The sequence below is a fragment of the Cryptomeria japonica genome, chromosome 4 (genome assembly GCF_030272615.1).
Source record: "Cryptomeria japonica chromosome 4, Sugi_1.0, whole genome shotgun sequence".
NCBI lineage: Eukaryota > Viridiplantae > Streptophyta > Pinopsida > Cupressales > Cupressaceae > Cryptomeria > Cryptomeria japonica.
This window is the reverse complement of record NC_081408.1, coordinates 36,324,026-36,396,114: the sequence shown is the minus strand read 5'-3', so window position 1 is coordinate 36,396,114 and position 72,089 is coordinate 36,324,026.

Sequence of the window (72,089 nt, the reverse complement as noted above, 5' to 3'; positions counted from 1 at the left end):
CATAGATTTCAAGATTAGATTGCTAATGTTTATCACTTCCATATTGCTTCTATTTGCCCTTTAAGTATTTGGGCATCCTTATTTCTTATAATTGCCTAACAAAAAAGGATTGGAATATTGTGTTGGATTCTATCAGTGATATAAATAATTAGAGACATAGATATTTATCTCTGTCTGGTTGTATAGTTCTTCTTAGAGTAGGGATTCAATCTCTCTTGGTTTGTAGGTTTATGGCTCTTGTAGCTCTAAAAGGAATCCTTCATGTTTTGGATCGTACATGAGACAATTTCATTAGGAAATAAATTTAGAAAAGAAAAAAATGGCATTTGGTTAACTGGGATAAAATATGTTAACCTAAAGATAGAGGTGGTTTAGGTTTGCGATCTTACCTTCTTAATAATATAGATGTCATTACTAAATTATATCTGAGATGGTGTGTTGATGAACATGCTTTATGGGGAAGAATTCTCCAGCTTAAGTATTTGAATCTAGACAATCATTCTTTTATCCCTAGGATACAAACCCTTGGTAGGGGATCTCAAATTTGGAGAACTTTGAATTTGGGTAGTAGTTTAATTAAAGATGAACATTTTTGGATTGTGGAGAAGGGTGATTATGCTTTTTTGGGGGATGATGCTTGGGGCCAACATAGTCCTCTTTATGTGGAATTTCATTTGCTTCTAGGTTTAAAATATAAATGTGTTGAAGTTGTATGAAGTTATGTGTCTAATTTTTAGTATGTTGTCTTACAAGATGGTGTAAGGATTTACAATGGAATTCTTAAAATGTGTGGCCAGGTCAACAATTTCCTCATCTACTTTCTCAAATAGCTCATATTTGAGCTTCTCAAAAATTCTATTTAGATATACATTCAATTTTATTGAATTAGGTATGAAAAATTCTAGGATCTACATGATGCAAACTAGTTATAATGCTCTTTTGGTAGTTAAGAATTCTAGACTTTCAAATCAAGTTTGGCATCTTAAATGATAGCCTAAGGTGAATTCTTTCATGTGTCTTGCAACTCTTGATAATTTTCTTCATTATCATAATAATAAAAAAAATGGGATTGTTGGTTCAAATAGATATATACTATGCGTTGAAGATGAAAAATATGGAGGATGTCTTCTCTTAGTTATCATTTTAACACTTTACTTCACTAATTGCATGGTTCGATTCAATGGTCATTTCATAGAATAATTATGAGTATATTTAAGACTTTCATGTCAATCATCGTTATCCATTGAAGCTAAAAAACCTAAATCTATTTTATGATATTGGTCCTAGTCTAATTTCAATGATACTACCAAACATGTTGTCAGGTTTCAGGTAGAATAATGGGTAATCTAAAAGAAACCTATCAAGTTTGATTTCCAGATTATCAAGCAAGTTCTTGGTGGAAATTTAGAGTTTTGATGATACTAGGTATTCTAGTGCTTCTCCTTCTTTTGCTTCTTTGAGTACTCCTCATGATTTGAAATTACTAAATGGGTTTGTCTTCCTCTAGGATTGGTGATAACTAATGTAGATAGAGCTTCAAAAGATAGCCCTAAAAATTAAGAATGTTAATATTATTTAGATTAACTATATATTATACTCTTACACTTGAATGCTTTATCTAAGTTGATTCTTTTAATGCAAATATTATTGTGTCTTTAGATGATTCATAAAATACTTGAAAACAAAGGTGTGGAGGGGAAAAAGCAAGACCAGGTGACTATGACCTATTCCCACTTTTGCCAACACATTGGGAATACAAAAGAGCTTAGGGAGATAGCTCACTTTGGCTACTTCCTGTGAGAAAGAGAGAGCCAAGGATTATCTCTTAGGGTTTCTATTCCTCTTGTTGTATATGAAGAGAAGATGTGAAAAATAGGGTGTGATTGATCAACTAGACTAGGCGATGAACAATGAAGCATATATGAATTGAAATTGCACAAACTTGCGGGACTGAAATTGAGATACCGAAAGAAGAGAAGGGGGAGGAATTTGAATGTGTACCTGGCACCAAAAAATAAGTCTAACTGCCTGAGACAGGGGTGCCACGCCCCTGTCCTGATTTTGCAAATAGGAAGCTGCAATTGAGAGACTGCAATCTTGATGTTCTGAGCCCTCAACTTGCCAAATTTCACCTGAAAGTGGAGGGAAAAGGGCGCCACACCCCTGTTCTAGGGTGGACAAGGGTGCAAAACCCTTGTCCCTGATGATTTTGGGATAGATCTGAAGCCTCAAGACAATCCTTGTGCCTTTTAGTAGTCTTGAAAGTCTTTTGGGTACCTGTACCTGCACCTGCAACTAAAAAGGGGGGTTCAGGTGGCTATAAAGGGCTTTGCCTTGGTCAAAACCCTTGTTTTGGTGATTTCCACCTCCACAAATAGTCTATAATGTATTGAAAATGTGTGTTCTAGAACCTTGTGTGTATGCAAGATCCTAAATGAGAAAGATAAGAAACTAGAGCTACCCTATGCTTTGGAGAGTGAACCTTAAATGAATGTAAATGTAAATATAAATGTAAATGAGAATGATCTAAATAAAATGTGATAAATGATCTAAAGAATGAATGTAAATGTGAAAATGAGTGTAAAAAAGCTCATTCAAAGACATGGAAATAACATGAAACCATACCAATCCCCAAGGGAGAGATATAAGCCACTTGATCTCCTATTCTTCCTCAATGTCTTCAAGGCTCCTAATTGATGATGAATGCTTGATGAATACTTGATGAATGTTAAAGAAGACTCCACATAATCTTCTCTTTCACTACATAGAAGGCTCCTTCAAAATTGCTCCAACATGATTGATTCAACTCATGATCTTCCTTTTTTAACTTGCCTTCAAATGAAGAAAGAGAAGTTCTTATAAATGGAACCTTGGACCTTAATTTTGACTTTAGGCTGACTTAGAGATTGACATTTCCACCAATTTCTTGGGGTTAAGCATTATAATATCATAGAACTATGCTCTCAAAATTTCGGGAAAAATGTCGGGGACCTTGCATAACTTACACACAATCCGACCAACTTTTCACCAATTTTTTCAGGGCCGTTAGATATGATGATATTAGATTGAATCCCAAAGTTACAGCTGATTTTGAGATGTTTTGATATGCGAAATTGGGCCTTAAAGGTCGAAATAAGGCATAATTAGGGTTTATGATTTAATGATTTACTGGAGGAATAAAATAAAAAGGGGCACACTTATGGTAAAGGGCCCAATTCTATGATGTGGGGAGTGATGAAATATGACTTTAGATTTAATTAAACTAATTAATTAAATGCTTAAAGGGAAATTACAATGCAAGATGCAAACACACTAAGGCGGGTGTTAAATTAAGCGTAGAATTGTACCACCCTAGCAAGGGTGTACAATTTATGACCCTACAAAAGGTTACCCTTTTGTATTGATCTTATCCAAACAACAACAATGATAGATGCAGTTAAAACTAGACATGGTAAAGAAATTATAAAATGATTTTAGAGTAGATTTGACTATTTAATTTATAAATTAATTTTATTATTAAATGATCTAATTTGCGAGTGTTGATGATATGCTAATGGAGGGTCATGGTCAACACTTTAATGGATAGTCAATACAATTTATTATGCTTTTCATTTTTGGATTATCTGTTAAGTGCTCAATACTAGATAAATGTTAGGGGAGGAAAGGGATTCCTTCAATGTGCAAGCTCAATTACCTAAACACCCTTGATAATTGGAGCTTAGAGGGTATAGCTTGAAGATTCAAGATAGAGACATCATTTGTAGATTGTACTTTTGACTTGCACATTATACATACAAAATTGACTCCTTGTCCAAATAAAGCTTAAAGTATTAATAATTGAGGGTCACATGTTTAAAATATTATTGATGCACATGAAATAGAGACAAGCAAAACAAAAGCTCAAATGTCAATAAGTTAGTCTCAAACAAAACCAAAATGAACTTTTAACCTTCAAATGCATATCAAAAGAGAATAAAAAGCATACAAATGGAAGCAAAACAAATGAAAAGAAAAGAAAAGAGACTCTCTAAGATGCTCCCATTATGCTCTTGATGGCTATCCCTTGTTCTTCTCCTCTCCAAGATCTAAATGTTTGCTCAAGTATAGCTCTCAGTTCTAGCATGAAGCCATGGATGCCAAATGGAGGATTGAATGGTTGAAAATGAACTTCTATTGCTATGCAAATGCAAAAATGGAATTACTATGAGAAAGCTAAGTAGAATTGCCTATGCAACTATAATAACCATGCTAAAAATGCTTCCTCTTTTGCTTGAGGATGAGGGTTCCTTTTATAGGTAAAATGGGTAATTGAAGGGTCAAGATTGATCTGGCTTAGCAGGGGCTAGGATTGCATGAGGAGGGTATGATCCTAAATCTAGGTTTGCAACTTCCACCATTGCAATGGTGACAAGTGGCATCATGAAAGGGCTAGAGAGGAGAGGGAACATACATTAAATGTCTCAAGAGACATGATGGTTATCCTAGGGGGTTTGGCTAGGGTTAGGTTATTGGATAAATATTTTATCCAAGGGATAAATGAATGTTAAAGGGTTAAAGGGTAACCATGGTCAAAGAATTGAATGCTTGAAGAGACTTGAGGGTTAGATGGATGGTTGAGTTAGAGTAAAAGTCTCTAACCAAGGGTCAAAGGTGGGTTAGTTAGACTAAAGCCTTTAACGCTTAAGAAGACTTTGGTGGTTAACTTGTGGAAGGGAGAAAGCTTTTAATGCTTTTGAAAAGTGACTCCTCCCTAACCCTTAGTTAGGAATGCACAAATGTTTAGAAGGGGATTAGGCTAAATTAGAAGGGATTAGAAGAATTTAGAAAAAGGGTTAGTGAGCAAGTGGGTTTTGTAGGAGAATGCAAGTGGGATGGACTTTAGGATTTTAAAAATAAAAATCATTTATTTCAATTAATTGTGCAACTTGCATTTGCAAGTGGATGAGTAAATAAATATTCATTTATTTAAATAGGGATTTTGATTGAGTATTTTAAAATAAATTTTTAATTTATTTAAATGAGAGGAAAGGGGGTGAATAAATAAATTTATTTAATAGTTGGACAATAGTTAGTAATCTTAATTTAAATAACTTTATGAAATTTATTTAATTGAAATAGAAGAATGGGTTGAAATGAATTAATTAAATGTAAATTTAATTAATTAAAAAACATTAATGCATTTAAACAAATATAAATATTTATTTAATTTAGTGGACAAATTTGTGTGTCTACATTTCCCCCTATTTGAGACTGTGCAATTTATCGTCTTGTTTCAAAGAAAGACAGATATGCACGAGAAAAATGCCCTAGGGGTGCTAGTTTAGTGGTGTATACGCATAAATTTGGCTTAAATAATTAATTGGATGCAAAGTCATTTAAATATTCTTCTATTATATAGCTGAATTCCTTAATTTAATTATATGATTCACTTTTCCAAATATTCTTCAAAAATCATATTTCATTCAAAATCCACATACTCGTCTTTTCCACCTCATCACCACATCAACATGTGACAAGTTAAATTAACTATTTTGCAAATAATATTAGTCAAAAATACTCATATCATCATAAGTACTTGGACCATACCCCTTGGTATTTGGACCTTAAATCATGGGTACTTGGACCTTGTTTGTCTTCATACTCATTTAATACAGGTTGTCTCCTTGACCCATGACTTGGCAATAAATTCTCAACCTCCATCTACTTGGCCTTTCATCATAAATGAACTTGGCATCCTCAGCATCCATTTTTCCATATTGAATCTCAACCCTTGATTTCTTGCCACATCACCCTTGGCCTTGGAAAGTCTATAAATAGAGGCATTTTCCAACATGTAAATCATCCATCTTTTGTGCATCATACTAATGCTAAATTATTTATAGCTTGTGCACCCATTTTAGCTTATTTTGATATCATTTTCAATAGCATTTTAGCATGTTTTAGCATAGATTATAATTTCATTTGTAGTTAAATCTCATATCATTGTGTTTATATTGCTAACCATTATTATTTTAGTATTTTTAATCTTGCATTTATCTCTCATTGTAGTTTAAATTGCACATCATTTTGTAAATCTCATTCTCTAGATTGTCGTCTAATTGAGTCTTGTGCACTATCTTGTAGATTCAATAGGTCCTTGGAGATAGAGGATAATGGGATGCTCTTGAGGGAGTTCTTTTGCATTTTTATGATTTGCATGCTTGTGTAAATTCCCTCATACTAATGTCTCATAGGTACACTTAGGTGTCACATTCCTTGTGTACAAGTGGATTGCATGCCCCCTCAAGAGATGAGTCGAAAATTTTGAAAAATCGAGCAATCTCTTGGAAAATAGAAAGAATTGGGGGAACAATAGATTAGACAAATTTTGGTTGAATGGTGAAAGAACGGAGGATATTAGGGTTAAAAGAGCCTCAGAAGTTCCCGAGGTCCACGACGATGAGCAGGACAAAGAAGGGTTAGGGTTGGGTAGGGTATATTTGGGCGAGAAGGGTTAATTTGGCCTCATTTTCACACTCCTCCATAGTGAATTTGAGCGATGCCCTCACCCTTTATGAGTAGCCTGCAACAAAAATCATGGTGATTCCAATAGCAAATAATCGATTCAAGCAGATCCAGAGGTACCAGCGGCCAACCAACTACGGTCCCCTGGTAAGTTCAGTTTTGATTTTTTTGTTTTGAGCTCACTTTAAGGCTTTTTTAGCTAGACAAAGTAAAATCGAGACAAAGGCACTAAAACTTTATTTTAGCGCTTTTGTCACCCAGTGTAGCACTATTGTGCCGCAATAGTATAATTGCATAGCAGTTTTAGCGTTTCTGTATCCTTAGAATAGCCCCTTTTATTTTGAGTTGTAGCGCTATTGATTAGTTAAAATAGTGCGTTTGTTTTTTTTGAACTGCTTTAGTGCTTTTGTTGAGGTAAAATAACACTTTTTTTGTGAGGGCCCAGTTGGATTTTAATTATGACAGTTGATGTCAGTGTGTGTTTTTTAAGTTGTTTGTTGCATTTGGTGGACTCATTATACCTGTTGAGACTAGGCAATTGATGTAAAAGCTTGTTGTAGTCTAAGTGTGTGTGAGTCAATTTACCTGTTGATACTTAAGATACTAGATCAAAAAGTATCCGATGAAGTCTAGGTATTAGTGGATTATGGTAGCAAAAAGGTTGACATTATCACTTGATTATGTTTGTAGGAGGACCTAGGTGTATTGCAGGCTCGAGAGAGGGATCCTGCCACTCAGTAGCTGCAAACCAGTTGTCTGAGGGTGAGATTGACTGTGTTGCATCTACCGGTTTGTATGACATGACGAATCTACCCGTGATTTGGACGAATCGTGGACTTCTGACTACATTGGCCGAGAGGTGGCACAACAAGACCCGCTCCTTCCATTTGTCGATAGGAGAGATGTCGGTCACGTTAGAGGATACATGGAGGATTCTACATATCCCTATCATAGATGAGCTACTGACCTATGACATATAGATGGTTGATGTGGCACTGTGACATATCTTTGCGGCTCCTAATCTAGAGGTGCATGATGGTTCAGTGTGATGGGAGGATATCACAGAGTTATACGAGTCACTTCCTGTTATGCTCCCTAGTATTGTCGGTGGTCTACTATGTCTTGACTAACAATCACACAAACTATCCATCGGGTGGGGATAGGTTATAAAGGGATGGCAAGTGAGGGGACTCGATATGCCAAGGGCCCATGTGTCCTAGCTCACCTGTACAGTGAGTTGCATCGTGTTTTCTATCACGAGAGTACTTCTTTCAGAGTTAGGATCATACTACTTCATATCTGGGCATGGAAGCACTTGCCCGTTTGCAAACCAACTTGCATGAGGAGCCGAGGTTACTACCATTCTAAGAGAGCGTGATGATGCTATGGACCAAATTAGACAAGTGTAGGATAGGATTTGGATCTTAGAGCGGGTACATGGTCATGGTCCTATGGTTGAGACTATGAGGGAGATGTGGCAAGTTGGTGCAAAGATTGAATACTGGTGGGGTTTATATGGGCAGGCAGTGCCCAACAGTCAACTTGCCATGAGCTACTCACGGATGTGAGTAGCCAGATCCAAGTACTCCCAAAGAATATAGAGCAACGGGGGTGTTATGGGTCCTCCCCCTCATCCGCCACCTCCAGCTAGTGGTGCCCCATTCACATCTGGTGAGAGCACTGCCTAATTCCTATTGCCTTTTGTATTTGTTATTTTGATACATTGTTACACATTGATACTTGGATAGCTCTTGGTAGTTGATATTTTTGACATCATTGTACTTTGATACATGTATGTATTCTTTTGATGAGAGATATATGATGAGAGCTCCTTTTTGGTGGTGAAGATTATGAGATGTTTATGATGATTTATTACTTATGCAGGATGTATGATTTTGATTTGATATGCAAGATATGTGATGGATCCTATATGTGTTATGATGATGCATTTTATTTATGATGATGTATAGTGTATGCTTTTAGATATGATGATTCATGATGATGCAAATGATCTTGATTTATTCTACGATGCTTATGTTACAGATGATTTTGATTTATGACATGATGCTTATGATGATAATTTATTCTGATGATGACTATACATTTTGTGGATGCATTTGTGATGTTGTATGACTTGATTTGATGTGATTAATGTTATATTTGATATGATGATGTTGATATAATGAATGGTATGTGATATACATAATGTTTGATTTTGATAAAATGATAAAATGTAATTTGTTGGTGTATGATATTTAATGATGTATGCAATGATTGATATATGAAATGACACTAACCAATGATATTTATTGATAAATGTAACTTATCAATCCTAAACATGTGGAATGCACCCATTGCATAGATGAGCCTCCCAAAATTTGAGGAAAGAGGTGCATCAAGTAGGTCTCATCATACAAAACCTCTAAGTATGTGGAGTAGAATTCTCTCACATGGTGTCTTGGATCTCTCTTTACTTTGTATTTGTCAAATTTTAGAGTTTTGAAATTGTCTGGGAAAGGAGGCATGATAGTGCTCCTATCAAATGCATGCAGACAAATATCCTCAAGAGCATATCTCTTTTGTGGCGTCCCCGAGTTTAATTGTTGGGCAAGGTCTTGTATTTGTTGTCTCAAAATATTCATTTATGTGAGAGGAAGTGGGACGGTCCCTTGTTGATACCAGTTGTTGTCATAATTGTGGGTATTCCTCGACCTTCTCTCGTTTCTCTCTTGTCGATGACCATGTTGGGCTTGTTCTAGTGTTTCCCTAAGTTGTGATACATCAAAGTATACAGGGAGTTTTGCACCCTCTTGAGCAAGTTTTAGGAAATGGGCGTCAATGTTCCCTTTGAGAATCTCTGTTAAATTTGGGGTAATGTGTTGCTCGTTCAATTTCCTCTTGTGTGGGAGTATCTAGGTCTTCTCTCCTTACAAATTCTATATGATGAAAGGGGTTGAGGTCTTCTTCCTCTTCCGATTCTTGATGTATTTCATTTTTCCCGCGTCTCTAAATTTGAGACCTAGTCTTAACCATGTTGAAGTTTGTGTTTTTGGAAATGAAATGAATGAAAAAGGGGGTGGTTGATTCCCTCTTACAGTTCCAAGATTTGGTGACAATTTTGATTGAGTTGAAATGTTTGTGGATGAGTGATCTCTTACACTAAAGACTGGATGTTAACCAAGTCCTTTTTGGGATTTCTTGCCAGGTGTTCAATAATCGTGAGAAGAGGTGTAGCAAGTTTTGTGCTTTTACAATCACAAGCTACCTAGCTATGAGAGGATGCACTCATGAACTAGTTTTAACCTATCTATGGTGCTTATTAATTCCCCATAGGATGATTGATCCTAGATGTAGAGACACACTAGAGAGTATTTATGTTGGTGTGATAAGAAATATCTGAAAGAACTAAGGACGAGACCTCTTTATGTTGAGAGTTGAATAAGATTTTGATGTTTTGATTGTGAACTTTGAAATGAGTGTAAACCTTGGAATTTCTACTAGGGGCTATGAGTTTGATGATTGATTTTGAATGATTTGAGCGAAAAAATGTGGAAGATGTGTGTTTAGAATGACTCAAGTAAATGATGAAGAAGAGGAAATGTGGAACCTTGGAATCTCTAATAGGTGATTGCGAGTTGTTGAATGTATGATGGAGGAATGTGTTGATAGTGATTGTGACGATATGATAAAGCCCTCCTTTGAAAGAAAGCTTATGATGTGAGGGGTTCTAGTTTAAAATCGTAGGTGAAACCGTGATCAAAATCGTGATAGTGATGGAGGAAGGTGCTATAGGAGTTGAGAAATACAACCCCACAGTAGCCTGAAGATCTTCTGCAAGACGAATAACCTATTACAAGGAGAAGCAATGAAGCAAAATCTGAAGAACATACAAAACACAGGAAAAATATTCTCAAAATATGAGAGCTCCAATTCACCAAAAAAAGTATTGTGAAAGATAATACAATGAAAAGAAAAAGTAACCTCTAATAGGTCAAAAAACCCTAAAAAGGGAAAACCCTAGGCTTGCACATAATAATTAATTAAAATAATTAATTATATGCACCTAATGTTAGCTTAAGTGTAAAAAGATAATTGGGAACTTAAAGAATTAAACAAATAATGTTTAATTAATCAAGTAAAGACTCAATTATTCTAACACCCCCCTTAAGCTAGACTTAGGGAGAAGCTAAAACCTAGAACAACTACTGAAAACATGAAAGATGGGTCCCGACAACAAGGCTTGATCAGGTACCCAAATATAATGAAATCTCTATGAAACGGAGACAAAGGAGAAAACCCAGTGGGAAAAAACTCCTCTCCAAAAAGAGATAAAAGAACATGCTGAAAGAAGAAGGAAGGAAGGCCTCATAAAGACCCCCCAATGACAACTTCCTTCAATCCAAGCATAGAGTGCAACTGAAGATAGCACGGCGATGCAAAAGGTTTCGTGAAGATGTCTGCAACCTGCTCAGAAGTGGGAATGTACTCCAGAATGAGAACACCATCTTGAATCAACTGACGGATGAAATGCATGTGAAGCTCAATGTGCTTCGTCCGTTGATGCTCTACCGGGTTGCTAGAAATATGAATAGCACTCTGATTGTCACACCAAAGAACAGTGGGACTATCAGAAGGAAAACCAAACTTAGTCATCAACTGTCGAAGCCATAAGATCTCTTGACTAGCGAGCACAACAGCTTGGTACTCAGCCTCTGTAGATGAAAATGCATGAGCAGTCTGCTTCTTGCTAGACCATGTGATAGGACTAGAGCCAAGACAGAAAGCAAAGCCAGAAGTAGACTTCCGATCAGTGACATCACCAGCCCAATCTGAGTCAGTGTAGCCAACAATGTGAGGTTCCCCTAATGTGTAATGAATGCCATGAGAACTAGTGCCCTGAATGTACTTCAAAATACATTTGGCAGCTTGCCAATGACTCTCATGAGGATCATGGGAGAATCAAGAGACAAGACCAACCACAAAGGAAATATCAAGACGGGTGTGAGTCAGGTACAACAAACTACCAACCAACTGCCTGTAAAGTGTAGAATCCACTAAAGGAGTGGGACAAGCTGTAGTCAAAACAACCCCTGATTGAAATGGAGTGGGAGCATGCTTGCAATCAAGCATGCTGAAGTGCTAAAGCATGTCAAGAGCATACTTCTGCTGGTAGAGAGAGATCCCATCAGAAGACTGAATCACCTGAAGACCAAGGAAATAGTGCAACAGACCGAGATTTGTCATCTCAAACTGATCCATCAAGTCACGCTGAATATGCTAAATCATAGATGATGAGCTACTCGTGATGAGAAGATCATCAACATATAGCACAAGAATCAAGATGTCACCCTCAAGAAGCTGAATGTAGACGGTGTGATCAAAATGACTGCGGGAGAACCCAATGGAGAGCAAGAAAGAGTCCATCTTCTCATACCAAGCCCGAGGGGCCTGTTTGAGACCATATAATGAACGACGAAGTCTGCAAACCAAAGAACTATCCTGCACAAATCCCTGAGGTTGTTCCATGTATATTTCCTCTTGTAGATCCCCGTGCAAGAAGGCACTCTTCACATCCATCTGAAAAATAGGCCAACACTGAGAAGCTGCAAGAGATAGTACAAAGCGAATGGAATTCATCTTGGCAACAGGGGCAAATGTCTCGGAGTAATCAATACCCTCAACCTATGAAAAACCCTTCGCAACAAGACGTGCTTTGTACTTATCAATGGAACCATCAGCAACATATTTAGTGCGATACAACCAGCGACACCTAACCATCTTTCTGCCCTTAGGAAGAGGACAGAGATCCCAAGTATGATTCCTCATCAAAGAAGAATACTCCTCCTCCATAGCACAATCCCACTCAAGGTGACCTGTCGCCTCTGAAAACTTCTGAGTTTCATCTGAAATAGCATGACTCAAAAGACTAGAACCCATAGTATGAGAACGAGTGTGACAAGTATCTGAAGGATCACCGGCCATAGGACCTGTCGCCGCAATAGTAAGGCAAGCCCACTTGGGCATCTGAGGTGGAGTAGGTGGAGGTGAGGATGGTGGATCATTAGCACCATCATCAGAATCATCCTCAAAAAGATCTTGAAGGGGTGTAGTGGTTGGAGTAGGCAGAGGAGTAGACACTGGAGTTGGGGTATCCACTGTGGGAAGACACTCATCAAACTGAACATCCTGTCGAAACAGGACCTCTCTGGAATCAAGATCAAACAACCTATATGCCTTAACATCCTCACAGTAGCCAACAAAAATGAGAGGTCGGCTCTTCCGTTCCATGGCTTTCCTCTGAGCATCATGAATAAAGGCCCATGCCTCACTGCCAAATACTCGAAAAAAGGAAACATCAGGCTTGTCATGAGACCAAGCCTCCTTAGGAGTCATATGTCGAATAGCCTTGTGAGGCATCTGATTCTGAATATAGTTGGCACAATTGATTGCCTCAGCCCAAAAAGATGAATCCATGGACCTAGACTGAATCATACAATTCGCCATCTCTTGTAAAGTTCTGTTCTTGCGTTCAGCAACACCATTCTGCTGAGGGGTGTAGGGAACAGTAAACTGATGTTGCAAACCATGCTCAGTGCAAAAATCTCTGAAACCCTGATTCACATACTCCCCCTCATTATCTGTACGTATCCATTGAATAGAACAGTCAGACTGCTTCTCTACATATGTCTTGAAGATTCGAAAGGAATCAAAGACATCAGACTTGTACTTAAGATTCGAAAAAAACACCTCCCCACAATAGAGAAACCCAAACCCTAGTACATAGTAATGAGAAGGAAGTAGTGCATAAACAAAAAAACTTCAAACTGATATCTCATGTACCTGGTGAAAATTCTAAGAAAAAAGATCACAAATCTAAATAGAGCATGCTGAGAGCTTTCCAACGCCTATTCATTTTCGAAAAATGGAGTCCGTTTGCCCATTCTACGGCCCTGGAAGTGCAAAAAAGAAGCCCGACTTTGACTGGCAAAAAATATAGTCAAACAGAAGATTCATGAAAAACGTCCACCACCACGAGGTCTGACTCAAAATCTCCTTTCCAACACCTATTCGTTTGCCAAAATCCGACTCCGGATGCACAATCTAGGCCCAAAAAACCAACTCCCTCTCAAAAGGACTAAAGAGGAGGAGCTGGTGGAGGTTCGGGTGGAGGAGGTGCTCAGGCCGGGCGGAGGTGGTGCAGCCTGGGCTGAGTGGAGCTGGGGCGGAGCGGTGTTGGGCCAGAGCGGAGCGGCGCTGGGTTAGAGCAGAGGGCGTCGAAGGGCTATCGACGGCGGGGGCTGCCGGAGCCGGCGAAGCGGACGGTTGCCGGAGGTGGTCATTGGCAGCGGGGTCTACCTGTGGGGGCCGGGCCTGATAGATCCGCAGGGGCCGTACGACATCGAACTGTCAGGTTCGGTGCCCAAAAAAAATTTTTTTTTTTTTTGCCCTCCTTTCTTTGCAATTTTTTTTATTTTTTTTGCTTTGCAAATTTTTTTCGTAAAAAAAAATCAAAAAATCCAAATTTCGGCCTGCATGTCGTAAAAGACAATTTTTAAAAAAAAAAAATTTTCTCGATTTGCATGCCAGGGTCGTACGGCCTGGCTGGGAGAAAAAAAAATATCACCCAAATGCTCAGGGGTCAAAAATGGACAAATTTTGTATGACTATAGGGGTTTTTGGGCCTTCTGAGCACGATGGTGAGGTCCGTTTAGGCCCAAAGTGCTCAGAAAAAAACCTTAACCGTAAGCACACAAAAAAAATACCTGAAACCCCAGATCTGCTTCAGATGCAAAATTCTCAAAAAACAAGAACAGGTAGCTGCAGATCTGAGCTTTGATACCATATAGGAGTTGAGAAATACAACCCCACAGTAGCTTGAAGATCTTCTGCAAGCCGAATAACCTGTTACAAGGAGAATCAATGAAGCAAAATCTGAAGAACATACAAAACACAGGAAAAATATTCTCAAAATATGAGAGCTCCAATTCACCAAAAAAAGTATTGTGAAAGATAATACAATGAAAAAAAAAATTAACCTCTAATAGGTCAAGAAACCCTAAAAAGGGAAAACCCTAGGCTTGCACATAATAATTAATTAAAATAATTAATTATATGCACCTAATGTTAGCTTAAGTGTAAGAAGATAATTGGGAACTTAAAGAATTAAACAAATAATGTTTAATTAATCAAGTAAAGACCCAATTACTCTAACAAGTGCGATGTTTCAACAAAAGCTAGCAGTTCTTGTACAAGAAGCTTAATCTCTTTTGGGTCTTCTTTTCACTTTGCTTCTTTTTGGTCCATCCATAAATTGACTTCTTAGTGTATTTGAGAGATTTCCAAACCCTACGCATTTGAACCAAAGAGAATTGCTTCTCAATTGGATCGTTTTCTTGGGAGATATATGGTGAGTGCCTTGGGGGCGGATTCTTCCCACCCTTGCACTATGATATTACAATGTTTGGTTACTGACTCAGTTGGTTTCTATACTTAAGGTTCGTAATAAGGGCTCTATTTGGTGATTCAATGATAAACTCCCTCAACTAGAGGCTTCCCAACCTTTAGAACAAAGGATTTACATATCTCAAGGATACTGGGGGAAGCCTATCAATGAACACTACAGTTGGATGTGATTTTCATCATAATCCACATTTGATTAAAGTGGATTGGAATAGTTGGCATTAGTCGTTCCCCTCTCACTAGCCTTATGGGCTTCTTGGGAGGGCATACCTACTAATGGATTTAGCTTAATTGCAAGAAATGAAAGTGAGTCTAGTGTTTTGGTCACCCAATTAAGGGGAGAGCATAGGCCTATCACAAGACAAAGAAAATATGCTTTGTTCTTTTTATCCCATAATTGCAATATGATCTAATTGTTATTTGGAAATGTTGTTGCAACAATCATGGTGTTCTTTTTAACCAAGATAGCAATAATGAGTGTTCTTTTTATCCAATAATTGCAATAATTGAACCTTGAAAACTTTGAAAAGCCTTGCAAGAAAAACAAGAACTTGAAATTTGAAAAAGGTGGCTTGTTCTTTTTACCTTGCAAAATGAAGTGTGTTTTGTCTTTTTTACCCTTTGTAACAAGAAAATGAAATTTACTTGTTTTTTTTAGTTTGCACCAATTGAAGTATGAGCTACTTGTAAAAAGAAAGGTTCTTTTTTTATTCTTTTTATCCTTTGCAAGAAAGAAAAAGTGAAGTTCTTTTTATAGCACCAAAGTAAAAAAATGAAGTTCTTTTAATCTAGCACCAAAAAGAAATGTGAAGTTCTTTTTAAACCTTGCAAGAAATGAAGTGAGTTCTTTTTACCCTTTGTAACAAGAAATGAAAAATTGAAACAAGCATCAAATAAAATTTAATCTGACTCCATCGTACCTACAAGAAAAGTTAGAACCTGCAAAACACTTGAAAGATTAGTCCATAGTGTGGGCTTACAAGCCTAAAATATTCATTTGTGTTACAAAAAACGGCTCTTTGCCTGTTACAAATGCGCTAAAACATATCAAAAGCGCTAAAAGAAGTGACAAAAGCACTAAAATGATACAATTGCGCTAAAAGATTGATAGACACACTGAAACTTGCAAAAAAGGAATTTACAGAAGTGCCAAAACACAGATTAGAAGCACTAAACTGTGTGATAATAGTGCTAAAATGCAACCTGTGCATGGAAAATTTACAAGTTTCAAAATTTTCTGTAAAATTTTTAACTTGTTAGTATTGAATATGGGACACCAGCCACACGGTGGGTGCTAAAATGATGCACGTGATATGGAGACAAGCAAAACCAAAACTCAAATATCAATAAGTTAGTATCAAACAAAATCAAAATGAACTTTTAACCTTCAAATGCATATCAAAAGAGAATAAAAACCATACAAATGAAATAAAAACAAATGAAAAGAAAAGAGAAGAGACTCCCTAAGATGCTCCCATTATGCTCTTGATGGCTCTCCCTTGTTTTTCTCCTCTCCAAGATCCAAATGTTTGCTTGATTATAGCACTGAGTTTTAGCATGAAGTCATGGATGCCAAATGGAGGATTGAATGGTTGAAAATGAACTCCTAGTGCTACACAAATACACAAATGGAATTTCTATGAGAAAACTAAGTAGAAATGCCTATGCAACTATAATAACCATGCTAAAAATGCTTCCTCCTAGAATTGAGGATGAAGGTTCCTTTTATAAGAAAAAATGGGTAATTGAAGGGTCGAGATTGATCTGGCTTAGCAAGGGCTAGGATTGCATGAAGAGGGTATGATCCTTAATCCATGTTTGGAACTTACACGAATGCAATGGTGACAAGTGGCATCATGAGAGGGCGTGAGAGGAGAGGGAATATGCATTAAATGCTTGAAGAGACATGATGATTTCCCTAGGAAGTTTGGTTAGGGTTAGATTATTGGATAAAGATTTTATCCAAGGGATGAATGAATCTGCAAGGGTTAAAGGGTAACCATGGTCAAATCATTGAATGCTTGAGGAGACTTCAGGGTTAGATGGATGGTTGAGTTAGAGTAAAAGTCTCTAACCAAAGGTCAAATGTGGGTTAGTTAGATTAAAGAATTTAAGGCTTAAGAAGACTTTGGAGGTTAACTTGTGGAAGGGAGAAATCTTTTAATACTTTTGAGAAGTGACTCCTCCCTAATCCTTAGTTAGGAATGTGCAAATGTTTAGAAAAGCATTAGGATAAATTAGAAGGGATTAGAAGAATTTAGAAGAAGGGTTAGTTAGCAAGTGGGCTTTGTAAGAGAATGCAAGTGGGGTGGATTTTAGGATTTTAAAAATAAAAATCATTTATTTTAATTAATTGTGCAACTTGCATTTGCAAGTGGGTGAGTAAATAAATATTCATTTATTTAAATAGGAATTTTGATTGGGTATTTTAAAATAAATGTTTAATTTATTTAAATGAGAGGAAAGGGGCCGATTAAATAAATTTATCAATTTATTTAATAATTGGACAATAGTTAGTAATCTTAATTTTGAAAGGAAACTTGCAGCCAACTTTTTGACAATTTCCACATAACCCAATTAGATCTTAACAAAATAAAATCATGTAATCCACATGCATTTAGAACAGACAACATACCCATGAAAATGTGACACAAGATATACTCTGGGAAAATCCTCATGAGGGAAAAACCTAGCCTCCAAAAGCATCATCCACCATGTATTGTCAACAATGCATCCATTACAATACGACTATGAAAAGCTTCTGAAACCCAGCCATAACAATCCATCAACAAGCACTCCATGTGAACAAGCATGAATCCACACATCCCATATCATGCTTCCAACATTCACAAATGCTAACCTGGCTAACTGACCAACCCAAATAACTACCCTTGTGGTTGCTTTTATAAACACAAGCTCCCACAAAACCACGAAGTGCTATTATATCAAAACCATGTGACAATAAAATATAATATTTTTCCTACCTACCTTTCACCCACATTTAATATTGGGTATTTAATCACAATTACATTCCCCAATATTAAACAAATACAATATAATAATACCAATGTGTAAATACAACTCATCAAGTGGTTACAAGAATATTCCAAGGGAATCTCTACATGTTGCACACCCATCTAGGTGCTCTTAGGTGCAACAATACAAAAGGATATTACAATAAAATTCCATGTCCACCTCACAAAATAATAAAATAATACAATAAAAAAATATTATTATACAAGGTGTACAACACCATTTTCCCAATATTCTCCCACTTGTTGTATACATTGCATAAGGGCCAAGAAGTTATTTGTCACACAAACAAGAGAGTGATCTCTCTACTCACATATACCACCATGAAATTCAAGTGCTCCATGTGCTCCATCAAAATACCTACAACAAGAAACAAAGTGACCACCATCTCATACTTGAATGCTCCCACCCTCCATCATGCCACTACCAATGGACATGAAAAGGCCATCCAAAGAGAAAGCCACACAATATGTCGCAATAAATGATAAGTCCCGTACCATCTGATATCCGAACACAAACACTAATCCAAAGGTATCCAATGCAAAGGTAGTTGTTTACATAACTGAAATAACACCCACAACAAGTGCTAACACATCAACTATACATGCTTCCAAGACATACAAACCAAGTGAATAACATCTCATCAACATATGCAACCTGTAACATGCAACCATAAGCCCCAAGTGCAATACATGCCATGTATGTACACCAAGGTACTCCCATTGCATGGGTAATGTCAATATAAGAATTGAAGCCACTAACAACATATCATAGAAGTGTAACCATGTAGTATCAAGAACATCCACATCAATATGAATATCATGTAAACCAATAACCTGCAAGTACCACTCTCACACCATGTCTCCAACATTCTCCCATGTTCTCCACACCAACAAAAGAAAGAGATAAAGGAATCTTCATGTCATCTCCCACATGACATATCATGAATACAAACTAATCATCACATAGCTCCAAACAACTTCAAACCAATGTAATGTGAATACGAACATCTAGGAAGATAACCGAAACAAAAAGAGAAACACTGCAAATCAAAACCTGTAGCATGTCCTTCTACAAACACCTCTAAATGCTAACTGTGTCAAGTATGATCTCCTCCATAAAACCCCACATGAAAATCATCACAACACCCAAAAACCCGTTTAGTCCCTTGGACTAAAACAACATATATAACATGTAATCAACATGGATGTGAGCCTCTCTTAACCAAGAAGATCAAACTAAATATCCATTCCCAATCGCAAGGGAATATGCCCAATGAAAACCATCTCCCAAACTAATATCAATGACTGCCACCATCATAATAATAACTCAAATGCACAAGGAGATAACCAATGCCATACATCTCTTAAACTAAATCTTCCAAAACTAACAAACTCCATGTAGCTCAAGATCCATATCAATAAAAGATAAGCATAACATAATGCACCTGAAAGGAAACGATGGGCAATACCTCTTAAGTAGTAAAATGCCAAGTAGACCAAGAGTGGGGAATGAGAATGCTCATCCAAGATATCCAAGTCCTGTGACTCATCTAAGAACAATCTCCTCTCAAATCTATACCAGGTGAATGCTCCTCGAACTTCCTGCAGAAACCATCAACCATTCCAACACATATCTCTAAACACAAGAGAATATCAACATCACCTATGTCTTCAAGTATCCATGAGTACCTGTAACCAACCAATCCATACCAAACTCCAAATGCAACACAACAATATCATGAGGTATTAAGCAAATGAACATGTGCCCAATACAAAGAGAACTACCAAGATCAATGTCAAAGCTCCACCCGCAAAATCAGGAACATAACATGACAACATGATCTAACCATCTCAACCAAAGAGATAACATGCTCCATATGAACATATCAAATAACCATATCATGGCAAAACTCTAAATGCATATCAAGAGTGCACCATGACATAATATCAACCATTCTATCTGTAGACACATAAATCTGTCAACTTAATTAAATGAATATTTAAAATTTATTTGATCAATTAACCATCACTCAACAGTTAATTAAATTAATATTTAATTAATTCATCCTCAACCTCTTCTTCTATTAATTAAATAAATTATTCAATTATTTAAATTAATTCATTAAACCAAATTAACACTTAATTAAATGAATAAAGCATATTTGTTTAATAAAACCGCTTTCCTTATTTAAAAAAATACATTTAAATTTCTAAACCCCTCCCACTTGCATTCTCCTACAAATGTAAGTTGCACAATTTTAGTTGAAATAAATAAATTTTATTTTAATTAAAATCCTATTTTCTGTCACCCACCAAACCCACTTGCATCCTAAAACCCCTTCTAGATTCTTCTAATCCATTCCAAATTATCCTAATCCTATCCCCTAATTATTGTCACATTCCTAAGAAAAGAGAAGTCACTTCTCAAAACCTCCAAAGTCTTTAAAATGCATTAAAGGCTTTATGTCTTAACAAGTTAACCCCTAAAGTCTTCCAAACCATTAATGGTTCTTACATAACCATTTATGGCTCTTACATAACCATTAATGGTTAGCTCAACTTGCCCACGTGGTTAGAGGCTTTCCCTCTAACTCAACCCCCATTTAACTCATGGGTCTCTTCAAGCAATTATTGCTTTGACCATGGTTATCCCCACTAACTCTTGCACAAGAGTTTGTCCATTGGATAAAGGCATTATTCATTAGATAAAAGCTTTATTCACTAACTCAAGCCTAACCAAACCCTCCCAAGGTAACCTTCATGTCATCTCAAGCATTTAATGCCTCTTCCCTCTCCTCTCAAGCCATCTCATGTTGACATTTGTCATCATCGGATTGGGTTGAAATCCCTCACATGGATTGAATAACTTTCAGTCCTGGCCCTTACTAAGATTACTCAATCTTGACCATCCATTTCTCTATTTTTCCTATAAATAGAGCCCATTCCTTCATTTTCAAAAGATAGAAACCTTTATGCATCAAACTTATAGTCATTTTAAGAGAGCATTTAGAAGCATTTGTTTTGTTATTTTGCTAAAATTAACATGGACTAATTCGGTGCTTTCTCATAATAGCTTGTTTACACTTGCATAGGTAGTTGTTCTCATATTCATAATTATCTTGAATCTTCATAAGACATCCATAGATAGTGTTAAAATTTGAGGGCTACACTCATGTGGAACTTGGAGAGGAGAGGAACAAGGGAGGAGCAACTATGAGCATTGTGGGGAGCATCTTAGGGGGTTTTATTTCCCTCTTTTTTTTTTGTATGATTCTTCTTATATGCATTTTATCTCTCTTGATATGCATGTTAAGGATCATAGGTTCATTTGTATTTCTTTTTTATTATCACTAACATACTAACAATCTGAACTTGTGTGTCTTCTACTTCCTTGTTAGCATGCATAACTATCAATCAAGGATAACATGTCAAATGAAAGCATAAACCACACCTTAACCAAGGACTCCTTGAGCCCTCAAGATGTAAACATCCTCATATATCATGAAGATCACCATATCTTATAAGTGTATCCGTAAATGTGAAAGAACCTTATGTTGGCCATTTGGCTGAATTGATTATGTGTTGCATTGATGTTTTATCATTGATGTCAACACTAGATGTTTGGATGCTTTACCGACACCCTTTTGGTCCCGGTAGGCTGAGTAGTTTCTGGTTAACTTGGATCCGACATGATCCAGTTGACTCTGGTATAATCTAGTGATGGAATTGGCTTGTTTATAATACTCATACTCATTTTTGGTCAGTTGGTTTTGGTCTGATGATTGGATGCTATCCTGCTTGCTATAAAGATTGGTTTTTGGTTCCAGTGAGGGTTTCACCGATAGATCTTTTGGTGGAGATCTTTGATGGATTGCATAATTGGTGTTGGTGCAACTTCTGATGGAGTTTCAGGATGATGTTGGTAATCTTGTTTAAGACTTGGCGTTTGGATATCATTGCTAAAGTGTGTGGACCTATACTTGGTCTTGGTTGATCTAGTTATGGACCAACCATGATGTAACATGTGGATAGGACCTTTGTTGTATTTTTGGGATGTCTTATGTGTTGGATATTATTTGTTTTAGTCTAAGGCCAACATGGTTTGTAATTATATAATTGGTTTATTGTTTGGTGGATGACCTGATTGTTTATGGTCGAGGGTTTGTATAAATATGATGTAAGATCTCATTGTAGATCATCATGGTTAATGTAAGAGGTCATGGTCAAGGAAGGTAATGTGCGAATAATGTAATATCATTCTAGTAGAGGATTTGGTTGATCATTGGAGATCGAATTGGGTTTGTAAGAGGATTTAGTCCTCCGGTATTGAGCTTAACCAAAACTGTACCTTGACATAGGAGATGTTATCTTTTGCAGTTGAACACTTCTTTGGATTGTAGTCTGGATTTATATGTAGTCAATGAGGCTCCCTTTGAGATGAGCAGTGTGCTCTAGGTTGTTGGCCTTCCTGCAAGTACAAGCCCCTTCATTGTAATTCACATATTTACTGCAGAAGGATTATCTGACTGTGGGTAGGCTTCCCACCATGGTTTTTCCCTTTACTGGGTTTTCCATGTACAAATCTTGGTGTTGTGTGGATGTCTTTTATTCTATAATTATTGTTTATGCTTAATTGAATTAATTTCTATTCTGGTATAATTTTTTTGGGTTATAATATCAAAGTTTAAATTGCTAATGCTTCTGATAATCTGTGACAACTGATTCACCCCCCCCCCCCCTCCACCTCTCAATTGTCTTCTGGTTATCTGAACTATCTAACACCTTCTGCATCAACAGGATCTAAGGCATCCTCCAAACATCTGCACACTAAGAAGATCATCCACCATCCAATGGTGAATATACATCAGTGCTACAAGATTCCACTAAATTGTGATATCAAGCTCTCCATAGCATTGTGATAACCATCTCCTAAATGAAGATCATCCAAGTCTACACACATACAACTGAAATGTCAATAATATTAAGTAAACCATGAACTCCATCTCAAGAAGATACAAAACCACCAACAACAATCAGGATCAAATCCTACACCGCCACATCACACTGTCAAAAGCTCCCACTAAAAGTGTATACAAGCTATCCATGACAATATGATAAAACCATCTTCTAACATGAGAATCAACCAAAGCCATCTAACAATCAAAGAACTCAAAGTGCACATCACGAGCTCTCAAAAGTCAAATAAACCATGATCCTCAACAAAAGAAAATATACCGCCATAACCAATCATGAATCCATATCAAACCATCATCAATCAAAGCACCTGCAAATCTAACCATGTCATGCCAAATTCCCTAAACACAAGGAACAACCATGACATCATGATCACATCCACGAAACAAGTATCTAACTCAATAAGTCCAACATGTCAGCATCACATAGTCAACCATGTAGGTCCCCCATCATGACTGCAAATCTAACCATGTCATGCCAAAGTCCCTAAACACAAGGAACAACCATGACATCATGATCACATCCATGAAACAAGTATCTAACTCAATAAGTCCAACATGTTAGCATCACATAGTCAACCATGTAGGTCCCCCATCAATAATTCCAACATGTCAGCATCACATAGTCAACAATGAAAGGTCTATGGGCATAGATAACCCATATCCAAGCCATAAATGCAATCCTATAAGTATAGACCGCCTACAACAATGCACAACTTGTAGACCTAATAATGCAACATACATACTCAAACCAAAACTGATATACATGTCATCGTAAGAGCAATATGAGATACAACACTGAGTATACAATGACATCAAATCAAAATCTCCAATGTGTAGCATGCCATAAACTCATATTGTCACCAAAGCCAAAAGAACCCATAAACAGATCAAGTCAAAATATCAGCATATAAATCATATCAAATCTGCTCCAAACTTAAACCAAAGTGTAGTTCTCTCCAAGACCTTTCCGTCGATTATTCGAAGTCCAAAATCTGACTCCATATGCTCAAGTTATGACCTTTCAAAGCCATAAAGGTACCAGTCACTTCCATCTCACATTTCACTGTCCAAACAACAAAATATGGAAAAAATAGTCATATATCCATGAAGTACACCGAGTCACCTTTCCAACAACTATAAGAAGTAAAAAAACCGACATCATACGCCCAAGATATGCTCTATGAAAGAAAACAACCAATTAGGCTATAAATGCAAGCATGGACTCCAAAAATCTCACCAATATGCCAAAAAAAATTATCAAATTTCTCCAATATGCCAAAAATAATAATTTTCCATATTTTTAATAAACTCCAGTTGGGACCCACTAGTTGGGCGCACCACAAATAACATGGCATATAAAAATATCTATTAGCAGCTCGCAGAAATATTTAAAAATATTATTAAAACATTTATTAAAAATCATTTAATAAAATGGCGGGATTTTTTAAAAATTGTTGCAGCCAATTTTTTGACAATTTCCACATAAATCAATTAGATCTTAATAAAATAAACTCATAGAATCCACATGCAAATAATAGACAACATACCCATGAAAATGTGACACAAGATATACCTTGGGAAAACCCTCATGAGGGGAAAACTCACCCTCCAAAAGAATCATCCACCATGTATTGTCAACAATGTGTCCATTGCAATACAACTATGGAAAGCTTTTGAATTTTGAAACCCATCCATAACAAACCATCAACGAGCACTCCATGTGAACAAGCATGAATCCACACATCCCATGCCATGCTTCCAACATTCACAAATGCTAACCTGACTAACTGACCAACCCAAACAACTACCCTTGTGGTTGCTTTTATAAACACAAGCTCCAACAAAACCACCAAGTGTTATTACATCAAAACCATGTGTTCAAAACTATGTGACAATAAAATATAGTATTTTTCCTACCTACCCTTGACCCACATTTAATATTGGGTACATCATCACAATTACATTCACCGATATTAAATAAATACAATATAATAATACCAATATGGCAATACAACTCATCAAGTGGTTACAAGAATATTCCAAGGGAATCTCTACATGTTGCACGCCCATCTAGGTGCTCCTAAGAGCAACAATGCAATATGATATTACTATAAAATTCCATGTCCACCTCACAAAATAATAAAATAATACAATAATAAAACATTATTATGCGAGGTGTACCACACCTTTTTTCCAACAAATTTAAATAAATTTATGAAATTTATTTAATTAAAATAGTAGCATGGGTTGAAATGAATTAATTAAATATAAATTTAATTAATAGAAGAACATTAGTGTCTAAACAAATATTAAATATATATTTTATTCAGTGGAAAAATTTATGTGTCTACAATTATATTATTAATTATTAACTAATTTATTCTTTATGCTATTTTATTAATTTTAAGATTACTTCATTAATGGAATTCACTTAATAATTACTTATGTATACTTACATTCATAATTGTGAGTATATTTGTAATTATCATTAAAGTAAGAGAATTTACATAACCAAAATTTGGGGTATGCTACAACAATTGGTTTCACACCTTATTCTTTGGTTGATGGTACAAAGGTCATAATGCCTCTTGAGATTAAGATTACATCATCATGGGTTTCCCCCTATGGCTCATAGTTTTGGATTGGATCTTATCTTTTTTGCATTGGTACTATAGATGATGAGGTAGGTATTGTTTTAGTTTATGTTCTCCTTGGTTGTTATCTTGATATTTGGAGGTTTCTAGTAAAAATGTGCATTCCTCACATACTTGTTGATTTAGGCCCACAAATAATTGATTAAGCACAATTCCATGGGTTTGAATGCATTAATGACAATACCACACATACTACAAAATAATGATTGTTCATTGACATGAATCATGGTTTCATTATATATATCTTTTTTTCATTCTTGATTCTTTGGATTATCTTGAAATGACCATTCATTGGACAAGCTCAACGTGTTATTATTGTATTTCTTGATTCCTTGGATTATCATCACGCCCTCATGCTTTTGTGGTATGCAATTAAGTTGGGGGGGTATTCATTAAATTTTGGAAATCATTGGTTGATTCTTAACAAAGTTTTCATTTATTGTTTCATTGGCACTTCTAATAAAACCACATGTGTGAGTTTTGGACCAAATCAAGGTACACATTCTTGTGTTGGTTAGCATTTCATTTATATTATGTTTCCACAAGAATTAATTATCATTGATCCATTTTATTATTAAATATTTATTCATATATATAACTCTACCATTCATTTTTTAATCAAGCAATCGATTATAATGGTAAAGTTGTTAAATGGATAATATTGTACATTACTATACTTGATATGCTTGGTCATGAGAATATGGTTGCAGGTTTCTTATGATGGTTAGTTGACACTTTTACACCATTGGTGATACTTTTCTTGATGTGCTTTCAAAGACTCATTTTGTTAGCCTTGCTAAGTAGATGGTGAAGATCAATTTTCTTCTGTGCTACACTCTTGACTATCACAAGAGGGTTTTTTGCCAATTGTTCAACACTAATGGGCATAAATTCTCTTTCTCATCATCTTTGATGCTAGCCCATGTGGAGGACAACATGCAACTTGGTGTAACCATGTATCTTGCAGTACCATGTTCTTGGCTAATTATTTACAAGCCACACATCCAACAACAACTTAAAGACGTGGAAGTTCTACAAGGAGCTTGAACATATTTTGATGTAGATCATTGCACTTCATCATAAAGATTGAATCATTCGCTTATCTACAGCCTTATGGACATATTAGAAAAATTGAGAGACTACAATTGGCCTTTAGTTGCATTACCTTGTCTATAGAAGATTGCTTCTATTGTACATAGTTCTTTCAACTAAGTGATTGAGCATGTATTCTAGTGTTCTGCAAACAACTTTCAAATATAGTGGTTAAACTACATGAGATTCAGATTGCTTGTAGCAACAGTGTTCTATGACGATGCATGGTCAATCTTGATGAAGGTCCATTTCTTATTTTTGGTCATCATTTCACATTCTAGAAGCTACCAAAACTTCAATGGTGAATTTCATTGAAAGGCTTCAAAATAAACTCCATGATTTGGATGGTATCACTTCAACATCTATTTGAGAGTTTCATTCTCCTTGGTCATTATATGTAGTTTTTCAAAATAGAAATAATTTTTTTTTAAATGAAAATTATTGAAAAAAAATAAAAAAATGCAATAAATTCTAACATTGAAAACCTTCAGGCATTGTTAGACAACTACAATTTGTAAACCAATTTCTGGTGGATTGTAGTTGAAATAAATTCTTAGTGGTGAAAACTGTTTTTACAGCACCACTAAGCAGTGAGTGATTGAAAACTGGCTTGCCAATGGTCACTTGTCGTTATAAAAAATAATAAATAAATAAATAATAAAACTAAAAAAAGAGGAAACAAGCAATAATTGGCGTTCTTCCTCTAAGCTAATCATTTTTTAGCTATACTCATATGCTTGTGTGGTTGATCTACTCTTTGAGTGTCTTTAGCCATACACTCTGCTTCAATGGTAGACAATGCAAATATAGGATTTCTTTTACTCATCCAACTCATTGCCCTCCAAACAAACACATAGCCACTAGTGGACCTTCGACAATTCAATTCACCTACCCAATCTACATCAACAAAACTTTGTACATGTTCAATGACTTATCCACATCATCAATACCAAGATAAACCAAACAATAATCATAAGTACCTCACAAGTATCTTAACACACTTTGAACAAAAGGCCAATGTTGTTTACCTAGGTTAGACATAAAGCTACTTAGAACTCCCACTGCTTGGACTATATCTAGTACAAACCACTGCATACATTAAACTACCGATGGCACTAGCATAAGGAACATTAGAAATTTCTTCAATATCATCATCAAAATTAAATTAAGAATTAAAATATTGTGAAAATATTCTATCTATGTTCTAGATTAATTTATAATCTATTGTATATTTATTTATTATTCTAAATATAATTTTAGTAAGTATAATATATATATTTTTAATGTATAAATTATAAAAATAGTGTACGTTTATAATTTTAAAGGTAAATAGATCTATTATATTATGATTTACCGTAGGTATTAAAAGAAAAAGAAAAATTACACATAATGTAAATACATGATTGTATATATGAATTTATGTTTGGATTTAAATTAACTTTATTTTCTAGTGGAAAGAAAATTAAAAATAAATATCAGATAAAAAATTTATGTATTATTTAATATATATTTATTAAAAGTAAATTAAATAAAATTTATGTAGAATTTTATGTTTGGGTCTATATTTAGATGATAGGCTATTGTATATGGTGGGAAGTCCCATGAGAAATGTATGATGTCTCACGCCTGGAAAAGAAATCGTTCAAAATTTGCCCAGAAAATTGTCCGAAGGTTTTTCAATCAATTGCCAACTTTCATCACCATCCTCCACTGTTGCGCCGACTCCACAGCATCTTCCACCGTTGCCATAGGCGTGCTTAATTGCCTACTAGAGTTGTAAATGAGGATCGTATCTGGCCAGGGCAGTAGCTGAACCTCAAGCGGTTGTAAAGCTTGTTCCCCACATCTGGATTAAGCTTTTCTTGCATTTGGCAGCCTCTAGAGCATCACATCCCATTCTACCGGATTTGTGATGCCTACCATGGTGCCCGCTATTACTTCAATGGCAAGTGAAATCCTGCCAGATTTCCCGCAAATGCACCTTGCCTTTTTTCCATTGGATTGTTTGTGGATGTGATTTGTCTCCTGCACAAAAAGCATGCACCTACGATCCAACTACATCCAGGTATCTTTTAGTTCTGCTCCTTCATCAATCTCCTCACTATTTGGGCCTCACACACCTGACTGCTTTTGCATAGATGTCAAACAATTCAGGTGCATGCATGTCACCGGAGCATTTCCAACTATAATATCTGACAAAAATCTATCTACTGCTATGCTTAGATGTAATTCCATACCCTATTCTAGAGCTCCCATTTTCGCACAGGTAGGGAGGACATTGGGAAAAAAATTGACTTTATACCTGCCAATTGTATTTGTTTGAGATTTTCTAAAGTCTTTTTAAAAGATCCATTTTTAGGATATCTTGTGATCATTGTATTCAATGAGACATCTCTTTGAGGCATTTTGTCAGTCAGTTCATGTGCCAGGGCTCTGTTTTGCTGAGGGATTTGCGAGGAAAGAAATCCTGTTATGGAGTTGGATTTGTGTATCTAAATATTTTAGACAAAAATAGTTCTCAAAATTGATCTCTGTCCAAAACTTTATGGACATTGGGGACAGTACTCATTCCATTGTGGGACACTAGAGGATCATTATTCTGGTGAAAAAATATTAATTAGCACTTGCATCAAAACAAGATGTAAGGGTTATGTCGATAGTAAAATATAATTTAAATAATATATTGGAGGGTAAAAAATTACATAATGTAATTATAATTACCTCATTAATCAAAGTATAGACAATAATTTAGTGGAGTTTCACAATATAAAAATCAAATCAAATAACCAATCAATCAATGCTCAATAGAAAAATTATTGCTATCATAAGGCACAACTTTACACTCAATAGAATAAATTAAAAAAAACATTAAAATTTCTAAAAAAAATCAGAATATTACTGGTTGAAGCTTTCACTTTCACAGTGCCTAGATGACAAGAAGTATTTATAATTTTGGTATAGGTAGGAGGATGCATGTAAAGCTTGTACAATTTGAGTTCACACCTACCAATTGCTTTTACTTGAAAGTTTCTAAAGCCTTTTCATTGAACCAGGACTCTAACATTAAATAAATTTTAATTGTAATTGAACTCCAACCCTTATCTTATTTGAAAGGCAAACCTAATCAGAACTCTTCCCTTAGTAGGTTGATTAGCTCTAGCATTCACTTATTACTACAACATCAATCGCGTGATACTATTTAGTGTTACTCAAATTATTACTATATAAGTAATGTTATTACCTATCATATTGAATAAGATGGTACTTAAGCATATCAATTAAACAAGATATAAGTTTTTCGTCTTTCAAGGAATCGATGACAATCAAGATCTAAATTTAATTGTCTATCATGTTCCTCAAGAAAAACATTTGTGACAATTTTACATTTCAAATCTTCTATCAAATATTATCACACACACACACACACACACACACACACACACACACACACACACACACACACATATATAATAAAGATCAAGAAGACAATACAAAAAGAGTACAAACAGAGTTATATCAGTCATGGATACTGTCCATAACACTAGTCAAAACCTACAACCCATACCCCATTACTAATTGCCCCTATATATCGATGTCAGGATTTAGTTCAACTATAGATCATATACAAAAATACATAATGAAAGTATAAACATATGTACATACTCCACAACAAAGTCCAACTCAGTTCATCTGTAAGACTACATCTTAAGGGTATGTGACATCAAGGATCTTTATCTAGGCCATCCAACCCACTGTGCCATCCATCCATAGTGGCTCCTTCCCGTCCTGAACATGCTCCAAGTTTGGATGAGTGAAGAGTTCAACAACTGGAAGGGGAGCCACTGGCTACTGCATTTATCTAACTCTGGTCACATTACACTCCCTCATGAAATTGTGCAGGGTTGTCTCAAATACTAATCTATCATCGTCCTGCCTAGTCTAAGTAAATATATGGGATACTTTCCACCCGAAGACTCTGGTAGTGCCATCTTGCATGAGATGAACTCAAACTTCCTCCTGGCTAATCTCATCACTACTGTAACATGCAAGCAGACATCATGAAAAATGAGTCTCTTATGAGACTCAGTAAGCATCATGTTTCTGTCATTAAACAAATCATCATTCCTACATTTTCATATAGCCCAAAGAATTTCTATTGAAAGAATAGACCAAAAGTAATTTAAATATTTCTTGAGGTAACCAACAGAGACAACAAGGATATCAAAGACACTAATATTACAATTCACAAAGAGGCCAAATAGGTGCCACACTTCTTTACCAAAAAGATAGTCAGAAAATAGATGATAAATGGTTTTAGGAAGTCTACAAAAGGAACAAATGTTAAAGACTCCATCAAGTCTCTTGACAGGCAGTCTATGCAACAATAAAAATATTTTTTACGGTCAATGGGTCTGCACCACAAATCTTCATAGACTCTCTTCCAAGCACCAACATCTAGGTTAATGTTCCATCTACTACACAAATGGTTGAGAATATCATTATTATCAGAAATGGAACTATATATACCTTTGGCTTTAATAACATGGAGAGAAAAACCATCAGGACATTTGAAGGAGGGGAAACTGAGGCCATTATCAACCTGAAAAGGGGGGAGAAGGGAGCGAGGAGAAAACATCTTTAAGGTTAGAGTAAGTTCTTAAGTGGGAGATAGGGACCATGAATCTACAATAGATCTCTTGCCAAGTCAGAAACCGCTTCCCTATAATGATATCATCAAATACTTGGAGACCTTTCCTTTCCCAAGACTGAGAAAAGCATCCTTGAATCAAGGCCGACGACTTGCCCTTATAAGCCAAATTCCACCAAATTGATCTATGACCCCAAATTTTATCATCCTCATTCATGAAGTCATTATTAACAATCAAATGTCTTACTCCATCCCAAGCCTTCTATATACATTTGAAAATAACAGAGCCTATTGGGACACCAAAAAATTGACCACCAATCAAATCACAAAAAGGTAATCCCTTCCATGAGGGGCCTCTTTTAGGAACTGCATTCACTATATTATGTCTCACCAAAATCTTCCTCGGTTCCTCACCTTGCAAGGCCTTAAAAATCCATTTGGCTGCAACTGCAATTCCTTGTAGTCGTACGTCCTTCAAGTCGACACCCCTTGGATTTTCTCATGATACATCACCTTCATCTAACATCCTATCTTTTCCTACGTCCTTTACCATCCAACCACAATAACTCACTGATAATATTTTGAATAAAAGCAAATTGATAGTTACTAAACAACTAGGTCGAAGTGTAATATATGTTGTAGGAAGATAATATCTTCTGGAAAACTTGGAATCTCCCAGCAAGTGACAAATAATGCATGTTCTAGTTTCTTAATTTTTTATCAATCTTGACCTTTACCTACTCCCACATCTCTTTCAAGTTTGGGTTAATAGCAAAAGGTATGCCTAGATATCTAACTTGGTGGTTAGGGCCTTCCCACATCAAGGGGAATCTACTAAACCAATCAAGAGGTTAGAGGTCCCAACCTAACACAATGGACCTAGATAAAGAAACCTTGCTGCCAGAAGCCTCGCAAAATAGATCTAATTTGACCATAAAAGAAGACAAGTTGTCTTTCTCTAATTCAAGCATGATTGCAGTATCATCTGTGAATTGAATATTTAGAAGATCTTCTATGTTAGGTAAGCTTATGCCCTGAACTTTGGTGGACAATGAATCATCTCTCAGAAGATAAAATAGTGCATCGACTATAATAACAAATAAAGTCGGGGCTACAGGGCAACCCTATCTAATTGAATTGGATAGCTAAAAACTCTCTGATCTGCATTCATTAACATCTACACAAGCCATGACATCATGCATGAGGGTTTTCACCATTTGGCAAAATAATTTAGGAAAACCGAGAGCCTCTAGCATCATCAAAATAAAAATCCACTCAATTCTATCATATGCTTTTTCAAAACCAATTGACAATATAGCCCCTTTTTTAATAGAGTCTTTAGCACATTTCATAGCCTCTGAACAAGTGATCAAATTCTATAGAATATACCTACCTTTAACAAATCCTGTTTGGGTGCTATTTACAATCTTTCATAGAATCCTCCCAACCCTCCTAGCCAAAATTTTATAAGAGACATTTAGTACGGTGATAGGCCTCCAGTTCTTAACAAGTGATTTATCACCATATTTGGGAATGAGTTTAATCACACTGCTATTAATATTTATACCCAAGGATTTTGATTTAATGGCCTCCTTATAAATAATATCTTTACTTACACAAGAATTCTGTTGGCAATCCATCATGGCCTGGTGACTTATCATTCTTGAGCATTTGGATAGCCCTTATCACTTCCTCCATCGACACTTCTTTATCCAGTAAACTATTGTCATCTTCATCAGTTTTTTGGGTACAATCTTGCTAATATTTCTTCTAGCTTGCTCTTGGCAAGATCCAAAGTCTCCAAAGGTGAAAAGTGTAGACACCTAAAAATGTCTCATTGATCATGTACTAATTATTCCTCTAGTTAGTTAAATAATTCTTTAATTATTTAATTAAGTTAATTAATCATATTCTTCTAATTTCGTATTTCCTCATAATATTACTAATTATTCTATCTTCTATTTCTATCATCATTTAATCATTTTAACCATTTTCTAAATATTAATTAAATATTTGTTATTTAATTAATTCTGATTAGTTCCCCAATTTAAATAATCTTCATTATTTAAATAAATTACTAATTATTCTATTTCTTATTCTATCTCTAATCATTTAATCATTTTAACCATTTTCTAAATATTAATTAAATATTTATTATTTAATTAATTATGATTTTAATCCTTTGATTTGAATAATCTCTATTATTTAATTAAAGTCCATTTCTAAATAATTAAATAGTTTCTTTAAATTAATTAATTTTAAGTAATTCTTCCATTTCCAAATCCCCAAATTCTAATTTCATTTAATTTCATATTTTTCTAATTTCCTCCAAATTCAAATACATGTGCATGATTTCAAAAATCAAATTGAAAAATCAAAGTCGAGTTCTGAATATATTCAAATGCTAAATTGAATTAAATAAATTCAATTATTTGAATTAAATATCATGCAAAGATTAAATTGAAAATCTAAATCTAAATGCAAGCACATGCTAAATTAATTAATTCAATCAATCAATTAATTAAATCATTTATCTCTTCGACTTCTATTTCCATCTTTCAGTTAGCTTTTTCTAAATTAAGCTTTCTTTGTCATCTTCTTAATTTCCTCCAATCATTCTTTTTCTTCCTTCAGACAACTTTTTCTCAATCAGTTGACTCAATTAATCTATTCCATCTATTGAGTTTCACTCCTACAATCAATAGTTCAACTATCAATTTTCATTTGAGCTCACCTGAGTTCCACCTCTTGATCAATCTATTCCACCTTTCAATCAATCTTCTCCAATTTTCTATAAATTGAGCATTCAATCTCCATTTTCAATAATCACGAACTTCGAATCTCACTTGCAGGTTACCAGCGCAATTTCTGAGAGCCATCATAGCACAGAGAGGAGAAGAGCAATGGAAGCAATACGCGATCTTGGGATAGAGAGTTTTGATTTGGTTTGATTATTTTAATTCCTATTTGCTTGATTATGTTATTTCATTTTATGTTTGTTAAGATTCTTTTATTAGATAGGGATTCATGATTTCCCTTGTTTTTAATTGATTACTTTGTTATTTTAAGATGAATTTTAACATGCGCTATATTTTGGTGGTCCCGATGGGAATCAACAACAATTTAACCTTCTTTATTTTTCTGTGTGATTTTTGCAGATTGTGTGGATTTTCAAATTTTTTTCAGGTTGCATGAATTTCAAGAAAAGAATTTTCCGTCACGCAATCAAGCATTCATTGTCACGCAATAGCATAGATAGCATCACGCATTCGACCCTTCGAGGTCACACATTCGTTCTGACAGGGTCACGCAATCGCCTGTCCAAATCGCGCAATCACCCTTTCTAGATCACGCATTCACAGGAAGCTTTGTTGTTTAATTCTTTCTTCCGTCTGTTATCTGTTATGTTTAATTTTGTCTTAAATTGGGTTAATCTAGGATCAAATTGCTTTTATTTTATGATTAGATTATAATAGTTTATGGCAAGAACGACGAAACAACAAAGCAGAGAAGCCAAACGCTATCAAAAGGTTCTCCAGGCAGAAAATTTGATACAGGATTTGGAAGAACAACTGGCCTTAGATAGATATAATAGCCTAGTTCTTTCTTATACAGTTAAATATGATCTAATCAATATTGAATGGATGATGAGAGATTTGGCTAGGGCTTCGCAATTGGTTTTGCAGGTTCCTGATCGGGTTTAGTTTTCTTTGTTAGTTTTTAACTTTTATTATTGTCTGCCTTCTGTCACGCAATCGCCCTGTTAGTGCTATGCAATCGATCAGTCTTTATCACGCATTCGATCTGTCAGTTTTACGCATTTGCTCTGTCAGTTTCACACATTTGGTCTATAAACATCACGCAATCACACAAGTATAATTACGCATTCGCCTCTGTCAAGTTTTGAGTTTTTGTTTTGTTTTAGTTTGGTTTTACTACTAATATTATGTTTACAACATATGGCAAATTTGCAGAGAGGACTAGATTAGTATTTTTTGCATACACACTTTACACTTCATTTTTGGTGCTTAAAATCAATAACAACTAAAATTGACATGCATGGATAATCTCACACTTCGTTGTTGGTGCTTAAAATGAACATGGGCTAAAATTGACATGCATGGATAATCTCACACTTCATTTTTGGTGCTTAAAATGAACATGGGATAAAATTGACATGCATGTATCTCACACTTGGTTTTTGGTGCTTAAAATCAACAAATAGTTAAAATTGACATGTATGCCTTCATATTTCGATTTGGTGTTTAAAATAGACATGCACATGCGTATCTAACACCTAAATTTGGGCTATAAAACTAATGTGAATCAGGTTGCATTAGATTAAATCATTTGTCTTTTTCTTAAGGTAAATAATTTTTATTGTGTCTGGGGTGGACCTACTATTGCACTAACTGACTTTCCACCCGCCTTCGAGGTCTTGGGAGAAAGAAGGAAGGTGACAACGACATCTAAATTTTATTTTATTCTACGTAGTGAGAGGTATCTTTGACTGGGGATTTCATCACCCCATAGAGGTACTTCGAATTGGGATGTGTTGGGGATATCATCTCTCCCAACGTACTCTCGAGTGGGTTTTTCGAGCCGCTATGTAAATATACTAGTCTGGCGGCTAGAGTGTTGAGTGAATTCGACATATGTGGGGGCCTTCCCTACACCGATAAGCTCAACTAAAGCCTTAAGTGGCTTGCTCTGAGAATCCATCATTGGATCGGGATCCCTCGAAACCTAATACTACAAACCAATTTAGTTGCCAAAAATCCTACATTCAGTGGTTCCAGGAGTACGGATCGTACCCCATAGATACGCCTCATGTACCTTACATTATGAGACAGAAATCCCTTGGTGATAATATCTTCGGATCTTCGGGGTAAAAGAGACTAGCTTGCCTGAGAAGTGTGTGCCATGGAGTGGAGCCAGTGTTGCCAAACTCTCTATCTGTCCATCTTGTTTCAGTATTTTACTGTGGGGGCCTCACTGAATGGTGTCCACTATCCAGCCTCAGATTGTATTTCGTGCTTTTTTATGTATCGTTATGCTAGACTAGTATTGAGTCAGTCCCTTGGGCTATTTCAGGCCCTATCCCACGTATCTCCGAATTTTTCGAGATTGTATGAAAATTGAGTCAGTCAGCTATACATACCTACCAGCAATTGTTCTCAGATTTGGAAAACTACAAAACATTATCCTACACACGAAGTTATAGAAAATAAAGTCCATTTTGAAACCGAAACTCAAAAGTCCTTACATACTTGTGACCCTAGGCAGTCTTTTACATAGTCTTTTGCATAGTCCCACTTACGTCCTCATTATCATCCTATGCCTTTTTGCATAGTCCCACTTATGTCCTCATTATCGTCCTACGCCTTTTTGCGTAGTCCCACTTACGTCCTCATTATCATCCTACGTCTTTTTCATAATCCCACTTACATCCTCATTATCGTCCTACGTCTTTTGCATAGTCCCACTTACGTCCTCATTATCGTCCTACGTTTATTACTATCATTCCCAGTCTTTTACATTATCATCCATATTAGTTACATAGTCCTACATTATCATACACGTCTTCATCTAGACCTCATATACGTCTAAGTCCATTGTTGGTTATAGGTTCATAGCATGTGCCTTCATGGTCTCCCAGGTGATGGTTTGCTCCCCTTTGAGCAACCTAATATAGTTCCAAATGGTGGTCAATGAGAAATCATTGATGGTCTAGCTAACTTAGCTTGGGATTTAAGAAGAAGTGCACCTCAATATATAGGAGTCATACACGAGATAAACATTGAGTCTAATATTTCCCGTATAATTGATAGAGAGATTGAGGCTGAACAACTTCGTCAACAAATGGAAAGACTTGCATTAGAGAATCTAGAAATGCTCAAAAGGTCTCATGTCAAAATCCTCAATAGAGAGTCTAGTATAGCCTTGCATATCTCATATTTACGTCTACAATCTAGTGTTAAGTCGTTGTCTTGCATAGAACCACCCTCATATAAGCAATTTTAGATGCCCACCACAAGATCGTAGAAAGCAAAAGGAATAATGGACCCGAACAACATACAATCTGTAAACCCTACTTGGAATTTGGACATGTCAATAGATCAACACTAAGGTACACAGACAATGTCCACCCTTAAAAAATTACAACAATATTTGACAAAGGAAGAAATTGAATCCAAACAACAAGACCCACATGAACTCATGATCCTAGATGCACTTATACATAGCGATAGGGACAAGTATCTTTCGTTGTTAATACAAAATGGGGCAAAACTACCTGAGGATTTTGACGTCACAAAAATCTTACCACCAGGAAAAACTTTAGGTCAAGATAACAGTCAAACACAAACCTTGACACAAATACAAGCAACAACCTCTAGTTTTCCTCAAAACATACCTATCCAAACAAATGTCAACACAAATGCAAACTTTCAAACAAGTGTGTCATCCTCGACAATCAATGCTAGTATACTATCACAGAGCATACCGATAATATCAAGTGTCTCAACACCTATTCAAATACAAGCAACAAGTGCAACCCAACCTCCAGTTTCCTATTCTATGGGATCCACATATAGTCAACAAAATGCAAATCTAGGTATTGCCAATACAACAAGTACAATTCAACCAAACCTGGGTGCACATATCACCAATACCTAGTGGAACGCATGACACACAAGGTTATAATCTTGGTACCTTCCAACAACCTCCTAGTTATGCAACCACGAATCCTTTTGTGGGACATACACAAACACAAGGTATACCTTTGACACAAACAGATATTCTGACACAACAAATACATAATTTACAACAACAAATGACAACCATACAAACTGGTAATGATAGAAAGAGCTACACAATGCAGGACTTACATCCTTATCCATTTGATCACACATTATACATGCCACCTTTCCCACAACATTTTGAAACACCTAGATTTGATAGATATCAAGGGAAAGGTGATCCTAGAGATCATATCAGAGAATTTTTTATGACATGTATAAAGGTTGCCTCAGAAGATACTTATGTAATGAGACTATTTGCTAAAAGTCTAGGAGGACCGGCTTTAGAGTGGTTTTCACATTTACCACCAACCATCACATCATGGGGAGAATTAGCTGAACAATTTATTGTAAACTTCTCGTACAACATTGACACCCCTGTTACTTTGATGGACTTGTGTGCCGCTAAACAATATGAGAATGAAACATTTGCATCCTTCATACAACGATGGAGGGATCTCTATAGGAGGTGCAAGATAGTTATCCTAGAAATAGAGCAAGTGGATATGTTCACAAAAAATTTGATTCCTAAGATTAAATATCCGATACAAATGCAATGTTTAACCACATTCAAACAAATCACGAAAAAGGCTCTCAAATGTGAGAAGGGACTAATAGAACAAGGTCTTATTAATTATGGCAACACCAACAACAATGACAAATCTAAGTTTTGGTCGAAAAACAAAAATGTGACCAATGATGGTATTGTAGACGCTAGAACGATAAACAAAACTCAACCCGTTTTATCTTTGGGAACGAGTTTGTCATCTAATCCACATACAGGGAATAACGCAACCTCAGCAAATGTAAATGCTACACAAAACATGAACACAAGATACCCCAGGGTAAATGCTCCAAGAAGAAATTACACACCTCTAGGAGAACCTATTGAGTCAACACTCAAAAAGTTAATATAGACAAACATGATCACTTTACCTGAAGTAAGAGTGTATGAACCAGGTCCTTTCAAACCCACATGGTGGAATGATAATGATTTCTGCAATTATCATCGGACTAAAGGTCACAAAACAACAAGTTGCTACAAATTGAAAAACTTGGTCCAAGATATGATAGACCAAGGGGACATCACAATTGATACCGATAAAACCTCAACAAACACAAATCATATGATTTTTAAGGATCCTTTTGTTAAGCATGACAAAGGGAAAGCTACCACATCAGGTACCCAAGACAATACAACTAACTACACAAAGGTCTCATACGAATACACTATTCATGCCATTAGCTCTAGAGATATAGCAAACAATTATTCACAAGATCAAGATGACAAATATCAAGACGCTCATAGAGATGATAACCAAATTTGCATGATAACAGAGGCACCAAAGTACGATGACGATAGAAATCTTTGTCTCAGAGGCTGGGGGCATGATCAACCATCTCACTCAGGTTGGTTTGAAGATGACTCATAGAACATATCATGGATGTCGAACATACACATAAAGACTATGAAGAGGGATTTAACATAAATCTTGATAAAACAACCTATGATACAAATGATACAATCACTACAATCACCATAACTCCCAGAGACAGAGACTGTGCAGTAGTTACTCACAGATCAAAGGTAACTTTACAAGGAATACCACAAAATCAACCACCAATAGTAGGAACTTACAATGTTGTTGACCAACTTAAGAAAACTCCTGCACATATATCATTATTCGAACTATTGCGAATTTCAGCCACTCATAGAGCTATACTAGACAAAGCACTTCAAGATTCGATAGTGAACAAAGATATAGATGAAAATGCCTTCCAATCTATGGTGGGAAATCTGACACAAGGCACACGTATTGCATTCACAGAACACGATATTCCTAGTGATAGACTACTTTATAATGACCCTCTAAATCTGGAAGCTTACATTCATAAGAGAAGAATCAGAAGAGTATTCATAGATGGGGGCGTCGGTCTTAACATTTGTACTTTAAAGCTGGTCAAAGCACTAGGGTATTCTGAACTTCACACTGATTCTTCCAAGAGGATAAATATCAAGGCTTACGATGATGAAGAACATCCATCTAAAGGCATCGTAACATTACCTATACAAGTAGGACCTATAACGACAGAGGCCGCTTTTCAAGTCTTGGATAGAGAGCTGGGATATAACATGTTATTGGGCCGCCCATGGATCCACACCATGCAAGTAGTACCATCCACGTTCCATCAATGTGTCAAATTCCCATACAATGGTATTTAAATCACCATAAAGGGTGATCCAAATCCATTCCAACATTGAAAATATCTGAAAGACAGTGTGGATAATCAGGTACCTATCAATCAAGTCGCACCTCTCGCTACACAGCTGGAAACATTAAAGATCACATAAACAAAAAAGGATATGCCTACAACATCCTCCTTACAAATAAAATATATGGGTTGTGGAGACTATTCTATTGCAAATACTTTAAGTGGGAAACAATTATCTCTTTCTCCCAAGTCCTTTGGGAAACCTCACACTACAGTGCAAAAATAGGACAAAGGAAAAGAAATTGTCAGATACACAGACTCATGCTCTTTCATTAAATGGGGTGACTTACAAGAAGAATCCTTGAACGAAGATGTTAACCATTGGATATATAGAGAAGAAGATCATATGACAATACCCAGAATACACACATATCAGTATGGAAATGGATTCAAAATACTCCAAAGACATGGATATGATGGTACCACAGGCCTTGGGTTGCAAAAACAAGGAAGACTAGAACCTATTGTTCCTAATGATAATCCAGGAAATCAAGGATTGGGATATAGGCATATACAACCTATCACAAAAGCAAGACAACGTACCCTTGATATACTAAATCGACCACGCAAACCATCAGATTACATATCACAAATGAATTTGTCCACACAGGCGCTTCCATCTTCATCTCAAACAAGTAATCAGGTACCTACATCACCAAGTGCAGAATTAGGTGGAGAAGACATGAGACAACTCCTACAAGAACCTACCACTGAATTACAAAATAATGCAGTTATTGACACAACAGTACAGGCCAATGTGGCAACAGATGCAGGCTTACCACCACCACCAGAATCCCATTTGTGGTTATTGTCACTACTTTTACCACGAGAAACAACTCAGGCTCAACCTAACGAAATAGATGAAGAAAGATTGCAAAGGCTTATACCAGGCTTAAGAAGGGTAGCTAATGTCCAAAGAAGACCAGTCAACCTACAACAAAATCAGAGATAGGAACAAGAAGAAATAAGTGATGATAGCTCATATGATGAAACATATATTTAAAGTGAGACAAACTCGCATGACTACGAATTCTTATCACTTCATGACTCTAGCCCACCAGAAAGTGTAATATCAAACAATCAAGTCTTCATGTTATCAGAGTCTACTAAAGAAGAGAATATTGATTTGCCCCTAGTGCATTCACACTTGATTGATTGGGGGCGAGAAGGAAAACCAACGCTGGATTGGTTTTAAAACAACGAAGCAATTTCAGAATCTATAGGAGTCAGAGAGGGATTTCCACAAGGTGATCATAAAGTAGGGTTTGTTATAGACCTGAATAGAACAACATACTTTGGAGAAGAGAGTACTTTTGCAACAGAAGATATGAATCAAACTACCCATAATGACAAGAGTGACTTGGGTAATCTTCCTATGGAAAGAGAAAGGTCAGTATTACTTACAGAGGAAATAGAAGAAGTAAACATAGCAGAAGGGGAGGTTGTACATAACATCCATCTGGAAAAATCACTAAGCAAAGAAGAGAAATATAGATTCATTTATTTTTTCAAACAAAAACCTATCAAATTTACTTGGTCCTATTCAAAAATGCCAGGTTTAGACTCCAAATTAGTGTTACATCACTTACCTTTGATACCGGGAGTTAAACCTTGCAAGCAAAAATTGAGAAAAATGCATCCAAGTATCGCATTACTGGTTAAAATGGAACTACAAAAGTTGTTGGATGTAGGTTTTATTAGACCTATTGATTATGCGGAATGGATATCCAACCTGGTATCTATGACTAAGCCCACAAGAGGCATAAAAATCTGTACTGATTTTTTAGGATCTAAATAAAGCTTGTCCTAAGGATGACTTCTCGCTACCTAATATCGACATGATAGTTGACCTAACAACTGGAAATGAGATGCTATCCTTAATGGATGGTTTTTCAAGATACAACCAGATTAAAATTGCACCAGAAGATCAATATAAAATGACCTTTACATGCCCATGGGGAACATACTGTTGGAATGTGATGCCATTTGGTCTCAAAAATGTCAGAGCAACATACCAAAGAGCCATGACAACATTGTTTCATGACATGATCCATAACATAATGGAAGATTACGTGGATGATATATTGGCTAAATAAAAAATAAGAGAAAGTCACCTTGCAGTTCTTACACAAATATTTGATTGGTTGGAACAGTATAATGTCAGATTAAACCCGAAGAAGTGTGTGTTTGGCGTAACAGCGGGTAAACTGTTAGGGTTTATAGTGTCAAATAGAGGAATTGAAATAGACCCTGCCAAGGTCAAGGCAATCATTGATATGCAACCTCCGTCAACACTTAAACAGCTCAGAGGGTTACAAGGAAGACTGCAATCCATAAGGAGATTCATAGCACAGTTGGCAGATAAGTGTCACCCATTCCAACATTTACTCAGGAAAGGGGTTACTTTTAAATGGATAGAACAATGCCAGGAAGCTTTCCAAGCTCTGAAAGATTATCTTTTGAACACACCAGTGTTAATATCTCCTACTCCAGGACAACCTCTATTGTTATACATATCAGCAACAAACTCAGCTCTAGGAGCTCTATTGGCACAACATGACAAAAATGGAAAAGAAAGAGCCATTTATTATATAAGTAGGACTATGATCGACTATGAGCTTAATTATACCCCCATAGAGCGAGCATGCTTAGCTATAATATTTGCATCCCAAAAGCTTAGAAATTACATGTTGAGTCATAAGGTACAACTCATTGCACACTTTGACCCACTCAAGTACCTATTGAGCAGAGCAACATTGACCGGGCGATTGGCTAAGTGGTTTATGATCCTGAGTGAGTTTGATATAGAATACATAGACAGATAAGCCATCAAAGGAAAAATTATAGCAGATCAATTAGCAGAGGCTCCTATACAGGACAGTCACCCATTGTTGATAGACTTTCCAGATGAATCCGTGTTTACATTAACTACCTCAGTAATATGGAAGTTATACTTTTATGGGTCATATACAAGTCACAGATCTGGAGCAAGGATTCTCTTCATTACTCCTTAAGGGGATGTTATACCTAAGTCATTTAGGATCAATTTCTAATGCACCAACAATATGGCTAAATATGAATCTCTCCTCATAGGGCTTCGTACAACTGTACAATGGAAAATATAAGAGTTACAGGTCAATGGTGATTCACAATTGATTGTAAACCAGGTCAATGATGATTACAACATGAATGATGACAAACTCATGCCTTATAAGAAGTTGGTCAAATATTACAAGGAACACTTCAACAAAATTACCTTCGAACAAATCCCAAGGATACAAAACAAGGCAACAGATGCAATGGCAACCATAGGATCTCTTCTAAATATGCCTGCTAATGAAACTCGGTTTGAGTTCATCATAGAACAATTGATGCTACCTGCATATGAGACTTCCCTATCAAACTATGTATGTGCAATTGTGGGTCCAGAATCACCTTGGTATAATGAAATATATACATATATACATACTCAATACATGTCACCAGATCTGTCCAGGAATCAAAAGAAGACATTATTCGTCAGGCATCTAGGTACACCATTATAGTTGATACTTTGTATAGAAAGGGTTTCGATGGAACTCTTATCCAATGCCAAGATGAGAATGAGGCACACCTTGCTTTAAAAGAAGTCCATGATGGAATCTGTGGGGCTCACCAAAGCGGTCTGCCATTGTCAAATAAATTGTTGAGAACAGGTTATTACTGGCCAACCATGGAAAATGACGCTTACAAGTATGTACAGAAGTGTAAACAATGCCAAATGCATGGAGACCTCATTCATGTACTAGCACAAGATCTTTGACCCATTACATCACCATGGCCGTTTTCACAATGGGGATTAGATCTAGTGGGTAAAATAAACCCTACTTCTTCCAATGTGCACAAGTTCATCTTGGCAGCCACTGAGTACTTTACCAAATGGGTTGAGACAATTCCTCTAACATATACTATTGGAAATTAGATATCAAAATTCATTCTCAACTACATTATATGTAGATATGGAGTTCCAATGTATTTTGTTATAGATAACGGATGTCCATTTAAAAACCAAGAAGTGAAAGAGTTGTGTGACAAATTTCATATACAATAGAGATTTGCCACATCATATTATCCACAAAGTAATGGACAAGCAGAGGCTACAAATAAAACAATATTGAAAATTCTTAAGAAAGTAGTCACTGACACAGGACGAGACTGGCGTCTCCGGTTAAATCCCGCTCTTTGGGCTTACAGGATAGGAGTACGCACACCTGTGGGAGCAACACCATATTCCTTGGTCTATGGGACAAAAGAAATACTCCCCATTGAAATAGAAATACCATCTCTAAGAGTCTCCTTACAGAACATCATATCAGAGGAAGACTACAAGGTAGCAAAGTTACAAGAACTCGAAACCCTTGACGAAAAAAGACAAACAGGGTTTAACCATCTACAAGGATATCAAAACAAACTGAGGTGAAGTTATAATAAACGGGTCCGCCCACAAACTTTTCAAGTGGTAGATCTAGTACTTAAAGAGAATCAAAGGAACCTAGCGGAACGAGAAAGGCCAGGGAAATTCAAACCTAACTGGCTAGGTCCTTTCATTATAACAAGGGTCATAGGCAATGGAGCATATAATTTGGCTACCATGGAGGGAGATCCACTGTCTGACCCTATGAACAACATGCACCTTAAGCGATATTATACCTAAGGGTTGTGTAGTTTAGGTTTTTACTTTCTGCATTGCATATCATATCATTTAAAACATCTTCATTACATATAGTTTCTTTTTAAATGCATTGTATTCACAAAAGTTTTGGCAATTACATATAGCAGCATCAATAAAACAAGGCAACTGTTCAAGTTTATCATTCATTTGCATTCAAGAGAAACAAGGGTCATCTCCTTTCTTAGATATTCGGACATGAAGTCTATGTGGTCTTAAGGTCATTCATTTTCAACTTCACCCTGTGACAACGCTTTAATTATGGCTGGGTAGTGATTTCACTATTTGAGACTTGTTAACGCAAAATCTATCAATTGCTATATCTCAAACACACATTAAGAAGATCTCTAATTCATTCTAGACACCTAGTTGATCATATGACTAGTGAAAAATCTAAAATTCTACTTCAGCGCTGCTGTAATTGTCACACCCAAGTAGGTTTCATTACTTACAAGTCAAGGCAAGAAAATAAAAAAAAAAAGAAAAAGAGCTATGCCAAATATCCATCTCAAGGCAAAAGAGAAATGATATATAACTGAAATATCATGCATACAAATGCGATAAAAAGCTTGACTATGGGAACATGCAAGTAACTCCATCAGGGCTATGAACGCCTACTGGAAATGAAGCAATATTTGAAAAATTATAGTCTATAACCTCGTCGGAGCTCTCAAGGCTTGCTAGTAACAAGGCTCTATTTAGGATGCTTTTGAAGTTAGAAAAATCCGTGTAGCTAGTCATATAGGATGCTAAGGATCTTTAGTGAACACAAGAGCAGGAATTAACTCATTTGCACAAACATGGGCAAACGAAGATCAAAGTTTCAAGAACCAATGGGGAAGTTTTCCGCATCTCCATTTGTAAATCCTATTCACTAAGTGTGTTGAGATGAATGTTCCAAGGGACCTTAGGGATCGATTGACCGCTTATCTATGAAATGTTTTACACCTCCATTTCAATTGGTGTATTACAAATGCAAAAACAAACACAGTCAACCTTGTTCGAATAGGAAATGCATCTTCCTCCTGCATATTGCATTCACATAGGTCATGTCAAAAATTCATTCGTCTCCACATATATTCTATAAATCATCATGTCATACAAGTTTGCACACTAGGGGCATAATTGAAAAAAGTCCAAAAAATCAAATAAAGTTCTGAAAAAATCCAAAAAACATTGGAATATTCAAAATCCAAAAACAATGAAAAAAACTCAAAATTCAAAAATAATGAAAAACTCAAAATTCAAAAACATTAAAAACCATAAAATCCCAAAAACATCCATATAACGTCCTAAAAAAAATCATTCAAAAACATTCAAATATGATCCTGAAAAAATCATTCAAAAACATTCAAATACGATCCTGAAAAAATCAACCAAAAACATTCAAATATCGATCTACAAAATTCAAAAACATTGAAAAAGCTCTTGGAAAAGAACTAAAAGCTGAAAATCAATCAATCAAAAAAACTTGCAATAAAATGTCTTGTGAGAAACAAATACCCTAGCAAATATCCAGCAAATGCTTCGCACAAAGTTAACAAAGGATATGACTATCCAGTCAAACATCTGCAATCAACTGATCAAACTGTCTTATCAATCGTATCATATCCATATCAGCTTGATCATTATCTTGTCTTAAATAGAAGAGGATACACTCGAAATTAGATAGGTCAGTCTTAAATGGGGTCCTCAACTTTCTAAGATCAGACATTATCAACCATCACATCAAGCAACTGAGAACGAAGGCACAAGGTCAGTATAGCTGCTGAATTTTGTCCGGGTCAGTCTTTATCTTTTTATTATTTGGCAATAGATATTGTTCCTATGCTACTTAAGGATGTCTACAAGTGACTAGAGGAGCTATGATGGGCATTACCTTTTTCTTTTTTTTCTATTTGTGGTGTGAACCAATGAAATTCTATGGAAATTGCTCTAGTGGGTGTCTGTGATAAGAGCCTTCACATCAAGGTGAAATCGCCACACATACCTCGACCCCTAGCGTAATTCCCAGAATGGAGGGTTCACTCCTTGTATACTATGTGTTTGTTTCTACAATGAGATATCTTTGCATCTTGGTTCCTTATACCCTGATGTGCTAAGCTTCATTGTTCAATAATAAGGCTCAGTGATGAATATATATTGACGCAATAAAATATGTGACATAGGTTCGTGATTCATTCAATTTCATTCTCATTCTCATCTCATCTGTTTTTTGATAGTTTGTTTATTTCTAATCTTCTTTCTAAATCACATCATAACATTCTTTCTACCATCAATTTTTCTTTCTATCATCTAACTAACATTTCTTCAAGATGTATCTGAGTTAAAATGGTTCAACCATTATCATACAAAAAACATTCATTATAGATTCATTTGCATTCATTATAGATTCATTTGCATTCATTGTAGATTCATTAGCATTCATTATAGATCCATTTTCATTCATTATAGCATTCATTGTAGATTTCATTTGCATTCATTTTAAAATCCATTACCATCATTAATACATACATGTACTACCATTGCATTCAAAATCATATAGAATCGAATAGATATACACCATAAAACTCATAACATCATATAAGCATACATGAGAAGAAAAACATATATAGATCACTATCAAAAACCTGCATATCATATATATATATAACCCAAAAATGATAATGTGTATGAATACAATAAATAAGCCTAAAGGCTCAGATAACATGATCAACCAACACTGCCTCTGTCAGTAGGTGGATCTTGTCCACTAGATCCTGCCTTAGGATGTCGAGGTGGTCCCATAACGCAACCACTGCTAGTCCATCATGAAGTAGATCTACTCAATCTCCTCCCCATAAATGCACTGAAGCTAGGCTCTCTCTGACCCTCAAGGATGGCTCACTCATATGCCTGTCTATAATAAATAGCCTCCTACGCAGCAGTGAAATACCTATCTGCTTAGTCATGCACATCGGTACCTTCTCTAAAAAGTTGATCAAAGGCATCCATGGTAATCTGACCTCTCTGCATTGCCTCATCTCTCTCCCTCTGGAGACGATCTCTCTCAACCTCAAGGGCACCATAATCTGCACGGTAAGTCTCTTGCTCGATATCTCGTATAGCGACCTCATCATCCAAACTCTGAACCTGCGCTCTAAGAGTTTGCATCTCATCCCCCTCACCAACCTGTCCTATCCCACCTTCTGTAGTAGGCACATCCTCTAGCTCCGGAATATCCTCATCATCACCTCCACTCTCATTGCTCGATGACTCAGAAGAATCATCGCTATCCTCACTGCTAATAGACTCGGTGTCTCCACCAATGTCTACATCCTCACCTCCCTCATCTCCCTCATCTCCCTCATTTCCACCACCTCCTCTCTCAGCTCCACCATCTCCTCCAACCCTCTCCCCTGCATCTATCCTCAACTGTTGTCTAGGATGCCAAATCTGTTGTACTGTAATCGAAACAACAAGATCAGTCAAAGGCACTGGCCTATGCCTAGCAAACCACGCATCATACTTTGTCAACATCCTTGGATCCACTGCACCTCTACCCCAACCCCAAAGTAATGGTTGCAGAGAATCAAACTCAGCAGAAGCAACATGTGGCCGTATGCAAACACCCCAATCAGATACCTCACGAGATACACGAGAAAAATAAGCAGTAACCACATGTGTCACCTGTACCTCACCAAACTATCTGAGAACCCACCCTAGAAGATACATCTCGATAATCCGCTAGGTCCCAAAGGTCCTACCAATAAGATATCTCTGTTGTTGGCAGAAAAGCAAGTGCGCTGCATCATCAGGCCAACTGGGGCAATCTAAGTATGGTCTCCAAATAAAATGCTGCAATATGTCAAACTGATGTCTCCAGTACAAGGTGTTCCCAGAACCCCTATGTCTGATACCTGTTGTGTACCTGAAAGCATAAGGCTCACCAAGTTGTAAATCAACATGAATAACAAGCCTCGAAATAGAAATGTGCTCCCATGCCCATGTCTAGAGCAACGTAACACCACAATTGATAGAACGGTACCCAAGATACACAATACCATGTAACTGATAGTACAACATGGCTAGTAGACAAGGACCCCACGCATACAATCGATGATGAACGATCATATCATGGAGCACTCTGCCCCATCCAACTGGAAACCCATGACCTCGTCTGTCAGGTATCAGTAAACCACCGACAATACCGCATAAAACAATAGTCAGGTCATCATAGTCTAATCGGGCCCAAGGGATGTCATAGCGGCCACTGATCTGCAAGTCTTGTATCTCACACTCGAAAAGTGCACATAGTCTAGCAATGCCATCATCATGGTCATATACAACTCTCTCACCATGAATCAGAAAAAGTAGTATATGCCATACATCCTCTAAGGTAATCGATGCCTCACCAGTCGCAAGATGAAAAGAACAAGTCTCAGAGTGCCACCGCTCTATGAAAGTTGTAATCATGGCCCTATTGGCCGTAACCTCTGGCAAATGTAAAACATGATAAAGACCAAGCCATCGGATATGCTCGATCTCCTCATCCGGTAAGTCAGCTTGAAGATCAATCCACTAGGTCTGCTTTGACTGCAGTATAACACCCCAATGTTCTGCAATGAGAAAATGTTCAAAATATCAGATATCGGATCCCGAAATACTTACAATTCTTTTCAAACGCATGACAAAAAATTACACATATAACGAATGCGTAACAGTTATGACTAATGTGGAACAATTATGACTCTTGCGTGATGTTTGATGCTAATGCGTAATGAAATGGGCGCATGCGTAACTATAAACACTAATGCGTAAAGAAATGATCGAATGCGGCATGATAAACACTAATGTGTAACACTTACAACGCATGTGTAGCATTTAGAACGTTTGCGATACATTAATGACGAATGTGTAAAAATCGACAAGCGATTGCGTGACACAATGCAAAAATTGATCATGGAAATTTTTTTGGAAAGCATGCATAAATCAGGAAAAAAATTGGAAAAATACCATGCCGCCAGTCCCAGGAGGTCTCTGATATGAACGTACTCAGTCAGACAAGTGCAATCAAGCTTTATAACCAGCCATGACGATCAAATACTCAGAAAAAAGCACACAAATTGCAGAGAAAACCAAGGAATTACCAAATTGCAAATGAGCAAATGGAAACCTAAAAATCTCTATTTATAGCTCAAAATTAGGGTTTTTTGACACCTCGAAGCCCGTAGTCCCCGCCATCTTCAAACACCTTGTAGCCTACTCAAACGATCTCGAAATCGCACGAAATTTTACACGCTTGCTCGTTAAACTGATATAAAAAACATGATCTCAATTTTGGAATTTTCCGACCACCTTTTCCGAGGGGGCATATTTACACTATACAGCAGTATCATTGGGGCATAATGGGGCATAATTTTTTGTTTTCTTTGAAACAATGTCGTTCTGACTTTGTCTCAAAGAGGGACAAATGTAGACACCTAAAATGTCTCATTGATCATGTACTAATTATTCCTCTAGTTAGTTAAATAATTCTTTAATTATTTAATTAAGTTAATTAATCATATTCTTCTAATTTCGTATTTCCTCATAACCTTACTAATTATTCTATCTTATATTTCTATCATCATTTAATCATTTTAACCATTTTCTAAATATTAATTAAATATTTGTTATTTAATTAATTCTAATTAATTCCCCAATTTAAATAATCTTCATTATTTAAATAAATTACTAATTATTCTATTTCTTATTCTATCTCTAATCATTTAATCATTTTAACCCTTTTTTAAATATTAATTAAATATTTATTATTTAATTAATTATGATTTTAATCCTTTCATTTGAATAATCTATATTATTTAATTAAAGTCCATTTCTAAATAATTAAATAGTTTCTTTAAATTATTTATTTAATTAATTAATTCTTCCATTTCCAAATCCCCAAATTATAATTTCATTTAATTTCATATTCTTCTAATTTCTTCCGAATTCAAATACATGTGCATGATTTCAAAAATCAAATTGAAAATCAAAGTCAAGTTCTAAATATATTCAAATGCTAAATTCAATTAAATAAATTCAATTATTTGAATTAAATATCATGCAAAGATTAAATTGAAAATCTAAATCTAAATGCAAGCACATGCTAAATTAATTAATTCAATCAATTAATTAATTAAATCATTTATCTCTTCAACTTCTATTTCCATCTTTCAGTTAGCTTTTTCTAAATTAAGCTTTCTTTGTCATCTTCTTAATTTCCTCCAATCATTCTTTTTCTTCCTTCAGTCAGCTTTTTCTCAATCAGTTGACTCAATTAATCTATTCCATCTATTGAGTTTCACTCCTACAATCAGTAGTTCAACTATCAATTTTCATTTGAGCTCACCTGAGTTCCACCTCTTGATCAATCTTCTCCAATTTTCTATAAATTGAGCATTCAATCTCCATTTTCAATAATCACGGACTTCGAATCTTTGTGTCACTTGCAGGTGTAGACACCTAAAATTGTCCAACCTAATTAAATAAATATCTTTATTTATTTAATTACTTTAGCCCAATTCTTTTATTAATTAAATAAATCTTTATTTATTTAATTAATTCATTTATCCTCTTCTAGCCTTATTTCTCATTTAAATATATACATTTATTTATTTAAATTACTCTTTTCCTAAATTAAATAAATATCTTATTTATTTAATTGATCCCTATTCCTCTATTAATTAAATGAATCTTTATTTATTTAATTAATTTATTAGCCTTTTCTACCCATGACACGTGTCATTCATCTCTTAATTCCTACACTACCTACCCCTTTCATTATTTTATTATTTTCTTTACTTACCCTCTAATCATAGCCGACCTCTTTTACACCTCTCAATCTTATCCCTCCATTTCTTATAGTGTTTTCTATATAAGGAGATACTTCCTTCATTATCAAACCCTGACTAACTACTTGATCAATTGCGCATTCGACTACACTACGCCTTTGCACTTTCATATGCAAGCCTACTTGCAACCACATTTATGTTCTTTGTTGAGCTCTTGTGCACACATAAAATCTGAGAGCAAATATATCAAGCAAGATCAATGGAGATAGGAATAATGGAGATCCAAACCCTATTGGACATGTGATGGTATAATCTTTGCGATTTCATTTGATTTGCATTGTCTTAGGTAATCTTCATATGTTATGGTGGATCTTTGTTGTTGTTAGGCTAGGGTTTTTGTGGTTGAATCTATTTAGTCTCTCAATATTATTGTTGTTATCCACTTTCACCGTATATATTTTGGCACGCCCGGTGGGACCCTTGTCCATTTTTGCATTTAATATCCATGTTGTAGATTTTGTGTTTTTAAGTTGCAGATTTGATATTTTTGACAACATTTTGATATTTTTGTGTATGCGTACTTTCGGATCATGTTTTTGGTTTTCTGCCGCGTCTGTGACATCTGGAATCATGTTTTCATCCTTGACAGTATTGTATTTTTTTATTTTTTTTGCAGATTCTGGGAATCGCGTACGTGGGGTTTTTAGGTGCGTATGCGTCCAGAGATCGCGTTTGTGTTTTGGAGCCGCGTCTGTATCTCATCTAATCGCATCTACGTCCAAAAGCCATGTTTGTGTTTCTGATAACTGCGTTTGTGTGCAGGTGTTTCATTTTGGGGTTTCATTGATTCAGTTTTTCATCATTCGGATTTCAGATCTGGTTTATTTTGAACTGACATTTTCAAATCTAGCTAACAAAATTGGTGCAGCTTGTCTTGAAAGCAAAATCGTTTTGTCGAAGGCCCCTATTTCACAAAGTCTTTTGGATCTAAAATTTGCCTAACTTGTGTGCTTGCAGGAAGGGGTGATCATTTGAAACAATCCAAACTATTAATAGATCTTTGTTGCAGGACCTTGGCAAGGGTTTTTGATCTTTATTTTGTGCCTTGTTTTCATAGACTAACAAACACTTCAATTGGTGCACTAAAATTCAACCATTGTCTTTTGTGTCTTGAGCAATAGGCTCTTTTTGTTTAATCTTTAGAAGGCCCTGTCTCCCCGTGTGGTCATTAGGACTACTAGTGAGGAGAGAATGACCCAAGTGGTAGCAAAAGAAAAGCCATCTTCTTGCAAACCACTATAAATAACTGTATTCATGGTGAAAACTATGGATAACGTGTGTTGATTAGTTCATACCGACACTATGTCTCCCCATAAACCCATTTGATCAAATTTATTTGATCAGTTGTAGGGCGTAACCCCTAGCGGCTGGGAGCCTTCTGTATTTACAAAGCTGAAAGTGTCGCATGTATGGCCACACGAGCGGATGCCCTTACTAGAACCTTTTTGTTTTAGAAGCCAAAATCCTTCTAGTTGTTGGGGCAGGAGGTCGGACCTCTGGTAGCAGCCCACACACATACGGTTCTTAGTAGAGATACAAAGTTTGCCACGAGGAGTTTTCGTGGGGACTGATGCTTGGCTGCCCCGAGAAGTGAGTCCTGAGGGTGGAGCCAATGGGGTCAAGCATCTAAGTATCCACTCTGAATAGCGTAGCCTCGGGGGAAACTCCATGTGGGATCAACAACTATTGTCTTGGCCATCCATAAGAATTGTCCTTGACTTATTTTGAACAATCAAACATTCAAGGCCAAACAGCAAAACATTGTGTCTTTTGTGTCTTCAAGTGTATGCAAAACAATTTTACATCCAACAACACACTTTTCTTTGAGTCATTTTTTAGTCTAAACACTTGCAAACATTTAGTCCTCATCAACATTATGTCCTCTTGTCACGAAAAACAGTCAAACATTTAGATTTGGTCACAACAAGCAACTTCACAAATTGGAAAAATTGCACGAATTTTGCAGAAACGCATCTATGTCTGACATAACCACGTTTGTGTCGTATAACCGCGTTTGTGAAGGGCAAAAACGTGTTTGTGTCTTTTGAGCAACATTTCATTTACAACATCTTAGAATCGCGTCTGTGTCTGACAGAATAGCGTCTGTGTCATTTAAGTGCGTATGTGTTCGGGATTGAAAACTTTCATAATTCAGCAAACAAGAACAGTCAGTTTCAGACTTATTGAGCTTCCTAGGTTATCTCTCTGGGTTTTCATCTAGCATTCAACCTGTCTTTGGGTCTCTTAAAGTCCATCATTGCTTTACATCTTGCATTACATTCACATTTGTCTAAACTTGAGTCAAAAGGTCACTTGCTTGTCCTCATCTTACTTTGTCAACACACTACATACAACAACATTTTGCTAAGTGGTCCCTCATCAAGGTCTATCACCTTTGGGTCTCATTTGGTCTTACTTAGAGTCAAGGTCAACTTACCTCATCAAGAGAAACTATCATCTCTTTGGAAGCCACACCTACTCTACTACATACATACTTGGTCTTACACTTTGGACATTGCAAGTACACCTCAGATTCATTTACATTCCATCCAAACTCTTGGTCTTCCATACTCTTTCCATTTTCTTCTAGTCTCACACATCTTGGTCAATACTTAGTTCATGGTTGAAACCCGTTCCCAAAAATTTAGGAGAGAAACTAAAGAGGCTCAAGAGTCCGCAAACATGAGTTCCTATGAGTATGACAATGATATCTTTTTCAATTCTGATCATAACACATTACCTAACATGGATGCTTATAGAAACATTCTGAATGTTGAGAACATGGACACTACAAACAACAATGATACACATAATGACGATATGGACAACTTTTCCGTACATTCAATAGATGTGGAAGAATCCATTATGGATCCCCGTTTCAATCAATTGGTTGGGGAAATAATGAGAAGAGATAGACAATACTTCTTACAAATGATGGCACAAAGTGGAGCCAAGATACCTCATGATTTTGACATGTCTCAAATAATGGAAAATTGACCTTTGCAACAAACTCAGTCCAACATGGATCAAAGGAGGCCTAATAGTGGAGGCAATAGAGGACCACATATGGTGCCTGAATCACCATCATCTTTTTTTCAAAAACCAGAGGTTCCACATACACATGGTCAAGCATATGATACTCACCTTCGCAGACTATTATGGAAGTCTTATGCAGAAAAATATGCTCAATCACATACCAATGCTAAGGATCAACCACCAAGGCAATTGGATATTCAAAGGCATGCTCAAAATTTAGACACAAGGAAACCCCGTGTCAAATTTGGGGGCAACACACTAGAACAAACTCATGACATGCCTGTAGAGTATGGTATACATGGACAAAGCAGATATTCCATTCCTCATCATGACTCTATACTAGGGGTTCCATACACGCAAAATCATTATAAACCTCCTCCATATGAACATGTGTATGATCAATATCATCCATATATGCAACATACTCCTCCCCCACTCAGTGCTTCAGGCATGGGGTATGGCCCAAGAAGTCGGTCTCCACCTAAGAACACTTTGGAACAGCAAATCAAGGACTTACAAAAGAAAATGGAGGACATAAATACATTGAAGCCAACATACACAATGAGAGACATATGTCATTATCCATTTAACAAAAGCATTCCAATGCCTCCATTTCCTACACACTTTGTGACACCTAAGTTTGACAAATATAGAGGCAAAGGGGATCCTAAGGCACAGATAAGACAATTTTTCATAGCTTGCATTGAGGTAGAAGCAGAAGAGACATATTTGATGAGATTATTCCCACAAAGCTTAGGTAATCAAGCTATGGAATGGTTCTCCCAACTCCCAGTTGGAATTAAGTCATGGGGTGACTTAGCAGAGGCATTTATCCAACATTTCTCATACAACATAGAGACAGACATATCAATCACTACTTTGTGCAATGCCAAACAAAGGGATGGAGAATCTTTTTCATCATTTTTACAAAGATGGAGGAATCTAGCCAGCAGATGCTCTTGTGAAATTCCACAAAAACAAATGGTAGAAATGTTCACCCAAAATGTTAACAAAGACATTGGCTATGATCTAAGGAAAGCTTGTTTGTCCACCTTCAAGGATGTCATTAAAAAAGGCTTAGCAATAGATAAGGTCCTAATTGAACAAGGAGTCATTAAGATATTCAAGGAAAACAAAGATGACTTTAAAGGAAAAGATAAGCCAAGATTTTGGAACAAAAACAAGAACACAGTTAATGATGGTGTTGTTGATGCCAATACAGTGCAACCCAAAATTGTTTTTTCTGGATCAAGCTCTACAAACAATCAAGTGAATACTCCAACAACTTCAAAGTCACGAAGGAAGTACACTCCATTGGGAGAACCACTTGAGTCAGTTTTCAAGAAACTAGTGGCAAACAAAGTAATCACCATTCCAGATTTTCCTCCATATGAACCAAAGGTTAAACCAAATTGGTGGAATGATGATGAATATTGTGAATTTCATAAGAGCAAGGGTCATAAGACAGGAAATTGTCATCGACTGAAGAACATCATACAAGATCTCATTGATAGAGGTGACATTGAAATTGAAGGACACTCATCCAACCAAGAACATGAGATGTTTAAGGAACCATTCCCAAAACATGACAAGGGAAAAGCTAAAGCCACAGATGACCAAACCAACTATACCAGAGCATCTTATAACTATGATTCAACTATCAATCATATTTCGATGGATAATTATGTCTCTACCATTATCATCAAGGACAAAACACCCGAGACTTCTACCCAAAGACCCAAGATTGTCCTAGAAGGCATCGGATCTTCTTCCGAACCTACCTCTGAATGTAATGTCACTACTCGTCGAGGTAAATTCACTTTGCAAGGTTCTCCAGCTAAAAACACTACTTCTTCATCAACTAAGCCTGAGTATGACCTTGTAGAACAGTTAGGGAAGACGCCCGCGCTTGTCTCCATCCTTGAGCTCTTACACATATCACCCGCACATAAAGCCATTCTTGACAAAACTTTGAGAGACACTTCCGTTCCTACTGATCTGAACGTGGACCAGTTTCAAGCCATGGTGGGATACCTTTCCATTCCACACTCCCTTACATTCACAGAAGCTGATGACGCCTCCGTAAGTCAGCCACATAATGCACCACTACACATTGAAGCCTTCATACACAAACATTGAATAAAATGAGTCCTGGTAGATGGAGGAGCAGGTCTAAACATTTTTACACTAAGCACTATTAAACAATTGGGATATTCTGATAAAGCTGTGAATTCTACAAACAAAATTACCATCAAGGCATATGATGATGAAGAGCGTTCATCCAAAGGCACAGTCACCTTACCTCTCAGAGTCGGGCCAGTTACAAAGGATGTGGCTTGTCAAGTCCTAGACCTGGATCTCACATACAATATATTACTAGGACGTCCTTGGATTCATGAAATGAGGGGAGTTCCATCTACATACCACCAATGCATTAAGTTTCCTCACGATGGAGTTGAAATAATAGTTAATGGTGATCCCAATCCATTCATATACTGCAATAACTTGAGACCAAAAATTGAGACGATCATTCCCAGTAATCGCGAAGCTGTTCCTTCTTCTGCATACATTGATCCTGAATCATTAAAACCTTCGACATCAAAACAAGGTGAGCTTAAAGGCAAATTTCAGGACAAGGGCATGGGTGAATACACTTTGAATCAAACCATGTACTTACAACAAGTCATGAATTCACCAAAAGAATATGGACGACCACATCCTAATAAACGGGTATCCACCATTACACTTAAATGGGATCCTACAATCTTCCAAAAATGGGGTGAAGTGGAAGAAGAAGACTTATACAAAATGCTTTACAGAGACCCTGAAAATGATACACAAGATCATATCAGCATACCATGTGAAAAGTATGGTAAAGGGTTCAAGATCCTACAAAAATTTGGGTATGATGGCAAAAGCCCTCTTGGATTAAGAAAAGAAGGCATCATTGAGCCTTTACAACCCAAATTGACATTCAAAAAGGAACACACCAAAGGACTTGGTTTCATGACTTCCAAGGTAAATGCTCAAAAGACAGAAGAAGCGTTACAAATCAAAGTTGCCAAAATTCAACAAGAGAATCGCTATTCCACAGACTCCAATGAATGGGAATGGGGTTCAGACAAATCCTCTAGTGACTATGAACTCACCGAGACATTCAAAGAACTAGGTGAACCAACAGAAGAAGAGGAATTTAATAGAAAATTCAAAGTTGGTCGAGAAACAATCTCGGAGGATCCCATACAGTCTTTGCCTCTAGGTCCTAGGTTGAAATCACATAGAATGAGAACACCTATCCCGGAATGCACTACTAGTGATGATAATTTGGATTCATTCATGATCGAGACTGATGAGGAGAGTGCCAACGATGACCTCGATAACTACCTTGACATACCTGAATATAACTGCATCTTCACTCTTAGTCCCGCTAACTTCGAAGACATCAAAGGCCTTCCCCTTGTTCACCACCAAATTATTGACTGGGACCATGAAGGACCTGCACAGTTTGACACATTCCAAAATGATGAAGCTTTTATTGACTATCTGGGCATATGAGAGGATCTTCCCCCTGGGAACCATAAAGTGAGATACACTATAGAACTCAATAGCGTGGCATATTTTGGTGAGGGTGTCAGACCTTCTAGTCGCAAAAATATAAAAATAAAAACAAATCAAGGGTCTTATGGCGAAAACCACATTGTGGCGCTGTCTAACCCCAAAAAGTAAAAAGAAAGGATGTATCTAAGGGTGAAAACCTCTTTGAGGCACCCAAAGATGGAAGGCTCAACATTCTCCTGGCATCATATGAAGAAAAGTCATCCATGTTGGTAGAAGAGACTATCAAAACAAACATTGGCACAGAAGAAGTTCCACACAACATATTCCTGGCTCAATCTTTGACAGAGTTAGAAAGGTCAAAATTCATAAGTTTCTTCACAGAACGACGAATCAACTTTGCATGGTCATACGCTGATATGCCTGGATTGGATCTGGATTTGGTAATGCATCATTTGACAGTTAAACCGGGGGCAAAACCAGTGAAATAGAAATTGAGAAAGATGCATCCACAAGTGGCATTATTAGTCAAAGCAGAGCTTGAGAAATTATTGGATGTCAGATTCATACGCCCAATTGATTATCCCAAATGGATCTCCAACTTAGTGCCTATCAGTAAACTAGATCGTAGCATCAGAATATGTACAGGTTTCAGAGACATCAACAAAGCTTGTCCTAAGGACGATTTTCCATTACCAAATATTGACTTGATTGTTGATCTCACAGCAGGTCATGCGATGTTATCTTTGATGGATGGGTTCTCTAGTTATAATCAAATAAAAATCACATCCGAGGATCAGGACAAAATGGCATTTACTTGTCCTTGGGGAACCTTCTGCTGGAATGTCATGCCCTTTGGGCTAAAGAATGTAGGCGCTACATATCAAAGAGCCATGACTACTATCTTTCATGATCTCATGCACGTTACTGTGGAAGATTATGTTGATTACCTCTTGGGCAAATCAATAGACAAAGATACACATTTGGACATACTTTCAGTCATCTTTGATCGGTTGGAAAAATATAAAGTCAGATTAAACCCCAAGAAATGTGTCTTTGGAGTAACCTCCGAGAAACTCCTGGGATTCATTGTCTCAAAAAGAGGAATTGAAGCCGATCTAGCAAAAGTCAAGGCCATCCTAGAGATGCAACCACCAAGAAATATCAGTCAACTTCGATCTTTGCAAGGGAGACTCCAGTCCATACGAAGATTCATAGCGCAACTTGCAGATAAGTGTAATCCTTTTCAGCACTTCCTACATAAAAACATCAAATTCAAATGGGATGATGATTGTCAACAAGCTTTTCAGACACTCAAAGATTATCTCCTGAATCCACCAGTTTTGATGCCACTAGTCCCAGATCAACCCCTATTACTATACATATCAGCTACTTCAACAGCACTAGGGGCACTCTTAGCACAACAAGTTGCTAAGGGCAAAGAAAAGGCAGTATACTATATCAGTCGCACATTGGTGGGATATGAGCTAAACTACACACCAATTGAGCATGCATGTCTCGTTGTGGTCTTTACTTCACAGAAATTATGACATTACATGCTAACTCATAAGACTAAGTTGGTTGCAAGGATCGGTCCATTGAAATACCTTCTCAATAAAGCAACGCTTACTGGGCGACTAGCCAAATGGGTGATGCTCCTGAGTGAATTCGACATCGAGTATGTGGACAGAAAAGCAATAAAAGGACAAGCTATCGCAGATCAGTTAGCAGATGCTCCCATGTTAGATGATGTTCCTCTAATTTCAGAATTTCTAGATGAATCCATTTTAATAGTGTCACATGCAAAGCCTTGGCAACTATACTTTGACGGCTCATACACACAACATGGGGCAGGCGTTGGCATCCTCTTCATAACTCCTTAAGGGGATTCCATACCAAAATCATATCGATTATCATTTACTTGCACTAATAACATAGCGAAATATGAGGCATTAACAACTGGATTACGGATTGCAGTTCAGTGGAAGATCCAGGAACTTCGTGTTTTTGGGGACTCTCAACTTGTAATTCGTCAAGCAACTGATGACTACCAAACAAAGGATGAGAAATTAATGCCCTATAAAAGAATGGTGGATGACCTGAAACAACATTTCACGAAGATAGACTTTGAGCAGATACCAAGAGAGTAGAATCGAGCCGCGGATGCCATGGCTACAATTGCTTCACTGATCGATCTACCTCTGAATGAGACCCGCTATGAGTTCTTGGTGGATAACTTTTTGGTGCCCTCATATGAGATCACTCCTATTGAGACGATATGTGTTGTCGGTCCTGAGTCTCAGTTATATGGTTCCATTTTCACATACCTTTGTGACAATACCCTACCTCCTGACCTATCCAATAACCAACATGGCACTTTCATTCGCCAATCTTCTCGATACGTCATTTTAGCCGATATCTTATACCGTCGAGGTCTAGATGGCACTCTTCTTAGATTTTTAGAAAGAGATGAAGCTTAGATTGCGTTACGTGAAGTACATGAAGGGATATGTGGTCCACATTCTAGTGGTCCTACCTTATCCAAGAAACTCATCAGGACTGGATATTACTGGCCCAATATGGAAAAAGATTCATATCAGTTTGTCAGGAAATGTAAGCAGTGTCAACTTCATAGAAACCTCATTCATGTGCCAGCGCAAGAACTTCAACCAATTGCAACTCCTTGGCCCTTTTGTCAGTGGGGACTCAATCTCATAGGCAAGATTCACCCTCCATCTTCCAATGGTCATAAAATCATTATCACTGCCACGAAGTATTTCACAAAATGGATCGAAGTCATTCCTCTCACACAAGTCACTAGAAAACAAATTGCTACATTCATCCTCAACTATATCATTTGTTGATATGGTATTCATGTTTCCATCATCACAGATAACAGGCGTCCCTTCAAAAATCAGGATGTTAGGAAACTCTGTGACCACTTCCATATTAACCATCATTTCTCCACACCTTATTACCCCCAAGGTAACGGTCAGGCTGAGGCGTCTAATAAAACAATCCTTAAAATCTTGAAAAAGATAGTCGACGACGCTGGCCGTAATTGACATATCCAACTTAATCCCGTACTTTGGGCTTACCACACAAGTGTCTGCACACCTACATGAGCTACACCCTATTCACTTGTCTACGGCACTGAAGCTATCTTCCCTGTTGAGGTCGAGTTACCCTCTTTACGAGTCTCTTTGCAAAACATTATCAATGATGAAGACTACAGGGTCTCGCTTACAAGAACTTGAACTATTGGATAAACGAAGACAAACTACTTTTAATCATCTCAAGGCTTATCAACAACAAATGAGTCGCAGCTACAATCATAAGTCAAGCCTCACACATTCGAGGTAGGTGAATTAGTTCTCAGAGAAAACCCCAAAAATTAGCAAGACAAAAAGAAGAAGGGCAAGTTCGAACCAAACTGGCTTGGTCCTTACATCATCATAGCAATATATGGATTTGGTGCATATCAGCTCTCAACCACAGAGGGAGAACCTTTAGAGGATCCTATCAATAGCATGCACCTTTGCAGGTTTTACACATAGCTCTTTAGAATATCCTAATTCAAAAATACAAAAATACAAAAAAAAAAAAAATTAAAAAAAGTAAAGAAAAACATTTCATCCAACAGTAAAAACTACTTCGGTGGCGCCCTGGGCAAGTACCATAGTGAAAACTGGGTCACTAGCGCCATGTGTAGAGACATTGCTCCTCCCTCCTTCAGGATTCCATTTCATCCTTTCACTTTGCACACACTCACAACCTATCCATTCATAATAAACTTACACATTCCCATCATGGCTTGTTATTTATCTACCCAAGATTGATTATCCATTCATAATAAACCTCCCTTTTCATCCCTTTTTCATTCATAATAAATTAGCTCCTATCTGTGGCTAAGGCAAATCCTATGTCTAGTGATGGGTGTGGCACTGAGAGCATCACATGTTTCGAGGAGTACAATTTCTTCCAGTTTTCTTTAGTCTATACGCACACAATCTGCAATAAAGCAACATATGCATCGCCAATCCGCAATAAAGTATCAGTTTCATGGATTCAGTCAGTTTCAGATGAGACACAGCAGCAACAATGGGCTTCAACAAATCAAATCTTTCAACAGACTCAGACAACATTATGGTTCAGTGCTATCTATCCTTTTTGTGAAAGTAAACATTGTGACCACAATCAAATAGACTTATACAAGTGACAAGAGACACTAAACTTGAGGACTACAATGGATGTTGGTGTCGAGTCTTGGTTTTCTTTTGATTTTATCTTTTTGGTGACATGTCTTTTAGCTTTTCCAAGATGTCTCTAACTAGAGATTTTTATCTCGAGGATGTCTTTGACTAGAAAGGTGAGGATGGGGTATCGTCACCTATTTTTCTTTGCTATCTACGGATTGTCTCTTAGTAATGCTATGACTTGTCCAAGGATATGAGGACATTGAGAGTCTAGTATGAACTAGAGCATTCCTTGTTTGTGACTGTCTTATCTCCATGCAAACAGGTACAATGACTTTCTGGGTCGAACACATGCCTCGATTGTCATAACCTACTTGCCATAATAAAGCTCAATGATGATAATGCACAAGAAGCTCTTTCACTTTCATATCTTCTATCTTCCATCCCCTTTCTTGATTGACTTCCATCGCCCTTCTTGAGTCCGTGTAGCCTACTATCACACAACTGAGTATAATGACACACCCAAAAAACATTTGCATTTCATGTAGTTGCACCTGCATTACCACATATTAAGTATTTCATACATACATATACATATCACAATTGCATCACATCCTGCACACAACACATATTAGAACATTTTACATTTTCATCATGTAAATAATCATTTGCATCATCATATTCATTAGCATTTCATACATTCACATTTTCATCATGCATAACATATTAAAAACATAAAAGAACAAAAATATTGCATTTCCTCATATACATATTTGCATCCATATCATAATCATTATCATAAAACATAAACATAAGCATCATATAGAAACATACATCATGAAACATCTCATCACATAGGTACACATGCATATAGCTGCTGCAAAGAACCATCTCATATATATATCAAAATCATAAGTGTCATGATACAATGATGTCAAAATCATATGGCTACAATCACCCGAAGGTGTCTACATCATAATACAAAATGGTACAAAACTGATACATAGGGAGCCCTTTAAGGCTATGATGAACTCCCTCCCTCAGAGCCACTTGGCCTTGAAGGAGTCTGAGCCCTAGAAGGACCCGCCCCAGGATCATCTCTCCTGCCCCCTCTATCTGGTGGTGGTGGAGGATGCATAACCCCACCGCTGGATGCCTGTCTCCTCTGGCTCCCTCCCGTAGCCATCGCTATCTGCGATGGTCTGCGAAAGCTCCTCGTCCGCTGCTCTAGTGGCACTGCCCCGTAGTATAGGTCTCGCCAATAACCTATCTCCTCCCCTGCCTGCAGAACATAGGCATATCCAGCCCCTGTGTCCTCTGCTGCCTGTCTCCCATCCCTTAGTGTTGTCTCAGCCTCAGTATAGCATTGGATAGCCTAATCCCGCTCTCGCTCTGTATCCCTCAGCTGTCTCCTGAGCCTAGCTGTCTCCCTCTCCAGTCTCAGATCCTGAAACACTCATCTCAGGGCCTCCCTGTCTCCATCTCAATCATAGGGAATCAACGCCCCATCGATCGGTATCCTTAGAATACTGTAAAGATCCTCCAAGGTGACTGTCATCTCACTCGTAGGCAAATGAAAAGTGCATGTCTCAAAATGCCATCTCTCAGCAAGCGCAGTCAGCAAACCCATGTTCGCCTGAAACTCAGGCACATATAGAATGAATCTCAAGCATATACCCTCAATCGCAGCTCTGTCCTCAAATGTCAACTCTGGTTGCAACCTCTGAGTCGACAGGAATCTCTCTCGTGACTCCAGCATAGGTAGGTACTCCTGCAGTCAAGCAAATCAACTGTGTCAGATAAAGTGGCATTCACTATTAATCACAAAAGGTTGCTTATTATCCTAAGTACTTATGATACTCTATCAAAGTGACACTGTTCATCACAAAGTGTTGCTTCTATCCTAGTGACACTCATTGTTCATCACAAAGTGTTGCTGTCTATCCTAGTGGTACTCCATGTTCATCACAAAGTACTACATGTTTTAGCACTCCCTGTTCATCACAAAGTGCTGCTCATATTTGCACATTGTTCATCACAAAGTGTTGCTCCTATTGGTACTCCCTATTTATCACAAAGTACTATGTCTTGGTACTCACTGATCATCACAAAGTGCCTTGATCTATCCTATCCTAGGGCCTCTACTTGAGTGTATCCTCTTGAGTAGTTTCCTAATTGGCAATGTATGTTCTATCACAGAATTGTCAATCCTAGCCCTTAATATGCTATCCTAGTCTTCCTTAGAGGACCTGCTTGAGTGTATCTTCTCAGCAGCTTATCCAATCGACAGCGTATGTTCATCACAGAACTGTCGATTTGACCTTGAAGACATAAACACGCCTTCATGACATAAACGTGCTTACAGACTGTATAAACGCGTATGCTTTTCACAGACGTGCCTCTGTCTTGCACAGACGCGCCTGTCCTGCACAAACATGTCCTCATGATGCAAATGCGCTTGTCCAACATAGATGTGCTCACATTTGACGTAGATTCCTTTTCATTCATAGATGCGCCTGGCACAAACACAGATGCGCCTAGCCAACATAGAGGCGCCTGGCACCAACGCAGACACGCCTACACCTTTTTGGACATTTTTGACATTATCCTAAAATGCATTAAATGTGCTACCTAACATGCATTAATGACAACAATTAATGCGACAAAGTACAATGAGGTTTTACGGTACTTACCGGCTCTCCTGCATTTGCTAGCCTCTGAAATCGACGAACGCGATCGAATCTGTGAATCAATGCCATCACTGCTAACTGCTGCTGCTCTATTCTCTGCACTTTGATCTCTTGGATGTGTGGATGACAATGAGGATGTTTTCCCCTCGTGGTCTATCTTATAGACTGCCCTAGCCCTAGCCCTAGCCCTCATTTCCCAAGTCAGTCTTCATTATCACGTGACTCTATCACTCTATCCTGTCGGTCCATTTTAGCCTTTCTTTCTTATCGAGAGATTGTCTGTGATCTTTTCAAACATTTTTCATCCAATCTCTCGAGGGGGCATATCATTCCCATCTTGGGGCAACTTTGTATCAGTTAATCTTATCTTCTTTGAAACAATGCGACAAGCCGCATTGTCTCAAAGAGGGGCAAAATTTAGACACCTAAAATTGTCCAGCCTAATTAAATAAATATATTTATTTATTTAATTACTTTAGCCTAATTCTTCTATTAATTAAATAAATCTTTATTTATTTAATTAATTCATTTATCCTCTTCTAGCCTTATTTCTCATTTAAATAAATACATTTATTTATTTAAATTACCCTTTTCCTAAATTAAATAAATATCTTATTTATTTAATTGATCCCTATTCCTCTATTAATTAAATGAATCTTTATTTATTTAATTAATTCATTAGCCTTTTCTACCCATGACACATGTCATTCATCTCTTAATTCCTACACTACCTACCCTTTCATTATTTTATTATTTTCTTTACCTACCCTCTAATCATAGCCAACCTCTTTTACACCTCTTAGTCTTATCCCTCAATTTCTTATAGTGTCTTCTATATAAGGAGATGCTTCCTTCATTATCAAACCCTAACTAACTACTTGATCGATTGCACATTCGACTACACTATGCCTTTGCACTTTCATATGCAAGCCTACTTGCAACCACATTTCCGTTCTTTGTTGAGCTCTTGTGCACACATAAAATCTTAGAGAAAATATATCAAGCAAGATCAATGGAGATAGGAATAATGGAGATCCAAACCCTATTGGACATGTGATGGTATAATCTTTGTTATTTCATTTGATTTGCATTGTCTTAGGTAATCTTCATATGTTATGGTGGATCTTTGTTGTTGTTAGGCTAGGGTTTTTGTGGTTGAATCTATTTAGTCTCTTAATATTATTGTTGTTATCCATTTTCACCATATACAACAGGTTACCAGCGCAATATCTGAGAGCCATCATACCACAGAGAGGAGAAGAGCAATGGAAGCAATACGTGATCTCGGGATAGGGAGTTTTGATTTGATTTGATTATTTTAATTCTTATTTGGTTGATTGTGTTATTTCATTGTTTGATTGTTAAGATTCTTTGATTAGATAAGGATTCATGATTTCCCTTGTTTCTAATTGATTACTTTATTTTTTAAAGATGAATCCTAACATGCGCTACAATGGAGTGAAGGATCGATTTGATTATTTTAATTCCTATTTGCTTAATTGTGTTATTTCATTGTCTGTTTGTTAAGATTCTTTGATTAGATAGGGATTTGTGATTTGTTATTTTGTGATTTCCCTTGTTTATGGTATAATGGAGTGAAGGATTGAAGGATCTCTTCTTGATATGAGATATCAACCCTTTCTTCACAGATGTAGTCAATTCTCTCCTTGGATTCCTCATTTCTGAGACTTTGAAAGAAAAATTTAGAGCCTTTGTCTCCATGCTCAATCCAATTTACCCTAGCTCTAATTTTAATACCTTGGATTTTTAAATTATGCACTTTTCTTAGACCATCTTTAGCAATTCCAAGTGCATCTGTAGCTTCTAAATTATCAGACTGCTATTGAAAAACATCTTCAGCTTTGATAAGAGTATTATGCATCTCAAGTTCCACTTTCCTAGCATCCTTGGCTTTCTTCCTACCCACAATCTGAAATAAGGTCTTCCATCTCCCAACACATTGATTTCAGTTAGCAATAGCACTATTGTAACAACCCTCCTTTATCACCTTTTGATTTGATACAATTCTATTATATTTTTGGTTGAGCTATTGAAAATGATTGAATAAATATTATAAAAGAATAAATAATGGACCCACACACACACTTGGAGAATATAATTCAAAAGGCATTATTTATTTTTATATTTATTTTCCCATTCCCAATTATGGCACATGTTGTAGGAGAAATTAGAAGCTTCTAGAAGAATCTTCAATACCTTGCATGTAACTCCCCCACTAGGATTTTAATCAATTTTGCATGAGTCCAATATTGGAAAAGAATCTCATTCTTAATTAATTTCTCTAGATAGTGGAATTAAGAGACTTTTCCTATATATTGTATGCAAGTTTTCATAAGAGGAAGTTGATTATGTTTTGAAGAAAATTTCCCAATTTCCTTGTTGTTAGTAGTAGGACCTTCTTTGGTAGTCACATTTTCGTTGTAGGATTGTTAAGTTGTTCTTGAAGATTTCTCTCAAGTTGCAAGGAATGATCTAAGAAGATAGCTAGAAGATTGGAAAGGATTCAACATCGAGCTTCGATAAGCCAGGTTCTCTTCTTTTATCATCTCTCATTTACATATGAGAAATTTGTATTATCAAAAAAAAATATAGCTTCTAGATCTTTCTTTACAAAAAAAATTAGATTGTAAATCTTTTTTTTATTTATTTAGGGATAAATATTGATAAAGGTACTTTCCATATAATGCATGTAAAAGATAGCTTTATTATTTGTTTAATTTTCTTTAGAAAAAAAAAATATCAGATCTTGCTTTTGCTTTTCCAAAAAAAAAGTGAGATTTTCTAGAGCTGTGCAAAAATCATATTTCCTTATTTAATTACTTTTTATGAGATTAAACTCTTCTCTGTGTGATTAAATGATAATCACTTGTGTATGAATCTTGTTCCTTATTATTCTTCTCTTAAATTCTTTTCTCTCGCTCCTGGAATGGGAATTTGAATGTAAATCTTATTTCTTAAATTTAATCTTACTTCCCTGTGAAAAATCTCACCTCTATGTAAATACAAGTTTGATCATCTGTATATGAAGTTATTTAAATACTTTTCTTGTGAGTAAAAACCCATTTCTCTTTGAATGCAGATTTGATCATTTGTGTGTAAATCTTAATTCCTTAAGTAATTCATTCTCCTTTAAGAGCAGTCTTACTTCTCTATGAACAGAAAACATCTGGAAATAAAGTATAAATTTCACTGTATTCATTATTCTCTGTGGAAGTAAAGTATAAATCTCTCTGTGACAAAAACTGTGTACATTTAAGTGTTTACTGTAAATAATTTCTTCCTGAGAAAACTTTATTTACCTCAATACCAACTCTATTGTGAAGATTTCATCTTTATCTCAATAGCCTTTAAAAAAAAAGGAGATCTTTCTCTGTGTATCCACGAACAGTTTATAACCCTTGAGATTGAAGTTATATCATAGATTTCCCTGATTAAATTAACTCATTATTATCTATATTATTATTATTCTCATGGGAAAAGTTAATTAAAATTTATAAATTACCATATATTATATTTTTATACATATATAAATAATTACATTTGCATTTTAATAAACTTCGGCGTTGTTGAACTTTATTCGCATTTCAAAGCGAATTTATTTTTGGGCAACGTGCAGGGGGGGAGGCGGAGATAAGGTAACCGTCGAGGCAGTAGTATCGATAACCATTGGGGCAGTGGTACCCTCCACTACCCCTGTGGTCACTGCTACGGCAGTGGCCGCAGGGGGAGTGGAGGGGCCCACGGTGTCCCCTCATCTCTGCGGGCCTGCACCTGCAGGTCCGCAGGGTTGATGGGACCCGTGGCCCCCACTCCCCATTTACTCTTAAAAAAGTTTCGCCCCTTTTCTTATTTATTTATCTTTATATATATATATATATATATATATATATATATATATATATAATTACAAATTAAAAATTGTTAATAATTACTTTAGTTTAAATTTTAAGTTTAATAGTTAATAATTGCTTTAGTTTAAATTTTAAGTTTAATTGTTAATAATTGCGTTAGTTTAAATTTTAAGTTTAACTGTTAATAATTGCTTTAGTTTAAATTTTAAGTTAGTAAATTAAACTTAGGAAAATTTATAAGTAATTAGGATCATTGTGAGTAAATTTGTAATTTCAAATTAATGTGTATAATTGGAATCTCTTAATCCATTTGAGATTTATTGGGTTACTTGGCCGGTAATTTTAGGTTCATTTAAAACAATTAAGTCATATTATTATGACTTGATCCAAAATTGCCAAAAGTCTAAACTAATTACTCATTTTGAACTAGTAACTCTATAATTAATTATTCTCGTGATAGAAGTAAACATTGCTTAATTTTGCATGTAAATGACACTATTTTTGCATCATACAAATTACTTATATATTATTTGCATTCATTGATGAGCAAGTTACATTTCCATCATCTTCATGCAAGTTACACGTTTTAATATGTGAGTTCATAATTGTCATTATCATGCAATTATATATTAAATAGTTTAGTTGTAGAAGAATGGTATTTTTATCAAGTGGTACTTGAATGCCATCGAAGTAGTTGTTTCAATTAATTAAACTTTGCAATGTCTAATTATGTTCATTCATTTCATAATTATTTTCAAGCATGATGTTTTTCATAGCATCTTAGTTAGAAAACTAAATAAAGGAAGTCGGAAAACCAGAACCTAGCAGCGTTCGGTATATACAGTGCCTCTGGGTCAAGCTTATGGGTAATGTCGTCGTGTTGAACTACTGCACTTAATGCCTAATAAATTTGCATCAACAACGTCTGTGGCATCGTCCCTATAAATCATCGGGGAGTAATAAGGGACACTTGGAAGTTAAAATCCAAGGGGCGGGTAATCCCCCTTGGATCGATAATCTAACAAGATAATCCTTGAATGATTTTATATCTGTTGAGTTAAACCATAGTAAACCCCTTAAGGTTGATTGAGTGAAATGCTTTTATGAAATTGATTTAATCTTGAAGAGTTGTTGACGATTGACAATTTGGTCAAGGGCGATGCTTTTGATAGGTATTAGGATCTAGTTGTTTTAGGCCACAAGCAATAGGCCATCTTGAGCCTTTGCGTAAGTGCTACCACCGTGGGTAGCAACCATAGAGAAACTATCTAGGATATTGACCCTAGAAAGGGTTGTGTACCCACTAATCAGTTTACATCAAACCATAGAGTAGAAAATAGAACTACATACTTTACGTCTTGATCTTGTGTCGAAACGGGTATGTAGGTAGTCTTGGGACGAAGTTGTCCCTAGTACTCAAGCATTCGTGGATGGGGTCTAGGTTTGGTAAGAAGGAGGATTGAGTGGAATCATAATTTGAAAGATAAGTATAATAAAAAGGAAAAAGTAACTCAATGCATACTCGGAAGGAATCTCATATGGATTCGCTTGACTTCCCGATGCCTTAAGGCAAATTCCAAGGTAGAATTCAAGCTTGTATTATGTTATTTTAAATTCTCCTAAGGACGACAACCTCGGTGCACTCCTATTAGAAGAGTATAGTACTTAGTGAGTGACTCAAGACTCGAATGGTCCCGATGAGTCTAAGTCTCTGGCCAGAGCACCTCTTATCCCAATTGGATAGATGCCTACCCCGTATGGGTAGATGCCTATCCCGTATTGGATAGATGAAATCCCCTGCTCCGTATGGACAAATGCCTAACCCGTATGGTTAGATACTCATCCCAGATGGATGAATGCCTAATACTAATGGATGGATGCCCAAAGTATGCGATTGAATCAAACACAAATGATTAAATTAAACAAAACAAAAAAGAATGGTCAAATTTTATTGGGTTAAACAAGGTGGGTTATTACAACTATACTGGCTAGGACCCCAGAATTTGAATTGCCTAATAATGTAAGAGGCATATACAACATCATCATCCTCTAGCAGATTGGAGTTAAGGGCAAATGAATCTCTACAAACCATATGTTTCAGAGGGGAATGATTGAGACAAAAAGAAGCAATTATAGGGTGGTGATCTATAAGAGTATAAGGAACCCCTCTAATACTGCAACCATTAGCATCTCTAGATACATAAAAGAGATCTTTGTTGCAATAAAATCTATCAAATTTGTTATAAATCCTCTTGCACCTCTGTTGATAATTACACCAATTGTACCAAATATCTTTGTGTTCACATTTTTTACTTGCCAAGGGGTCATGAAGCCTAAGTTAATGAATCATTTGAGACCAAAATAACTTCTCATTAGGTTTCCATTCAAATTTATTTCCACCAACCTTGTTTGGTGGTTGTTCAACCATATTGAAGTCTCCTCCTAGGATCCAAGGGATATCCTCCATCTGTGCTACCCACTTCCATAACTCAATCCTATCCTTGTGGTCATTGGGAGCATAAATGGAGGCTATCCCAAATTCCCGATCTTTAAATTTTAAGATGATCCACACAATTTTGTTGCATGGGGAACATCCCATCTAACCACAAATTTGCCTCTTTTTTTACAACTGAGGATGGCTGCCCCACCTTTTCCTTTCACATATTTTGTGACAAAATGATCAAAATCTTTCCAAATGCATTTTAGTTTTATGT